Source organism: Populus euphratica, unplaced genomic scaffold, assembly GCF_000495115.2.
Source record: "Populus euphratica unplaced genomic scaffold, PopEup_1.0 scaffold137.1, whole genome shotgun sequence".
NCBI lineage: Eukaryota > Viridiplantae > Streptophyta > Magnoliopsida > Malpighiales > Salicaceae > Populus > Populus euphratica.
The window spans coordinates 455,768-527,314 of record NW_011500026.1 but is presented as its reverse complement, the minus strand read 5'-3'; the positions used below and the strand labels follow the sequence as shown (position 1 = coordinate 527,314).

The 71,547-nt window shown below is 32.2% G+C and overlaps 6 protein-coding genes, 1 long non-coding RNA gene, 2 other non-coding genes and 1 pseudogene across 14 annotated transcripts; 4 read left to right on the top strand and 6 right to left on the bottom strand.

Annotated features, from left to right (window-relative positions):
* Positions 1–1,818: 1,818 nt before the first annotated feature.
* Positions 1,819–3,192, bottom strand: LOC105142208 (uncharacterized). The gene has a single exon (XM_011049727.1). It carries the CDS (start codon positions 3,190–3,192, stop codon positions 1,819–1,821), a length of 1,374 nt encoding a protein of 457 aa, XP_011048029.1.
* A 10,713-nt stretch (positions 3,193–13,905) lies between these two features.
* LOC105142198 (derlin-2.2-like) lies at positions 13,906–17,481 on the top strand. The gene is made up of 6 exons (XM_011049718.1): positions 13,906–14,181; positions 14,761–14,860; positions 15,745–15,959; positions 16,061–16,144; positions 16,390–16,443; positions 17,010–17,481. The coding sequence occupies exons 1-6, from the start codon at positions 14,083–14,085 to the stop codon at positions 17,187–17,189; spliced, it is 732 nt and encodes a 243-aa protein (XP_011048020.1). The 5' UTR covers positions 13,906–14,082; the 3' UTR covers positions 17,190–17,481.
* Positions 17,482–22,352: 4,871 nt separating this feature from the next.
* Positions 22,353–26,341, bottom strand: LOC105142197 (tobamovirus multiplication protein 1). Of its 3 annotated transcripts, none has more exons than XM_011049717.1 (11): positions 26,050–26,341; positions 25,825–25,915; positions 25,677–25,729; positions 25,447–25,539; positions 25,252–25,329; positions 24,605–24,677; positions 24,444–24,489; positions 24,263–24,326; positions 23,513–23,586; positions 23,053–23,130; positions 22,353–22,949 (listed from the first exon to the last, which is right to left on the bottom strand). In XM_011049717.1, exons 1-10 carry the CDS (start codon positions 26,152–26,154, stop codon positions 23,070–23,072), a joined length of 738 nt encoding a protein of 245 aa, XP_011048019.1. In that variant the 5' UTR covers positions 26,155–26,341; the 3' UTR covers positions 22,353–22,949; positions 23,053–23,069. The 3 variants fall into 3 exon arrangements, with proteins under 3 accessions (XP_011048019.1, XP_011048017.1, XP_011048018.1); XM_011049715.1 differs by having other exon boundaries at positions 23,513–23,566; positions 26,050–26,340; XM_011049716.1 differs by having other exon boundaries at positions 23,513–23,566; positions 25,252–25,323; positions 26,050–26,340.
* Positions 26,342–28,883: 2,542 nt separating this feature from the next.
* Positions 28,884–28,955, top strand: TRNAW-CCA (transfer RNA tryptophan (anticodon CCA)). The gene has a single exon. It is a non-coding gene; the product is annotated as a tRNA-Trp (tRNA).
* A 1,584-nt stretch (positions 28,956–30,539) lies between these two features.
* On the top strand, positions 30,540–35,294 carry LOC105142196 (pentatricopeptide repeat-containing protein At1g61870, mitochondrial-like). Of its 4 annotated transcripts, none has more exons than XR_845519.1 (5): positions 30,540–31,960; positions 33,119–33,334; positions 33,510–33,626; positions 33,800–33,956; positions 34,200–35,294. XR_845519.1 is itself a non-coding variant. In XM_011049713.1 (2 exons), the coding sequence occupies exon 1, from the start codon at positions 30,562–30,564 to the stop codon at positions 31,945–31,947; it is 1,386 nt and encodes a 461-aa protein (XP_011048015.1). In that variant the 5' UTR covers positions 30,540–30,561; the 3' UTR covers positions 31,948–31,960; positions 34,195–35,294. The 4 variants fall into 4 exon arrangements, 1 of the variants encoding a protein (XP_011048015.1); XR_845520.1 differs by having other exon boundaries at positions 34,195–35,294; XR_845521.1 differs by lacking the exon at positions 33,119–33,334.
* TRNAG-CCC (transfer RNA glycine (anticodon CCC)) lies at positions 30,548–30,619 on the top strand. Its single transcript has one exon. It is a non-coding gene; the product is annotated as a tRNA-Gly (tRNA).
* LOC105142207 (taxoid 7-beta-hydroxylase-like) lies at positions 33,404–34,391 on the bottom strand. Its single transcript, XM_011049726.1, has 5 exons — positions 34,287–34,391; positions 34,111–34,200; positions 33,916–34,041; positions 33,606–33,743; positions 33,404–33,523 (listed from the first exon to the last, which is right to left on the bottom strand). Exons 1-5 carry the CDS (start codon positions 34,389–34,391, stop codon positions 33,404–33,406), a joined length of 579 nt encoding a protein of 192 aa, XP_011048028.1.
* Positions 35,295–36,052: 758 nt separating the features above from the next.
* On the bottom strand, positions 36,053–39,215 carry LOC105142195 (cytochrome P450 716B1-like; annotated as a pseudogene).
* Positions 39,216–56,687: 17,472 nt separating this feature from the next.
* LOC105142194 (cytochrome P450 716B1-like) lies at positions 56,688–58,761 on the bottom strand. The gene is made up of 4 exons (XM_011049712.1): positions 58,090–58,761; positions 57,461–57,902; positions 57,195–57,382; positions 56,688–57,102 (listed from the first exon to the last, which is right to left on the bottom strand). The coding sequence occupies exons 1-4, from the start codon at positions 58,633–58,635 to the stop codon at positions 56,788–56,790; spliced, it is 1,491 nt and encodes a 496-aa protein (XP_011048014.1). The 5' UTR covers positions 58,636–58,761; the 3' UTR covers positions 56,688–56,787.
* Positions 58,762–63,992: 5,231 nt separating this feature from the next.
* On the bottom strand, positions 63,993–64,340 carry LOC105142193 (uncharacterized). The gene is made up of 2 exons (XR_845518.1): positions 64,247–64,340; positions 63,993–64,164 (listed from the first exon to the last, which is right to left on the bottom strand). It is a non-coding gene; the product is annotated as an uncharacterized LOC105142193 (long non-coding RNA).
* Between the last annotated feature and the right edge of the window lie 7,207 nt (positions 64,341–71,547).

Here is a 71,547-nt window from a genome sequence, read left to right as displayed (position 1 = left end):
AAAGATTGACCTTGGCCTTAATCCCCTCAAAATCCGGAGTCCAGTGTTCATAGCGAGAGGAAGAAGAATCAATAAATCGGGAACTCATCTAGTTCTCTGCTGAACTGGTTCAAGCGGAGAGGTAAATGCTGCAAGGATGGAAGACCAAATAGAGAAGAATATAGCATTCTACCAAGCTGCATACCAGACAAGTAGAGGTGTGAAAGCTTAGGAATTCCATAAATCCCTTTGAAATGGAGGGGTGCAACTTCTGCAAACTATGAGTCCATGAAATGGAGATTTGCAAGCAATGAAGGGATAATTCTAGAAAACATGCAACTAATCAAGGTCTTGAGATTACTGATTCACCGAAGTGGCATGGCCCAAACACAACTGTTCAAAGGAAATTTATGGCATATGCTTTTCATTGGCTTCGCCCCAAATGAAAAAGATATGTCATAGATGAATTTATATGACCAAATTATATCAAATAAATTTTGAAATACATTGTCAAATCAATTTGATTTCTCACCTTTTTTTCAAATTAATATTATAAAAAATTTTCTTCAATTATTATGTTATGCAATTTAATTTCATTTTAGGAAATAACAATCACATATTGAAATTGTTGTGCAATGGATTCCCAATGATTAATGAATCTAAATATATAAGTACATATAATTACATGAGTTTGATTAAATAACCAGCTCAATAATCTTAAGGCCTTTACTGCATGGCTTAAGAAAAAAAATCATAGAAATAAATTACTTTGTTAATCTAATTTCATAATATTTTATAAATTTTTGTGGTTAATTTATGTTTCTTTACTTATATCATGTCTTTATTTTTATAATAAATATTAAATCTTTATGTACGTTTTGATTTAAAATAAAGTTGCATTTTTTATTAGAAAACAACTGAATTAATTTTACCCTAAGTAAACAAATAAAAAAAGAAAAAAAAATGATTTGAATCAAGAAAGTTAGGGCGATGACAAGTTTGAGGTGTGTTTGGGCATGTCAAGTATGTGTGCCTAGTGCTTTTACACGCACACGCACACGCACAACGGGCAATGCTTTGGCCTTCACTTAATATTATTAACTTACACACACACACGACGGGCAATGCATTATTGTCCTTCACTTAATATTATTAACTTATTTAAAAAACCCAATGAAACTATAAAAAAAAAACCAATGACCAGTGGAATAGGGTTTTCTTTTAGCATTATTAGTAATTTCATGGAATATAGAAATTGAGGTTTTTTCTTTGATTTTGAAATAAATTCCCACAAAACTGCATGAACTTCAAATTAATGAAGATGTCATTAATTTGAAGTTCATGCAGTTTTGTGGGAATTTATTTCAAAATCAAAGAAAAAACCTCAATTTCTCATATACAAAACCTTTATATTGCAACCTCAGATACTGACCTCAAGTCTTCTGAAATCTCTAAGGAAGAATTCTAAATTGATGAGGGAGCAACTTCTAGTAATATATATATTAGTGTTATCTGTTAAGTGCATTGAAGAAAACAATTACAAATTTTGGATGACTAATTTAACAATTTATAATTAAATTTTAATCTAATAATAAATAATTTATTATTTTAATCTAAGAAATTTATTCAAAACATCGAAGATGCTCAATTATTTTGACATTTGATGAGTATAATAAAAGCTAATTAAGGGACATTCTCATATTCAATTTCTACCACGCTCCATAGGAAAATTTATAAACTTAAGTGTTAAAAAAGGATGGCGATCGAGGGACCTTCCGGGATGATGTATATTGTAGTTCAAGGGGAAAAGGATAAAAGACAAACAAACTAACGATTGAATCAGTAGTAGTGGAGAAGGGCATTCAGTGGGTGCGAGGACGTCGATACTGGTGTTGGCCACCATGGTAGCTTGATTCCGAAGACATTTTCCAAAGCGCAGAATTTATGCTCATACGGAATCCCATCAATGACTTCCAACTCTCCGGTTCGGATGTTGCACGAGATGATGTGGTAAAGGAAGCCCAAGTATACCACCTCCTTATTTTCTGGGTGGAATGCGAGTGCCCGTGCATTGACCCTATTCTCGCTCTTTACAAAATCTCTAACCCAGGTTTCTTTGGAGAACATATTGTCAAAGGAAATCACGTGTACCAAACTGAATCCTCTAGTCTCATTGTCCTTGAGCTCCCAAACACTCAGATGATCATTAGAATCTGAACGATAGGAATTAGTGATGATCTGCATGAACCGCAACAATCCTCGGCATTCCCCAAGGCGGAAATTAACTACCCGTAAAATGAGGCGGTCAGGATTGTTAAGAATGACATCGGGCAATGGGGTTCGTCCTTTAAATTGGGATCCATCGATGAAAATGGTTTGCCCATCATTAAAGGGATCATAAGCAACAACATCTCTACCATTGTACCAATGCAACTTCCCATCATGTGCTAAAACATTGGTAAAGATAAAGTCATACTGAGCACCTACCAGAAACGATTCATTCCATTGTCCAGTCTCAGAACAATATAAATCCACCGCGACATGGTGCTCTGCTACCTCAATAAAGCGTACAAGCCGAAAACGAGATTCATATTGTTGTCCTTGAATCCATCTCTGATAATTTGGCTGGCAAACCAACCCAAAATATATTCTTTTTGTTGTAGTTCTTATGAGAGGAGGGGGGAGGACACTCCATTGCCTAGTGAAGGGATTGCAGATATAGTAATGAGTGATAACATAATCACCGTGTTTTGCTATGCAGAAGAGTAGATCATCGCAGGAAGCCTTTACAGAAACAATAAGATTAATGTCGTCTTCCTGTGGAAGAAATTCTAACGTGAATTCCTTGGGGGATTCCTCCAGATCAGCACCAGTTGCGAAAAAACAAAGCCTTGGATCGTTATATCTACTAATAAAGAAGAAAGGGGGGTATTTGTGGTATGCAGCGGCATAAGAAGAATAATGGTTTCTCAGCTTGTCATTGATATGGTGCGATATAAACCTGGAAACAAAGTAGGGATTCTCTAGTATAGAACACCAACCTTTGGAGACCAACTTGGAACAAAAGACTGATTTTTCTGGTGGAAGTCGAACAAGAATGTTGATCAACAGATCGGCATTCAGATTGACGAGAGAGAAATCGTTTTCCCCACTTGCTGCTGCTTCTACTGCTTCTGCCGCTATGGATTCTGATGTATTTATTTCTCCATCCATTTGTTTCTTTTAAAGTTTGGCTGTCGCCGTTTTGCTCTCTCTCTATATATATGCACACATTCTTAACATCCTGTCATTCAAGGAATAGGATTCTTAAAATATCCGAACTGGAAGAGGTTTCTAAGTGCACTGCCTCTGCTTTTGGCGTCATACCGTTACTCACTCGGATTATATATTAAATAGAAACTGACTACAGCTATTAATCACGCAACCACCTGAGGATAAGTCCTTGAGTAATTGAATTGAACTATGATTTTGATGCCTTCAACTAGAATTAATTAGTTAAATAAGGATTCGAAATATAAATCCTTTCTATCCAGGAAACCTTTTCCTATCTCAACACTACTGCTAGCATTAGTGCAAAAGTTTCTTTCCTGAGCTGTTGACTTGTTATATACTTGGTTAGACCCTATGTATAACGCAGAAAGCAGAAGGAATAGGATTACTGTTTGTTTGAAGATAAGTGAAAAAACATTGCTCGTTGTTTAGACCTATGAGGTTATCTCAAATTAACTCTTTTACTCACAATATTTTTTTCAAATATTTGATATTTTTTATTTTGATTTTGACATTAATTACTCATACATGTTTTTAAATATTTGATTATATTAAATTCAAAACCAAACCCAATATATGTTCAAATTTTCTAATTAAAGGATACTTAAACATTAATATTTATGATTGGCTTCACCCAAAATGCAAAAGATGAATTTATATGACCAACTCATATCAAATCAATTTAATTTTGAAATATTTTGTATGTCGCTAGGAAGATGAAAATTGATTCTGTAGAGGGTTCCTATCTTGATCCACTTGATGATAAGGTAAGAGTGAGTGCTTCATCTTCTTCAAAGCTTTAGTGTTGATTTTTTATAACTTGTAGCTGGAGTTTGTTATAATCTGCTAGAGGATAATTTTGTGAAACTTACTTTTTAATTTTATATAGGTTCTTATCGGATCAGTTGCATTGGAAATGGCACATAAGGATCTTGTACACCGTAAGTTGTCGTGATTTTGAGCATATTTTGCAGCACATAGAATTCATATGCAATTAGTGCGTTAGTATAAATGAATATATGTGGTCAATATATGGTAAACTATGTTATAATGTTGCCTTGTGAAGCCTGACTTGTCGGACTGTTTGTATTGCAAGATGTTGCCCTCTTCGGCGGAGCAGCTTATCATAAAGCTAGTAACTTGGGCTGGAAGCTCTGTTGGCCGACTTGGCGTTTGTCCCTATTTGTATTGTTTTTTGCTTTTATCTGGTTGTTAATTTATTCCTCGGCCTAAAAATTTGCTTGATATTTCGAATGTCTTCTTCCAGTTGGTATGATTTCTTCCATCTTGATGGGACCCATCCAGTGAAGGTTGAACCTCTCCTCAAAAGGTATGGATCATAATTTTTCTATTTGATTACCTAAATGAGGTCTAAATGAGGTTTAAGGGTTTAAGGTTTAGAATGAAGAACATTTTGAATCAAAAGGTATGGTAAAGAGTGAAGTCTCGTGATTCTGTTGTCATGTTAAGAAACCTAGAGGTAGTTGCAATGTAGGAAATGTGTAGAGCTCTTGAAAGCTTGAAGGAAACTGGTTGCTATAGGGGTGGAAATTAAGTCTGCCTGCTACGATAACTACCTTTCACTTATGTTAGAATACATATGTTCATAATTGATGATTTAACGTGTTTTATGTTACTTTTTTTTAGAATTGTTGTTCGATAAAAGAATCAAATAAAACATTTTATAATTATCCGTTATAGTCATCTTGGATTATCTAATATCAGATATCAATTACTAATCGCCTTAACTAGAAAAAAAAATTAATAAATTATTTGAATAAAAAAATTAACTAATTATTCAACATATAAATTTTAATTTTAAACTCCTTAGATTTTAGAACTTCATTAATTGGTATTGTAAGTGGAAAACAAATCAAAAGGCCATTAATTATTCTTCTTTAACTTGTTTTTTATATCCCTAATCATTATCAAAGGTATATGATCAAGACATTTCTGGAATAAGACGCGTCACGAACCTCCTTATAATTATTGGCATATCTACTCCATTAGAGCTTCAACAACTCTTCAATAAATAGGAAAGGCTATACAGTAATTTATTTGCTATAAGTTAAAGCATGATTTCTTCTACTTGCCTATGGACTTAATAAGACAATAAAACTTGGGTTATCTGTTTGCCAATTTCATAAATACAATTAGAATCTTGAGATTCTAGAAAGCTTTTGACAAGTACAAGTGAAAAGTTGGTTAAAATAGTTAAGCATGTTAAGTATCTTTGGCAATCATCCAAAAAAAAATGAAAGAGTTTCCCTTATGCTTAACACTATGATCAAATGAAAATTCATCAATAGCCAATGAGAATAACAATGTAAATTTTTTGTATATGAATGACTTATTCAAAATATGTTTTTATTTTCTTTGGGTGATACTTGAGGACCTCTCATCAACTAGTTAATAAAGGATTTGACTTGGGACATAGCCACATAACCTTCAAAGGATGGGATAGACATAGTCTTCCTAGTGTAATTGTATACTTTATCTTGAAAGTGTTTGACCTGGTCACCCTAATGCAATTGCACAATTATCTGAGGATGGGATCCTCACAACCTTTCAAAGATTGGATGGACTTAATCTTTTTAGTATGATTACACATTTTACTTTGGAAGAGATCATCATAGTCTTGCTATTGAGATTGCACGATTTACCTTGGAAGACATTGATTTAGTCATCTTAGTGCAACTCTTTAAATATGAGATAGGCCTCATAACCTTCCAGGGATAGGATGAACCCAGACTCCATAGTGTAATTGCATAATTTATCTTAAAAGGGATCGATATGGTCTTCCTAGTGCAATTGCACAACTCTCCAATGATGAGATGAATGATGCCCCAACAATGGGGACGGAAGTGATCTCCCTAAGGCAACAACCCCATAACTTTCAAAAAAGTTTTGACTTTGTCCCTATAATACAATAACACCAATATCCACATGATCTTAGCATCATCACAATGATCTGATAGAAATAAAAAGAAATAATCACAACCTAAATTTTTTTTCAGTTTCAAGCAGGGGATGTATCCTACTAAGGTTAGATAAAATTTAAAGGTCGATTCCTGCCAAAATTTGATATATATTTTTCTAAGTATGGGCATTGGACTTATACAGATTTTTAATAATTTCCTAAAGGGTTTTAGACCCTACATGGAATTTTTATTATAAGCGTTGGACCAATATAGATTGCCTAAGGAATTCCCTCATCTTTTTTCTAAGTATAGGTGTTAAACCCATATAAAATTTCAAAACTTTTCTTAAGGGCCTTAAACCCCATGTGGAAATTTTACTATGGAAATTCAAGATGAAAAGAATCAAATTTATAAAATAAAACAAAATATTTGTTACATGGAGAAACCCTATAGGAAAGAGGTTATGTACATAATGACTGAGGGGGGAGGCTTAGATGTTTAGACTAGTATCTTCAGTTAGGTATTCTCCATGTTGGATAACTAAAGCCCTTTGCAAAATCAGGCATTAGAATTGGATGGAAGAAATCACTAAAATCCATTTACATTCTTCTAGATTGACTGAAGAAATACAAGTTGGATATGGTAAGAAACATATTGGCTCTAATCATCTCAAAAAAAGTTGCAATCCCCTAAAAACATTCTTGGAACTCCCCAAAGAAATTTCTCAACGCCTCCAACTGAGCTCAAAAACTTAACCCTTAGACTATTTTAAGTAGTCTTCGCCTTAAGAATCTCCTATTTTAAGATAATCATTTTATTATAAATAGCTTAAAGCAATATATAGTTGGAGCCTAACTGAAGAACAATGTCTTGTATTTATTCCTTTAGTGATGAATAGTCCACCTTAACCCTCCTTAATTTGGCCTCCACAATTTAGTCGCTTGAAGGCAACCTAATTTTCCTTATTGTTTATAATAACCTATCTTATATGGTTCTTCTTGGCATTTTATTACCTCTTGGAATAAATGCATATTATAAAAGTCTGTCAAAAACAAGTGTTAGGAATAATAGTCATAAAACTAATCTACAAAGAGAAATGATAAACTTCATTACATTAAAGGCTATTTGTCCTTTTAAGGCTAAATAGAGATAATAGCTCTTATCAGATATCATTGAGATGTTTGATGTAATGGTAAGGATCCTCTCTAGCAGTCTCATCATTTATAGGCTAGTCTCTTTAAGGCTTAAACTCTCATTGACAATAGCCTTTATGAGCCACTTATCCTCATCAATTAAGGTGGGGAAATTGAAGTTTAATAAAGATCGATATCATGAAAAGTATCCTCAAATTCAACTTTCTTAGGAACAACCCAAATAAAGGGCTTAATTATTGTAGCCTCTACAGATAAAGTTAAAAGTCAAGGTAGAGGAAATGCTGCCATATAAGCTTCTATAGTTGATGTTAAAACACTAATTTTTATAAAGGGTGGAGACCCTTTTTCTCTTAAAATATGCCTTAGGCACGTAATCAGTTTAGAAAGGGTCAGATTTATTTGACCCCTAGGTAGGGAGAGTGTGACTACCTCTAGCTTTTGTCTTTGAGAAAGGTTGGGCTCCCACCATTGCATACTTATAGATAGGGATTTCATCGATGATGATGATGATGGAGTTGTCATTCATCTCTTCTCTAGTCTTACCTTCACTTAAGATAGGAAACGAAAACCTTTTCAATGAAATCTCCTTTGCAGACCTTGTTAAAATTTCTCCTTCTCCTTCAGCTGTTACTCATGTAACAACCCAATCTTTTATTTTTTTTATTTTATTTTCTATAAAATAAAAAAATAAAATGGAAAAATTGGAATGAATAAAGAAAAATTAAAATCTGGGTCAAAATGATACAAATAGAAAAAAAATTTAGGATCAACTAATGAGGAATTGTAAATTTAGGGTTTAATTTTGTTAGAAATTAAAAGAATTAATAAGTTTGGGGACTAAATTAAACCTTGAATTGGTTTAATTAATGATATCAAGGGTTTAATTGAAGAATTGATAAGTTTAAAAACTTAATTGAGCTTTGAATTAGTTTAATTAATGAAATCAGAGGCTTAATTAAAGAAATATTAAAATTTAGAGCTGATTTAGGTCAAAAGTAAGTAGCTATAATGAAGGGAAAAAACCCAAAATAGATAAGGGAATAAAGGATATAGAGAGAGATGAGAAGAGAATAAGAGAACAAACAGGATAGAAAAAAAAAAGATGAAAAAACAGAGAAAAAAACACAAAAAGAACATGAAAGAGATAGCAGGAGAAGAAAACTCAAAGAAAAAAAGACTAAACAGTAGAGGAGAGGAGAAGCCAAGAGCAGAAGGGCAAATCTTAACCTTCTCCTAAAATCCCAATAATAAGTTTTATCCCCAGGTAAGTTCTTCTTCTTTCCCTCATCTTGCCATTTTTAATTAACCATATATTATGCAAAGTAAGCATAAATTAACTCATGAATCCTTGTTGTTATATGGTTTGATCACTGGCTTGGGTTAATGATGAAGTTGGTCTATATGAGTAGGCTAGATCCAGGCCTCTTAAAAAAATAAAATAAAAAAGTTTCTTTTTTCTTTTAATTTAAATTTTATAGGTTTATTCACTAGTGCTAAAGTCAAAAATACTATACTTTTTGGGTTACGTAATATTTACTAATGCCAAGGTTGAAAATATTTGTTATCGAGTATTCACTAGTGTCAGAGTCAAGAATATATTAGGCAAACCATGAAAAGCATAATACAACAAACTTTTAACAATTTAAGACAAACTAGCAATGCAATTTGTCTCAGGTAGGATGTTAAAAGGGTGATTATATCTTCTATTTTGCATAATTAGTCCCATACCAGATAATCTTTGTTGACTAGTTAGGATTCCTAGTGGTTATAATACTAGATGACAACTCCTTAAACTAGATATTTTTTCTCAAATAACAAGATGTCAGATATCAAATTTTTTTAATAAAAATTTTTTAATCGATTGTTGCGATGTCCAAGTGTGACAAGTCCTCCAAAAAACAAAGTCAACAATGAACTTAGATGTAAAAAAATAATAAAAAAAGGATAAGAAAACTGCATACTTTACAACATAACCTAGTAGTGCCCTCTATCCATCATATTGACTTCGTACGCGATTAAGGCCAATGTCAACATATATCTTCCCCTAATTCAAGCTCATATAGGGTTTATTGTTGACTTCAAAGGAAGGTAACTTCTAATAGTAGGAGCAACCCTAAATCTGTTGCATCCCATCTCTAGGGCCGACTAGCCTATTATACCTAACTATCAGCCACCTCCTCCTCTATTTTTTTTTTACATAAGTAGATTTTCCTTATAATTCATGGATTTTATGGGTCTATTGGTAAAGTTAAAAAAGAACCAATGCATGTCATTATTACCATTAATACTAGCAACCAAATGATAACAAGTCCTAAAAACACTAATTATAGGATCAATTATAACGAGTCTAAGAAACTTATCAAAGACGAATAAGATTATCCACTTGTTAAGGTGCAACTAGATTAGACCTAACTGATAATACCTAAAAACCTCCTTCATAAATCCTTAGAGATGGAAGGTGTACCCTAACACATACATGTAAAAATGAGTTGTAATTTCCAAATGACCTTAAGCAGAGTTTGAGGTCAATTGGTTGATATGCTCAGCTTTGGCAAAAATTTGAGTTGTATACTCTTCTACTTATCGAACATTAACGAACTTAATATTCTCCACACCTAAAGTGTTAAGGGAATCATCCTCAAGGACCGGAGACAACCTTCCTCTCCCTTAAGGTTCTTTAATAATAATAGAAGAAGTACTTCTCCTCTAGGAAGAACTACTTTGCCCTACCATAAATGGATGTTAGGGCTGCATCCTTTTTAGTTTTGGGGCCTAATCTAATAGATCCATATCCTTGTTATTTCCTCTAGTTTCAGGTCGAAACCTAAACTCCTTATCAAAGGCAACAATTTTTTTTTATATAGATAAATCTAACTCTTTTTTGGTCTAATTTTCTATTAAAGTAGATAAGGAAAAAAAAAAGCTTTTGGCATGAAAAAAATAGAATGAGGGATTCTTCTTGGATTATAGCAAAAATGGTTTGAGGTTTTTTCAAATATAATAGTTTTTAGAAATTACAAAAAGTAAAAGTAAAAGTAAAAGAAAAGATAAAAGCAAAAGCGACTATAGTTATAAAGAAAACATCTTTCCACTATTAGATGAACAATATTTTATGTCATCTCAAATCTTTAAAATTCCATTAAGTTATTGTATTGAATGCACGCTGACGTTTTATTTCCTAAAGGATACCTCTTTTTTAATAAAGATAGGTCACTTGATCATCCCTTTTAAATAAAAATGAGACACATTGCCAAAAAGAATCTCAACAATTCTAGAAAGATAAATCTCATGAGGAAGTTAAAAAGTCCCTCATTAATAGGACATAAATTTTTTAATTAAAATGACTTTTTTAAAGCTAGTAATCTTTCAAAACCTTTACGTAATAAATATGCAAAGACTTGGGGAGCTACTGATGAAAAAACATGTTTTTATGTTATTTTTTCATAGAATCCATATTCAACAAAAGGACAAAACAAGATGATAACTCAACATCCCTGAGCTTAGCTACGCATTAAGCCCATATATATATGGATCTGACAGGTTGCTAAACCCAGCATCCATAAGCTCATATACACACAAAACCGAAGTACATGTGAGACTAGTAGATTGTTAAACCTAACATCCTTAGATTTAGCATCTCATTAAGCCTTGATGGATGTAAATTTGATAATTTTTATAGGTTTTCTATTGGGTTGCGAGACTCCATCTATTTTTTTCATGACCCATAACATAAATAATTAACGTTAAAGATGTATAAGGGGTATTTATCCATCTTTAAATATTTTCAAGGTAAGATAACACTTTAGCCCCTCCTTTCTATAAAAGGATAAGGTTTATGTTATCAACTTCATATACAACCAATGATATCTAGTTCAAGCCAAACAATAGACATAAAAGGATTTGGCAGCATCCTTTCAAGAACCAATCAATCAATCTTATATGCAGAAGATAAAATAAGTGACATGGGAAATAAAGGCAGAACTTAGGGTGTAACCTCCTTTAAAATTTAAATTAGAATAGTTTATAATGTTAATAAAATATTTTTTTTATATTATAACATATCCCTTTCTAGTTAAAAAAAATATATATTTTTAATCATCTTCAAATATTTTATAGAAAAAATGATTTGAACATTTCTTGATTATAGAGAATAAAGAAAAAAAATAGATATTCTTGTTAAATGCCCTTTATATTCTAATTTTCTTTGGTTTTTTTTTTTTATATATAAAATGAGCATAGTAAATGAAAAATATAGAAGAAATAGCACAATTTGAAAAGAGAATTGTTGAAATAACATAGTCTGTAATTATTGTGATTTAGAACTGTGACATCAGAAGTTGTCATGGTTCTGAACCATGACTTCCTTAAATGTTGTGTTTGTGAATCACAATGAGCGAGAAATTTAATCATATTATCTCATTTAGAGATGCTAACCTATTATGATACAACCAGATCTTTTCTAAGATCTAGATCTATTTAACTAATCTATAAAAATATTTATTAGATCATTTACATAGTCTTATTAGGTCAAATCCACCTATAGGTATATCAAATCTCCACCCAAATGTTTAGAACCTTCAATTTCTACACTTCATTAATGGTTAAAAATAGACAAACATGGTAAGCAAAGCAATTCAATATAGAATTAGTTATTTTGGTGGTTTAATATCCATAGTATATTTAATAATATAGTATATAAACATAATGTTTATTTAATATCCATTTTTCATCCGTGACTTCTTTGGTATGTTGCATTTTGAAACAATGACAAATATAAACTATATTATTTTACTAACACTTTTTATAATTATTTTATTTTTCCAAAAGTTAAAATTTTAATAGCCTAATTGTTCCTTTCTCTTTTGTAAAATATCCATAATGCTTAATTTTGGATTCTCATGGTCGAAATTAAAGATTAGATGATATTTTATTGAAGATTAGATGATACTTAAAATGATTACTTAATATCTATTTCAAAAAACCAATTATAGACAAGGATAATATATACTAGTTATTACTTTTTAAAATGTTTTTTTGGTTGGAAATATATTAAAATAATATTTTTATATTTTTTTTAAATTATTTTTGATATCAGTATATAAAAATGATCTAAAAATACTAAAATACTAATTTCAAATAAAAAATAATATTTTTTTAAAACAATATTAAAAAAAAAAAACTATGATCACACGTGGACATTCTATTGTAGCTTCACCAATTATTTTTTTTAGTCCTTAATTCTTTTTTGGTCTTCAATTTTTTTTTCAAACACTGACTTTAATGGCTAAACTATTGGTGAATTTGTCAAAATATTTGAAGGACACAACAATTTAAAAGAAAAGAAACTAAAGCTTTTTTTTTTTTTTCATTTGGGTTGAATTTTAGTTTTTAAACTTATTTTTGGATTTCCAATGTTATTATGTTGTTTAGAAAGGCTTTGATAATTTTTTTAGTTATTTTTCAATAAAAAATAATTGAAAATAAATTTTTAAATCAAAAAATTATCTCTTCTAAATTTTTAGCCATCATAAACAAATTAACAATTAACAATTTTTAATAAAAAAATATAATGAATCCATGTGGTTAGGTTTTCTTCAAAGATGTCAATTCTGTTATGTTTTGTTCGGAATGGCTAAAATATTTCATACCAATTCAAAAAAAAAAAAACAAAACAGAATAATTTTCATTTTATTTTAAATATGAGTCCATTCTGGATTTTTTTGCTAAATTTGAGCTTGAATATTCTGATTTCATTCTGCATGTTTTGTTTCTGTCTTAAAAAATCATTGAATCAAATTGAACTTAATTTAATTTAATTAATTAAACCAACCAAGTATAAATTTTTTTTCATTATTATTTTCAATAATAATGATATTAATAATAATATTAAAAATTATTATTACTATTTTCATTAATAATGATGTCAATTTTTTAAAATTAGATTTATCACTAATATATATAGTTAATATTTTTTATATATATTTATACTTTTCAGGAATTTGAGTAAAATAATGAATATTTAAAATTTTATTAGTCTTAATAACATTAACCTAACTTTATATTTAAAATATTTATGTTAAAACATTTTATTTTTATAATATTTTGATATTTTATTTAAGTTAAAAATTTATTTAATCTTAACTATTTATAAATATTTTAAATTTTAAAATTATATTTATTTGGTATTATATTTATATTGTATAATTTATAATTAGTTTATATTAAATTTAAATTATATTTGCTTTATATATATATATATTCAAAATACTTAAAAAATAAAACATTTCATTTCAATTTAAAAATTAAATTACCTACCAGAAAATAATCGACAACCTTCGTTTTTTTTCTCAACTTGGATTTTTATCCTTTGATGAGCGCGGGACAGTAACATCGTGATAATCCTTTAAATTTTAAAATCTTTTTTTTTTAAAAAAAACAAGGACCACATTTCGATAAACCCCGAAAACTAATAACAATTCAATTGGGTCGTGGAACTCACTCTCTTTCTGATTGGGCCAGCATAGTCACAGGTATCAAGCAAGAAACTTTATCTGGATACCATACCTTATAGCCTTCCAAGATCGTACTTTTCATTCACCTCTTTCTTTGATTCCTTAAAAAAGCACCAAAATTCTCTACTGAAAACCATCTTTAGTAGAAAATCGTTATTTCTATTCTGGGTCTAAAGAATTTTCAGCTGAAACATAAAAAATCAGATATTTTTAGAGGTCACTTGTATAATTATCGATTCTTAATTAATGGCTCAAGCAGTGGAGGATTGGTATAAGCAGATGCCAATAATCACTCGCTCTTATGTCACTGCTGCTGTTGTTACCACCATTGGTTGCTCTCTTGATGTATGCCTGCCTGCTTGCCTTCTCTCACTTTTTCTTCTCTTCTTAAACTTTGTATTTCTTTTTTTTTTCTTTTTTCTCTGTGTGTTTTAATATGTGGGTTTTACTTGTTTTGATGGGATAATGAATGGTAAATTTGGTTTTAATGAAATGGGCTTTCTTGTTTTTTTGATGATTCAAATGGGTTTGATTTAATTTTGTGAATGATAGGTTTTTTTTCTTTGATTTTCGTTGTGGGTTTTGTTGTTTTTGAAAAAAAAAAAGACAACGTTTTGAGTTATTCTGTTCTTGAATGATTTCAACTGGGTTTCGTTCAGTTCTGTAAGTTGTAGTTTCCCTTTTGATTTTCATTGAATTTTTTGTTTGTTTTTATTTCTTGATTTTTTTGAAGAATGTTGAAATAATTAATTTCGATATTTGGAGGTTGAGTTAGCTATTGCTTTTGTTATTAGACTTAATGAGTTAAATTTGGTTCATTCTGGGTTTATATTTATCTTGGCATTTGTGATTTTGATGGGTTTATAAAGGTGAAGGAACTTCTTTTATGTTTAATTTAGCTCTGGTTTTGTTTGTTTTGGGCAGATAATATCTCCATCTAATCTGTACTTAAACCCTAAACTTGTGATGAAGAATTATGAGTTCTGGCGCCTTGTCACTAATTTCCTTTACTTCCGTAAGATGGGTAAGTTTTCATCTGGGTGTTAGTGGTGATTACCAATATCAGAAATGTACGAAAGCTTTCAACTTTATAGTATATGTATGAATTCTTTCGTCTGCACAGCCTCTAGCATCTTAATATCAGAAGGTTTCAAGCTTTGTCTAGCCCCTTCGGTGACCTGTGAACAGGCTCCTAGGTGTAGTGAAATGAGAATTTCACATTCGTTTGCATCTCTATTATAAGAGGGTCCTGAATTGGATTTTAATATCTGCATATCCATAAACAAAGATGTAGATATACTATGAATAGAAGATTTATTGTAAACTTTGGTTGAACAAGTTCATTGTGAGCGTTGCAGTGTTTTGCCTGGTCAATTTTATGACATTTGCATATATTACAGCACGTGATATCCAAGTTTTTAACTGCCTATCTTCTTCAAGCAAAAATTAATATTCAAGTGAAAATTCTTCAATGAAATGCTATCTCTTTTTTTCCAGTCTAAATCTTAAGGCTTCAGTTCCAAGGAAAGTGATGATCAAATTGTGATTGTTATCATTCTACGGAGGGAACCTGAGTTCTGTGTTGGGAATCAACAATTAATTCCTAAAACTGAATCGGGCACTTCTAATATACCATACCAAGATGTTGCAGATGATGGGGTCTGCTTGCATAGCTGATTAAACTTGCATTTTATGGCTCTTTTTTTTCCATGAAAGCATCTTGCATCCTGGGGTGCTTTTTACCGGAAAGTTTGGTTTTCTTATATCTTTATGTTATGTCAAATTCCTTATTCTCAATAAAGATAGGGTTATGAGTTCTGACTGCTTATGATAGACTTGTGTTATTGCAGTTAATTTTTTTTTTTTAATCACCAGCTGTCTTTCTTAATGTTCTTCTCATGATGCCAGACTTGGACTTTATGTTCCACATGTTCTTTCTTGCTCGATATTGCAAACTTCTTGAAGAGAACTCTTTTAGGGGAAGGACTGCAGATTTCTTTTACATGCTCTTGTTTGGTGCTAGTGTTTTGACTAGCATTGTCATAATTGGAGGAAACATACCCTATCTGTCAGAGTCGTTTTCAAAAATCATTTTCCTGAGCAATTCATTGACCTTCATGATGGTTAGTTATTTTAATCTTTCTTACGTTCTAATATCATTTTGATAACTCTTTTTTGAGTAAACTCTTACAATTTTTTTTTTTAAAATCTTTCATCTACACAGGTTTATGTCTGGAGCAAGCAAAACCCCTTTATCCACATGAGTTTCTTGGGCCTCTTCACTTTCACAGCAGCATACCTACCATGGGTGAGTGAGCTTTTAATGAGCATTTGATCTGTTTTTCAGCTTAATGATGTAAGTTTGTCTCATAATGATAACATGTACTTCTGCCTGCCATCTGTTTGTAGCTGCTCCAACATTCACTTAGAATCAAACTGATACATGAGCTGTCCTAATTAGGGTTCTAACTGTGATGTGTTTCAAGTTGAATTATCTTGAAAGTCAATGTAGAGGCAAGTAGTAACGCTGTTTTCTCCCTTGTTTTTCACCAGGTTCTCTTGGGATTCTCTGTTCTTGTTGGTGCCAGTGCTTGGGTGGATCTGCTGGTGTGTTTTAAGTGCCATCGTTAATTCCATGTTTGTGCTTTTATGTTACATGCATTAGCAAATTCTTAACCATGCTCACTCAGAAATATTTGCTTGATTGGATATGAACTTCAATGTAGTTCTTGTTTCATTGAACCCTGGATGTTCTGTCATTGGCATTCAAGTTTCTTCAGAGTACCTCCCATGACTTGTCCTTATCATTATCCAAAAAAATGAAAAGAAAAGGGAAACACTAATACTGATTGTAAATTTTGTGCTGAAAGCTGAGACAAGACATGTTGCTTCACTATAAACTGAGTCATCTTCCAGTTTTTGATGTATTGCTTGATGTAGTGAGAGATCAAGGACTTCCACCTTTATCCAGTTACATTATACTTATGAAGTCAAGAAGTATCTTTGAACTCCGATCAAGCTGGAATGATTAGAATGTGTGGCTCCTCTAGGTTTAATTTGTGTTATAGAAAGATCCTCCTGACTTTGATGTCAAATTTCCTGTTAATCTGACTGGCCTTTTGTCATGTGACTCTCTTGGTTTCCTTTTTTTAATTGTAACTTTTCTGATACAGGGGATGATAGCGGGTCATGCTTACTATTTTCTTGAAGACGTATATCCGCGAATGACAGGTCGTCGGCCCCTACGAACCCCAGGATTTATTAAATCTCTATTTGCAGATGATGCTGTTGTGGTGGCTCGGCCAGCAAATGTGCGTTTTGCTCCACCTGCAGAGGAGCTTCACCAAGATTGATAAGATACCCAGAAAACATAGGCTGATGAATAGTAACGTTTGGTTATGGTGGCCTGCCCGTGAAAGTAGTGGGAAATATGGGTGGACTTGGTTCTTTACCTGACATGTCTTCAGAGATTAACTTTGTAAATGATACTGCTGCTGCTGGATTTTGGAGACAAATTTTTCGCATTTATGAATAGATGCTTCCGATTGGTATAGGATTTTTCTCCCTCGTGCATTTCTCATGCTCAAACAAATATACAGCGAGTTTGATTTTCTGGAACACGATGATTCCTCATCATTTATCATAGAACTGATGGTATATTTTCTGGTTCAATTGAACTTTTGGTCCGACTGTAGGGAATGGAACCAGAAATGCTAGAATGGAACCAGAAATGGAACTGATGGTATATATTTTTCAGGCTAAGGTAGGTTCCTTGACCAAGTTGTCAGGGTGCGTCTTGCCTAGTGCTCATGCCTGGAGAAAGCGGCCAGCTTTTGCTCCTGTGAAAGTCCTTTAACAGGATCTGTGTTCTTACTGATTATATTACAGACCCTAAACAAAATGACCAGCTGCATATTTAACTTATTAAACACAGCAGAGTGAAAATCTAAACAGGAAATGAAGAATACAATGGAATTGCTGTGAAACTTGGAGAGCGTTTTAGAAAGAAACTCCTTCCTCTCGAACGAGTATAAAAGTATAAAATCTATACAAGTAAATTTATAGCCTTTAGAACATTAAAACTACCATATACAATTAGCTTACAACTATTATATACTAATAAGGTACTAATAAAGAGAATTTACAAACAAAGAAATTAATTGTCAAAGTTATACAAGGTATAGGATAAATAAATGGCCACCTAACTTTCTTCTAACACCCCCCTTAAATTGATGTTGATGGATCTATATATATTAATTTACTAACAAAAAAAAAATCTAATTGGCTATAGCTTTGGTGAAGATACCTATAATTTGTAGAGTAGTGAAGATATATGAAAGTGTAGAAACTTTATGGTCAAAAGCTTTCCAAATAGAGTGGAAGTCAACTTATATGTGCTTTATATGCTCATGAGAGATGAGGTTAACAACAATTTGGATGACATTAGTGTTGTCATCATGTAATGGAGTAAGGTGAACTTTGAAGAAACCAAGCTTTTTAAGGAGACCACGTAACCAAATGATTTTGAATCAGGCAACAGACATGGCGCAGTACTAAGCCTTAACGGAGAACTTGGAGATGCAATCTTGCTTCTTGCATTTTCAAAAGATAACAACATCAACAAGAAATAAACACCATCCCTTAATGGATGTAGTGGATTTTCTAGTGTATAGTGAGCCTAATCAGCAACAAAAGAATAGACTATAACGAGGTGTGCCTAGGATGTATTGAATGATGCAACGAACATCAATAAGTTGAGATGTTGGAGGCTTGCATGAACTTGTTGACAATGTTAAAAAACATAAAAGATATCAAGTCGAGTGATGGTGAAGTAGATAAGACTATCAATTAGCTTTTGATATAGAGAGGTGTCCTTAAGAAGTTTCTCTTTGACATTGATATTTCACATCAATTTTCATGGAAGTGTCAATAAAAATAGAATTTGTGAGACATGCTAAATGAACCAGATCTTAAATATATTTGTTTTAATTTAAAAAGATACTTTGAGATTGATGATACACCTTTAACTCTAAAAAATATGTGAGTTGCCTAAAAGGTTTTTTATATGAAAAGTAGATTGTAATAATTTTTTTAATCTTAAAGATAGTTTTCATATAAAAACTAATGACAATAATGTCATCCATATAAATAAAAAGGATGAGTAAGCCATCAGATGTTCTTTGTAGAAAAAGAGAAGGGTCATACAAACTTTGATTGAATGAAAACCTAAAGAAAGGTGCAAAATTTTTTAAACCATGCTCTTGGTGCCAATTTCAAATCATACAAAAAAACAATTTAGTTTGCAAACATTAACGGGTAAGAAAGTAGACATACTAGAGGAAAATTTCATGTAAACTCCATCCTTGAGATCACCATGCAAAAAATGTGTTCTTAACATCCATCTTATGTAAAGGCTAGGAGTGAGAGGTGGAAAGGGCTATGATTGCATGCACGATAGTCATCGTGGTGACTAATGCAAATGTCTCATCGTAGTCTAGGTTATACTCTTATTTGTTGCTACTAATTGAGCCTTGTAATGATATATGTAAAATGAAGCTTGATAGAAAACACACATTTACTCCCAATATATTTTATAGATGGAGGAAATATAACCACATCCAAGTGTGGTTTTCTTTTAGTGCTAAAAGTTTAGTTTCAATAGCTTTCCACTAACACTTATGCACCATTACTTGTTTATAACTTAATTGAATATGAATAGATGACAAAATGGATATTAAAGATAAAAGAGTTTTGAAACCTAACCTATTTAGGGGTCTACAAACCTAAGTATCATATCTAAAAAGAGCAAGTATAGGTGTTACAACAAAATCAATAGTTAGGGGATGATCTGGAGGGGAATCAAGAGATGTTGGAATCTAAGTTGATAAGGAGTGGGATTGTCACTAGTATACTAGGAAAGGCTTAAGAGTTATCATGATGAGTTTGAATTAAATATTGATTTTCTAGAAAAATTACATTTCTAGAAATTTGAATACAACCTAGATTTGGATCATAGCAAAAAAAAAGAAAAAAAGGGATATAGAATATCGTAGAATAACATATTGGATAGACTGACCCATGATATTTATGCATTCATGTATAAGAAGGTGAACATAACACTCACATCCAAAGTGATAAATGGTATAATATATTGAAGTATGACAAAATAATTGAGTGAAAGGAGATTTTTTGTGCAATGAAAAATAAGACAATTTGTTTATGAGATGAACAGTAATAGAGAGATCTTTACATAACTCTAATAAAAAGGTATATATAACATTAAGAAGATGATTTTTTTTAGCCATCCTATTTTGTTGAAGAGTTTAGGGACAAGATCTTTGAGAGATTATACCATGTGTGTTATAGGTATTTTTGAAACAAGTGGGACACGTACTTGCCTTATTGTTAGAGCGTAAGATTTTTATGTTTTTATACCATGTGTGTTACAGGTATTCCTAAAACAATTGAGACATGTCCTTATCCTATTGTTAGAGCGTAAGAGTTTTATGTTGGTAGAAAATTGGTTTGAGTATATTCATGTAAAAGCTTTAAAAAAAAAAAAAATTCTCTTTTAGAGCATAGAAAGTAAATCCATGTGAATTGATTATAGTCGTTAATAAAAGTGATAAAATACTTGTAATTAGTATAAGAAATAATTGGTGCCATACCCCATACATCATTTTGTATTATGTCAAATGATTGGATTCTTTTTGGTGTGTGTAAGTGGGAAATGACATATTTTTACTTTTGCCAAGCCTACAAGAGCTGTAATCAAATTAAACAACATTAAGAGATGGGGACTTTCCATTCCTAAATAAACTAGATTTTAGCAAATCATAAAGTACATTGGAGTTTGGATGTCCATGATATTTATGCCATGTTTAGCAATCAACATGAACAAAGTTATAAGTGACAAAATGTAATGAAAAACATGGGGATAGAGGTAAATGGAGATGAAAAAGATGTCCCACTTTAAATCTCTTTGCGATCATCTTTCTAGATTGTTGATCCTACACAACATAACTAGATTTAGAGAATTTCACTTTACAATCATTGTCAACCAACTAATCGATATAAATAAGACTGGTTGTAAGACTAAGAGCTAAGAGAGATAAAAACCTCGGTTAGAGAATGAAAAATATCATCAGTTGCTATAATAGGTAAGAAATTGCTATCAATAATATAAATCTTGAGATTTCTAGAATATTTATACACACTAGTAAGAGATTTATCATTATTTTTCATATGATTCCTAAAGTGGAAAATGCAGAAACAATTATTTATTAGATTATTTCAAGAGTTATGGGTTGAACAGAACCAAAAGCATTTTATGTTATGGGTTTTGCATCCATGGATTCACCAATACTAGAAGACTCAGCTAAGGTTGTATATGTTGTTATAGATTTCTTAGGATATCGGATAAGACATTTCTTGATAATATAGTCATTCTTTTGCAATAGTTGTAGAATTTTTAGAACAATTCAAAGCAAAATGACCATTTTTAGCAACAAACACCATAGACAATGCTCATGTTTCAGCCTCTTAGCTTGCTTTGTGTTGTATAAGCCGTGGGAATAAGAGAATAAATGAAGTTATGTCGCTCTATGGTGATTTGAGTAAAGAGGCATTACTCGTCAAGCTCTCAGTTCATAAGATTAGGCTGGGTCCCTTCAAATTCATATATGAGTTCCATAAGGAGTTGATCTTTTTTAATAATTTCAGGGAAAAATTAAATGAAACTAAGATTTTTGAGAGGTAAAGTAGCATACACAATGTCAATATATTAAGTTCAAAGATTCATGGAGCTAGAGTAAAAATAAAATTATTATAAAGAGATTGTCTTATTTGAGATTGGCCAATTAAAGTTCAAACTAGAATAAATAAGTAGTATTATGTTGATATACTACTTTTTTAGATAAGTCTACATTTCAACAACAGTCTTGAAGGGTCAAAGATTCAAGACAAGTTTATGTTTGGTATATTCAAGAATCCACACCATAACTTGAGCATCCTTAACTTTCCACTTGATGTTCCGATCCTTGTTTTTGTCTTTGTTAGGAGTAAGGTTGTTATCATTAATATAGCCCCATAAATCCTTACCTTTGATAAACATTAACTTGTATGACATGACACCAAAAACTAAATTAATAGAGAATAACTAATAACAAAGAACCATACTAAACTTGTGAAAAAGAAACATGAGAGAAATCAAAATTGTGGTTTTAATTCGATGTTAAATTTACAAAGTTTTGGAGGAAAAACTCTTTTCATTATATAGAAATAGTACAATAATATAAAATTTGTACAAAGTGATTTCTGGCCTTTAGAATATCATAACTCCCATATACATTTAGCATGCATTTAGCCAACAGCTAGCATATCCTAATACAGGAAAGATTTTGATAAATTGCCAGCTAACTTTTCTTTGACAATTGCAACAAAGGAAATAGAAAGATCAGCCATTCTAATAAATAGGTCATCAGAAAGTAACGTCTATGTATAAATTTGTTCATGACTCAAAAAACCAGAAGCAGAGAAACATTAATCCAAATCTCAAATAAATCCCCCCACAAAAGGTACAATTGACTGATGATTGGCGTACCGTACCGTAAAAGAAAATGTGGGAAAAGGGGACGCATCATCTCCTTGATTTGTTAAGCATGCATACAACTTCAAATTGAATTCTCTACAGACTGACTGACAACTACCCCAAACTACACAAAATTTTCCTTTAGCAGATTCTAAGAAAATAAACTGCATAGAAAAGTATCAAACAACCACTGCCTCAACATCTCTTAACCCATTAAGGATTCAAATCTCCCTTTCACCAAGCTGTAGTAATCAGAGTAATATACATTTAAAATGAGTCTCCGCCGTCATGAGCTACACCAGAATAAACATCTGGAACATTTTCCGGACTCTTTTTCAATGCTCAACTCCAACATCACCTACAGCTGAAACAGACAGGACCAACTGCTCTGGGGGAACAGAGAACATTAAGATTAAAGAAGCATTGCTGGCTAACAAATTGGGTGATATTGAGCTGATATCCTCTTAGGAGGCAACTTCCGCAGGATGTAGAGCACTAGAGCAGAAGGTAGAATCTCGACAAGCTGTAATTTTGAGCAAAAAAAAGTTCCAAATCAAAAGTAAAGTTAAGCCATGTAATGCCAAATTATATTACTGGAGCTTATATAAAGAAGTGTAATAGAGTACCATGTAATAGATGAAGTTCAAAACTGGATGATCCAGTACATCAAGTGAGGCATCAGCATCAAAAGCAGAGAGAAGAACCTGCAAGCTTTAAATTTTAGTATAAACAAATAACTTCATATTTATGAATGCATCAATGCCCCAGACAGCACATGCAAAAGCATTATTGCCATATCAAATATCCTTTTTCCCTGTCAAGCAAAAAAATCTAAGATGATTGTATTCCTGAGTATACATTATGCAGTAAAAAAAATGCTAATTCATGTACTCCAGCTTCGTTGACATTTCCCCATGCTTAGTGCCCTCAAATCTATAGGAGACCCACATCTCCAACTTCATGAGTAATAATGGATTGAAAATTAAGAAGATGGCAGATTCTTTCAGCAACAGTTTCAAATTTTGATAAAGCATCAAACGAAATCCTTAAAACATAAGTCAGGGTGGAGTATTGTTTGAGGCTTACCACAAAACATCTGATAAGGAAACAAGTGAAGCATATGGCTGTAACTGATCCAACCTGCAATGGAGCTCATCATACTAATTTAAAGTCAAATGATAAGTTCATGCAAGTTTTTGTGGATGATTAGTGCACCTTTAAAATTTCTCTTATTTTTATTTTAAATTCTTATTGTTTTTGTTCTATTACATTGCAGGAAGTTATGTTTGCCACGATACTGTAAGTGTAATTATTTATTTTCACTAGTTCAAAATTTGGGCGATATCTCTTTTAAAGCTTGTGTAAAACCCAACATGTCCATAATACTAATAAATCTTTTAGCATGGAATGCACATTCATCCATGAAATAGCTCATTTAGCAGATTGCTCTGCCACCAACTCCAACATCAAATATCTGTGCCAGAAAAATCACTCAAAGAGACCAAGACCACTGAAGCTCTCTCACACTCCACCATTTGAATGGGAAAGTTATAAACTTGCAATCACCTAATAGATATGTTTTGACTTGATATCCATATATGGGAACAGCAAGTCTTTGAAATACGTGATCATATGAGAAGGATGGTTTCAGATCCATCACAAACTTGACAGAACTGTATGATAAGAACAAAAATCCAAAGGATAACATGCAAATATAGTATGCAGATAAGAAAATAGGCAAAAGCCACAATACATAGTGTAGCAGCAATCATGTTTCGTAATATGATAAATGGATTCTAAATTACAGAAATCAAGCAAGAAGAAAATGCACCAAACCTCATGAAGCTTCTTTCTTCTCCCTTTAGATTCAATAGGGAAGCGTTTCAGCATGAAAAACAATCTGGAAGCAGACACAAAAAACAACAGCACACAGATAAAACTTACCTGAGTAAATGAAACCATACATCTCTCCATACCCTAATAACCGTAATCATTAAATACGATGAAGAATATTCACCTTCCCCCATATACCAAGAAACTTAATGCAGCTAGGATTGACACCACTGAAAAAGAAAAAAAAAATGATTGAATATGTATTACTTGTAAAAATGATAAGGTAGAGCTTAATTCCCAGAAATGGGAGTGATGAGCTTATCCATGCTGGATACAAGGTTTAACCTGCAATAAATATCTTTCCAATTAATTCCACAACGCTGTTGTCATCTATCCAAAGGTACACCCAGATGCAAACCTGATTCAAAAGTTCATTATGGTAAGACACTTAACTGAAATAGAACTATGATAATAAATTGTTATTGCAGCTAGGTCAGAGCTGTTTATGTGGGGAAACTAGAGACCATTATTGGTGGCGCCACATCAATACAAACTATATTCATTTAGACTGCCCAAAACCATTCCCTCAAACCCTCACTCCATTCCTTATCACAGGAAAAAATCAAAGCAACTGGCTCAGGTAAATGGTCTTAGAAATTCAAACTAGCTAGAGGTCTACAAGAATAAGGGAACTGTCACATAAACTCAGGCATCCAATTTGTTGGTACACATCAAACCAGCACCTTTGTTCAATTTACAAAAGATTGCACAGTTTTTAAGTATTTTCTTTGTGTACACTCATCCATGTCATATGCTGCATCGAGACAGTTTGGCACATACAATAAGAATTCACATAACATAAAGTAGTGGAAACAGCTCAGAGGAGGCAGAGATGAAAATAGCAAATAAATATCCCAGCGGAGGCCAACTGCAAAATACACCCCTTTTTTACATCATTAATACAGTGAACTCGATACTAACATTTAGCATACCTGAATGAAATACATTGCTGAATTGACTGAAATATAAAAAACCCTGAGCTTATCCGACGGCAAACTTCTGGCCTGGAACTTCAAAAACAAGTAAAAAAGGATTATATATATATATATATATATATACAGCTGAACAACAATCCAAGTACATAAACCCTGAAATAATTAAAAAGCGACTCGAATATAAAGCCTTGCCTGATGATATATCTCTGCCCAAAACAGAACAAGGAGTGTAAAGGTAGAGAAAAAGAGAAGTCCAGGCAAATCCAATAATAGCAAAACCAATGCCTGCTCCCATTCCCAAAAACAACAACCCTTCATCATCACAATATTCAAAACCCTGACTGATTCTACCTCACCATCTAATTTAGCATTTTTATTTTATTTTTAATCGAAATTCAAAATTAAACTATCGTAATACTAACCTTGGGGTGCATGATAAATACTTGCTTATGAAATCCAAACACAACCGCCCGCACTAAAAAGAAAAAACCCCCAGAAAATTATATATAAAAAAATAATCTTATTAAGTTAAATAGCACAACGAAAAATTATCATTAAGAAAAAATAAACCTCCGTTAACGATAAAATTCATGAGATGAAAAACCTTCTGCGTCGTCCATCCGTACTCTGGCACTCTCAATTCAATCCTTATCAATTGAATCTATAAACAGATATGTATGTATGTGTATATATATATATATATATATACATATACATAAAAGAGTATTTTATTCCAATGACAACAATTTTGTATGAAAATGAAACACGCGGGTGCGGGGAAGCGGAAACACGAACCAAAGCTACGGCGGAAACAAGAGCGTAAGCAGCACAAAGAGTGTAGAAAACTCCGTCCTGCCATTGAGTGGAGTCATTGATATCTTGCCACCAGTCACCGACCATAGCTCCGATATCCGCCGGGCAAGAGAGTAGTGTGGGGTGGTAGTTGTTTTAGTGTGTGTGTTTTTTACCAGACAGTCTTCTGAAGAAGGAAGAGAAGCAGCACCTAATAAGCTTCCACAAGAGAGAGAGAGAGACGTGATCATCAGATTTGGTGGTTGTTAACTATCTATCAGTCTGTCACTATGCTGCCGCTTCTTTTCTTTGTTTTGTAGGGTATACTGCATGTTAGTCCTTATAGATCTTCTAATATTTCACTTCCATCCTCGTACTTTCACATTTCTCAATGTTACCTCTTACCCTTTTTATAGGGTTCAAGTTTTTTTCTACAATAGCAGAAAAAAGATGTAGTTATTGGATGTTAAGTTTTGTGGACATTTTCATTAAATTAATTTACAAAAAATTTAAGTTTTGATCTCAAATGAATATCAATTTCTTGAATAAATATCTGTTTTTCCCTGTTCAAAATAAAAAATTGTCACTAGAGACTTCTTTCCACCGCAAAAAATCAATATATTAAATTAGTTTGTATGTCAATAGAGTTTAAATCTCCTTTTTGGTTCATACTATTATATGTTTCTGAATGAGATAAATACATAAAGTAGAGAGGAAAAAAAAGAAAATAAAACTTTTAAAAATTATTTTAACAATTATGCCTAAATTCTCAAATTAGTTTTAATAGAATTTTTATAAATTCATCTTTGTATTTATTTCTTTATTCAAAATGAGTGATGAGTATTGCTTGAGCAAAATATATATATATATATATATATAATTTTCATATCTCTAAAAGAATTCACGGAAGACAATCTTCTTTTATCTTGTTCTTTCTTAATCAAATTAGTTTAAAGTTATCTTAAATCAGCTTTTATGTCTAATTAACAACACAGATTGTTTTTATTAGTTATTAGTTTAAATTAGTATTCTTGTCATGAACACATCATTATGATGATCACACCAAAGATTAATTAGTAGTTAGCAAAAACTTGTGTCAAGGAGCAACTGAAATATGTACGAGTGCATGCTGCTTCAATTGAAATGAACGATTAACTATAATAAAATATTTTTGTTCGAGCAACTAGTGAAGTATAAATTTCTTATCAAATAAAAATTAAATAGGATTTTAACATTTCACGCCAATGATAGAGTATTACTTCAAATTAATGATGATAGGGATCTAAAAAAAGAACCCTTTTATCTTCGTCTTAACACAAATTAATTAGATAAAGGATTTAAATTTTGATGCTCTTTCCTCAATATTATGTCGTCTTCTTCTTCTACATACCCACAACTAATTAAGGTTGTTTACAAATGACATGGAAGAGGTTTTCAAAACTCGGATTATAAATTAATAAGATTTTTATTAACTTAACATTACTAATTTCTAGAATAAAAATAAAAAAGTTTTCATTACATAATTGTATACTTCGGATTTAAACTTCATCTATACGTACGTAGATTGTCATTAAATTACAAACCATAATCGTTAGGGCTAAAACAAATAACCAGATGAAATAAACTAAAACTAGACTTATAATCATCGTTTTCTTGAAGCACATTCATGAAGACAATCACCACCTAAAGAATTGTTAGTGCTCCTGCTAGCACCAACAACAATACCAACCTTATTTAACTCCAAATTCCTTGGAATATACGGATTAAAATATCATGAGATATTATTTGCAAGGCTATGGAAAAACTTATGGATCTCATGCAAAAAGAAAAAGAAATTTAATTGCATTGTTAAGAAAGAAATAAGGCATGAAGGTTTCAGAGTTCTGCGCTGAAAACCAAACCAGATCGATAACCCCCTTTAAGTTAAATAAAATTAGGATTAAACTAAGTTCATAAATGGATTTTCTTTTTAGAAGTATAATATTGCATTAAAAGACGTTGGTGAAGAAGATATAGAAAAGTCTGCTTATATCTCCAAGTTTAGCAAATCTTGAACAGCATTAATTCTAGAGCACGTACGAACAGGATTGCTATGAAAGATAAACACAAAATCTGAAATGATAATATTTTTCTTAACTTTATAATCAATAGCGATGGCTAGCTGCATGTACATAAATCATTTCAAGTGCCAGAACTCGCTTTTATAACCTTTCCCAAAACCTTTCTCCAACACCCACACACAACTTCCTGTTGTTTCATAATCTCCATCCTCATATATACTAACTTCATCATTGAAAGATCTTCAATTCTTCAAAAGGGACACATTTTTGCAGGTTTTCCAGCATCCCGACGTTCATCTTCTCCAGCAAAAAAATCTCCATATCAACTGTCTGCGACATGGAGGCTTATTGTGGAAAGTACTTCGTGAAACAAAATTCTAACACATTTTCTCCAATTTTCAAATGGGCAACTAGCTTATCATAGAGTCCATTGCTTCAGAATTTGGAAAAAATCTATGAAACCCCACTAGCAAATCAGGATAGCCTGCAACCAGCCCAACAACACCTCGATCTGTACGCATCAACCAAATCCTTGCAACCGATTTCTGTATGCACGGAAAGTCATCAAAAAGTCTTTGGAAACCTTCTCGTTGCTGTGCATCTCTACCTTCCTTACAAATCGATGGCTTCTTCAAACTCCTTGATATCCTTTTCTGCGGCTATTAATGCTTCTCGATGCAATCTTGAGAAGCTCAGAAAGCTGAATAAAATAACAAACCCTAATTATTAATACTACTACTATTTAGTGTTTGCTTAATAATATTTATTAATATCCAGGGATCCGTGGCGCAATGGTAGCGCGTCTGACTCCAGATCAGAAGGTTGCGTGTTCGATTCACGTCGGGTTCAATCGCCTCCCACGTCGCTTCAATGTATTTTTCATATATAAAAGAACTCCGCACTCTATCCTCAAATCAGTGCCGTCCATTTTCCAGATCCTTGCCAAAAAAAGTACCATCACAGCCATCAGACGACCATCTTCATCCCGGATAATAATGACCCCACGCACCCGCATCCAACACATCCATTTCCCAAATCCAATTAAAAACGTATTTGATAGTGTAATTCTGACTGTTTTTTAAAATATTTTTTATAAATATAAAAAATATATTAATAATATTTTTTTATTTTTTAAAAATTATTTTTAAAATTAACATATTAAAATATTTTTGAAAAGTACTTCTAAACGGCCACTAAAACATGTTTTGCACATATCTGACATTAGTAAACAAACTGCAGCTTTAGTCCTTGAGGGATTATAGTTTTTGAATTAGGTACCTAAAGGTTGTTCTTTTTTCTTTTTCTCACGTTCACGTATAATAGCCGGTCTAAATTACAATTTATTTCATAAAAAAATTAACTATTTTAAAGATAGTTTAATGTGTTGAGTGATAACCAATCTATTGCTATATTTTTTAATAAAAAAATTACTGAAAAATGTTTTAAAAAACAATAACTATTATATTTATAAACGAGTTCTTACTAATATAAAGTAATATTGATATGTGCAAATTTTAAATTTTTTTATGTAAATTTATATAAATTTTAAGCTCAACAAACATTCAATTAAAACCTATATTAGAAACTAATATGAAATCATATCTCACCAATCAACTTAACCTACTAGGTTTAACCAGCAATAAATATCTTTCCAGGTAATTCCACAGGACTGTTGTCGTCTATCCAAAGGTACACCCAGATGCAGGCCTGGTTCGTAAGTTCAGTAGGGAAAGACACTTAACTGAAATAGGATAATAAATTGATATAGCAGCAAGGTCAGATCGAGCTGTTTATGCTAGGAAACTAGAGACCATTATTAATTAGCAGTGCCAAATCAATACAAAATATATATCCATTAATTTAGACTGCCCAAAATCATTAATCCCCCAAACCCTCACCTCGTTCCTTCATTCCTCCCACAGAAAAAGATGAAAGCAACTGGCTCTGGCAAATGGTGCAAGAAATTCAAACTAGCTGCTAGAGTCTACAAGAATAAACCAAATTAATTTGTCGGCACACATCAAATTCAATTCCCAAAGGATTGCAAAGTATTCAAAGTGTATACACTACTATCATCCATGTCATGCATGCTGGCTGCTTCAAGACGGTTCGGCACATACACTATGAATTCACACAACGTAAGTTACTGGAAACAGCTCAGAGAAGGCAGGGATGACGATAACTAATAAGGATCTCGGCGAAGGCCACCTGCAAAAATACAACCCTTTCTGCATCATCAATAAAGTGAAACCGATGCTAACATTTAGCATCCTGAGGCCGCATTTGCGGCTGCTGGGCCACGATTAATAACAATAAACTATCAGAGCATCACCACTAATTTAAACTTCCTCACCGTTTAGGCTTCAAATAAATTTGTAGTTCAATCTATCTTTGATTTTAGTATTTTAACATTATTTTAGTAGTCATCTTAAACTATCCAGGGATCCGTGGCGCAATGGTAGCGCGTCTGACTCCCGATCAGAAGGTTGCGTGTTCGATTCACGTCGGGTTCAATTCTCTCCCCCGCCGGATCAATCTCTTTTTTTTTTTTTTCTTAATTAAAAACTCCGCACCCTATCCTCAAATCATACACCCTCACCCACCATACCATTCCCCCTACCCTCCCTTTCCCTCCACCAAAATGGCACTCTTCGCTCGCCTCCGCCTCCAGTTCCTCCACCTCCGCCACCACATCAACTTCTCCACCTCGCCACTGTCCTCCAAATCCAAAACACGCGCCGCCCTCTCACTCCTCAAAAGCGAAACCAACCCCGAAAAAATCCTCGAAATCTGCCGCTCCGCTTGCCTAACTCCCTACGCCCACATCGACCGAATCACCTTCTCAGTCGCCATTGACAAGCTCGCCAAATCCAACACCTTCTCTTACATCGACGACTTCTTAACTGATCTCCGCACCTCACGCCCTGATCTCCGCACCGTACGCTTCGCTGCTCACTCCATCATCCTCTACGGCCAAGCTGGCATGATTGATCAGGCGATTCGGCTTTTCAAGGAGTATCATGAGAAGAATCAAAATGACGTCGTTTTAACCTCTGGGTCAGTGAAATTGTTGAATGCCTTGCTGTTTTCGTGTATTTTAGCAAAGAAATATGATGAAGTGAATAGGGTTTTTGTTGATTTTAGTAAGAGGTACAAAATCGAGCCGAATCTGGAAACTTTTAATACTGTCATTCAGTCATTTTGTGAGAGCGGGAGTTCGAGTTCGTGTTATTCGGTTTTGAATGAGATGGATATGAAGGGAGTGAAGCCGAACGAAACCACTTTCGGGCATTTATTTGCGGGGTTTTATAGGGAAGAGAAGTATGAGGATGTAGGGACAGTGTCGAAAATGATAGAGGAGGATTATGGGATCAGTCCTGGGATTGGTGTTTATAATATTAGGATTCACAGTTTGTGTAAACTTAAGAGGGCGAGAGAAGCGAATGTATTGTTAGAAGGGTGTTTATCGAAGGGAATTACGCCAAATGGGGTTACGTATAGTCATTTGATTCTTGGGTTTTGTATGGAAGGTGATTTGGAGGAAGCAAAGAGGTTGTTTAAGAGTATGGAGAATAGAGGGTGTCAACCGGCTTATAGCTGTTATGCTACTTTGGTTTACTTTTTGGGTAAAGGTGGGGATTTCGAGTCGGCCTATAGGGTTTGCAAGGAGAGCATGGGGAAGAAAATGGTGCCAAATTTTTCAACTATGAAGATTTTAGTGCAAGGGCTTGCGAGTAGCGGGGAGGTAGACAAGGCGAAAGAGCTTATTGGTGAAGTAAAGGAGAGGTTTTCCAAGAATATCGAGTTGTGGAATGAGATTGAAGCTGGGTTGCCTCAGTAGCAAATGGGATATGGTAAGATTTTAGTTTGTTTGATGGTTCAAGGGAACGTTGTATAGGAATGGGAACCTTCTATGCTGGTTTAGAGGAAATAATAGTTTTTCATCTTTCGCTGTTGAATTGTGTTGAGCATAAATTATTGTTGAATGAAAATGTTTCTTTGCTTTGATGAAGGTGAGGTTTCAATTTTTTAGAATCATTTTTCTCTGTACTCTCCCTTTATATGCCATGTAAGCTGTCTGAAAGACGACAAATTCATCTGATTCCTGGCATTGAATTGATTTAACTCTCCAGCTACTATATACGGGCCACAGGTGAGGTTGTTGCATTCAAGGGCATAACAAGATCAGGCCTTGGACACTTTCTTTATTTTTTCATAACATATATTCACAATGTCCAAGAGTGCCCTAGACTTTTTTTTTCTCCCTTCTATATTTATAGAGATTTATAGAAAGGAACATCCAAGCTTTTGTTTTGCAGAATGTCTACTCGTTTATCACTATAGCTCACAACATTAGCACATCTGCCATTAAGTTTAGATGACTGCTTTAACTTATCATCACAGCTTTTACTTTCTTTTTAGAATTTCCATATTTATCTAGTTCTTTGCAACCGAAGGTGATAATCTTACACTTTCTATTTTGACTCATTGATGTGTTTACCTCACCTTGCTGCTTTCACTGCTGATTGTTCCTACTTGCTGTGATATTCAGCTTCGAAAAAGCAATAAAGTGAAAGTCTGATTGCCTCAGAAAATCATACATGCCATAAGCAATTTGATACATCATCTACACCAAACAAGTTAACCATGATGTTGAACTGAGGTGATGTTTTAAGGGAAAAGATGAGTTGAATCAGAACCTGCAGGAGCATTGCCCTAAGATGAGCTGAATATCCAATAATTGAATCTGACTTAGTGTCATATGCTGTTGTTTATGAAAGTGAACTGCATGATGCAGGCATTCTTTATATTTGTCTACTGTCAAATAAATACAAGAGTTATTCTATAAACCATCAATCCAGGAAACAGGAAAATAACCTAAATTAACGCACCCAGTAGGACCGCATTTGCAGTAGGAATGTGATAGTAACATATGTTATCATCTTGGTCTGACTAATAAAGACTCTTGTGGTTACTAATATATGGCCGGCATGACTTCTAGACAAATTCAGGCGGCAGAAAAGTTCTCAAATGATGTCACAGCATCAATTCTAACTTTACAATTCAAGGGACATAGCTATAGTCTATAGATGCTGGAGTATGCATTTCGATGACTTAGGAATCTTTGGTTCAATTTCTATCTCTAGTCCATCCTTGAATGTTGGCATTGGATCTCTAGAAAAAGAAATGTTTTGGCAACAGAGCTTCCATGTGAACCTGTTCACCAGGTAATGTATTGTAATCAGAGTTTCAAGTCTTGCAAATTCATATCCAGGACATATTCTATCTCCACCGCCTCATGCTACAAAACTGTATGGAGGGAGGAATGCTGATTTCTTGAAATGTCTTGGTTCAAACTTCGATGGATCTGGGAAGATACACTCATTCATGTGTGTCATGCAGGCTGACCAAGCTACCTGGAATAAATAGTTCAAACCTAAAGCATGTTAGCATGTAGCATGGTATTGAGCTATAACAAATAGGGGGATTGTGTCACACCTGCCATCCTTTGGGAATAAGGTATCCTTCATACTCCAAATCTTTAACGACCCTCCTGAAGGAAATGAATACAGGAGACATTATCCTTAGAGACTCCAAAGCTTCTTTCCATGTGTATTTGATACTTGCAAGATCATTCTATGTTAGAAGCTCCCCCAAGGTCTTACTCCTGACAATTTTCACCTGTTCTGCAGTGCCATATTTTTCGACCATTTATGGTTTTATGCAATGGTAATCAATCTTTATTCAGTTGGGTAGTTGTTCCTTTCAACTACTGATTGAAGCATGTGAATGGCAAATTGATTGGCACCGATAGAACACCCTTCAGCAGTTGTTGAAATAGCTCTATATGTACGTCTCTTTTCTCAACTTGTTCAATTCCAATTATCAGTGAGCTCAAAATGTTGAATGTAAGGGTCTTCATCAATAGCATTGCCTATGTATTCAAGATAAAAGAAACATATTAAGATGTGCTGATATTTTCTGTTTGATTAATTTGACATACCGAAATCTTCTGCTTGCCATGCCAATGCATCTCAAAATGCTTCCTAACTTCTTCATCTATCTTACCAGCATATTGCTTTAACAGTTCAGGCTGGAGAAATGATACAAGGATCCCTCACGCTTGTGCTCATGTCCATTCAATTCCAGGATATTCCTCTCACCGCAAATTCTTCTTACCGATAATGGATGTTGATTGACAAGTGTGTTACCATCACAAGTATAGATGAACTTATTTGCAGCCAGTCCATGAAGGAACATTGTTGGGGTCCCAAAGAAGTTCATTTTTGAAATGGGGCCGCATTTTCTTATTCTATCCTGAAGCCATTTATCTGCAGTGTTTCATGCGCATGGCACGTAGGAAGCTCAGGCTATGGTCTATGATAGATAACCCCAAAGAAACTGGTGAGGCCTTATTGAACTTTTCCTTATCAGGAGAAGGTAAAGTGGAAGAAGAAAAAAGAAGCAAGGAGAAAAAGATTCAGGATCCATAGCTCCTATAATTATTGGTTTAAACCACACAAAATACCTAGAGAGGAACACTTCTACTTGTACGAAACATTGACTTAACAATCCCACTTACAAGAAACTCTGGTTTTGTCTCCTGTTGTTATCCTGGCAGATCTACACGTATTCAAGCATTTTGGTCTTGATGCTGATGCATATCACTTGTAGATGTATATGCTTCAAATCATAGATAACAATGATCTGAGTTTGAACCTTCCCATATTGAAAAATCTTAATTTCCTGAGGATTTGTCATGAGGTGGGTGGAATATCCAATCCAGAGCTGAACTAGTCTTCTATGCGGACGCCATCATGAGTACATGTTACACACAAAAATCCAAGATGCTAAATCAGCCTACTTGTCGGGAAACGTTGCAATGGTCTTGAAAGTTTTTCGGCAACGCATGTAAATCCTACTACTTCTTGTCATCCAGCAAGAAGAAGAATAGCCTTAAACAGCTTGGCCAACAGGTATATCTTGCTCTTGGGCTTTCTAGTAACACATTGTGTCACCCAGTCTATACTAATTAATTCAGCCCTTGTCACTACTGCAAGGCAGGATGTCATATTTTTGCCGATTTTGGACAGCAGAATTTCTGTTACTAAATACTTGTATATTCAGACAAAAGGTAACCGTTTTGTGTAGAACTGAAGAAAGTATTCAATAATAAAACCATCTTTTGTCCAAGTCTACTGTCCAATCTGAAGCTCTAAGTGATTAATGCAAAGTGATCAGAGATGCTACTTTATTTTATATATAAAGATTCTCTGAACAAGTTTATATATATCTATAGATATATAATATGTATCATGATCTGTTGAATATTGGATATCTAGCTTACCTCTTACAAGCCTAATCCAACGAAATAGATTGATGGTAAGATCTTGAAGAGTCTATGATCATTGAAATGTTTTAGGGAGAATTGGCTTGCTGGACTCGTGTTAGGATTCCATAGTTCATATATAATAACCAAACACGAGGAGGTATTGGGCTAATAATTCTTATTCGAGGTTATCGCACGAGATTGGGGTGCTTACGATCAAATGTCATTATTATCTTCAAAATATTGGTTTTGAAAGATAAAGAATCATCGAAGTAGTACTAGAAACTAGGTAAAGAATAATCAACCAAAAATCATCGTCGATCTTCACATTATCTAATCAATCATGTTTTGGAGTGAATATATTTGGGAGGTCACTTATGAGTTCAGTACTACACATTGTTTCTTTCATGGAGATGATAGATGCAGCATTCTTGATGGGCTATTCTGCTGAAATTCCAGTAGTAAATGTTTGACTGAGATGGAGCGCCAGTAGTTGGATTCTTATTTGCATTGCGTAGAGGGTGAAAGAATATTAGCGAAAGGGTAGAGTCCAATAATAGCGTCAATTATAACTTTGGTCGAGTGGAATAGATCCCATTATTGCAGAAGCATACACTTAGATGATTTCTCCAAGAATCTTTGGCTCGATTTCTATCTCTAGTCCATCTTTGAAAGTTGGCATTGGATCCCTAGAAAAGGAAATTTCGGTACGACAAAGCTTCCATGTGAACATGTTCACCAGGTAATGTACTGTAATCAGAGTTTCAAGTCTTGCAAATTCATATCCAGGACATATTCGAGGTCCTCCTCCGAATCCCATGAAACTATATGGGGGGATCGATGACTGCCTTTCGAAATGCTTTGGATCAAAATCCGATGGATTTGGGAAGATAGAACCATCCATGTGTGTCATGCAGGCTGCCCACATCACCTGCGGCAAAACATTTGAAACTCAGTTTTGATGTTCACAAATGATAAGAGAAGCAGAAGTAGAGTCGTATCACACCTGCCATCCTTTGGGAATAAGGTAACCCTCATAATTGAAATCTTTCAGGACCTTTCTGAAGGAACAAAATGCAGGAGGGTTCATCCTTAGAGACTCCATAGCTACTTTCCATGTGTATTTCATTCTTCCAAGATCATCCCATGTTAAGAGCTCATTGGAGGCCTTATTCTTGGCAATCTCTTCTTGTTCTGCAGTCTCACATTTTAGTATTTTGTTATTCATTAATTTACAATCATTTGATCTTTTTTATATTCATTTAGTTGCCTACCTTGAACAACGCCGGCATAAACAGATGGATCTTTGGCTAAAAGCTTGATCAAGAAAGTGAGGAGGATGGAGGATGTGTCATGGCCACCTATCATTATAATAATAGCATTATCCACAATTTCCTCATCAGATAATGCTCCAGAATTGTGATCGTTCCGCAGACTAAGCAAGTTAGTGATTAGATCTTGTTGAGGAGAGGCATTTTGATGGTCCAATGCAACCCTTTTTTCACGAATAAGATCCATGACGATTTCTCTGATCTTTTCACTTGCTTGGAGGCTACGGTTGAAGGGTGTGAAGGGAAAATTGATTGGTACTGATATAAGACCCTCCATCAGTTGCTGGAAGAGCTTTACTGGTACATCTCTTTTTGAACCTTGTTCTATTCCCATGATAAGTGAGCTCATAAGATTGAAGGTAAGTGCCTTCATCAATGGCATTGCCTGTGTCGTGAAGAGGAAAAAAAAAACAATTTATTAGCACAAAAGAAGCAAATTCACAATCTAGTGATAAGTGTTGTTGAAGATTGCTTCAGGACTGCTGTAAGTTTACGTTGCCTTTTTGTTCTGTTAGCTTCAGATTTTTATGTTTCCAGCAAATAAAAATTGTCTTAGTATGAACGAGTTGTTAGTTTGTTAGCACATCATAGCATGACTTGTTGCTGTTAGTTAGCATTTCAATTTTCTTTTACTACTATTTATTTGTAAGGATGCTTATAAAATAAATGCAACCAATAATCCATGTATGCAGCATACAAGTATTCTTGCAGTCTTTTAATCTCTTCTATTTCTTCCTTCACTTTATTTTTTTATTTTTAAAAACCATCAATTGGTATCATCAGAGCAGATCAGTCTTTTTAAGTAACCTATGATGGAAGCTGAAGTCAATTTCTTTCAAATTGCTCCTCTTATCTTTGATGAAGAAAATTACCGGCTTTAAGCAATGAAAATAAATAAAGATATACCTAAAGCATTAGATATGTAGAAAGCTATGGAAGAGGATTATGAAGTTCCTCCCCTGTCAAACAATTTAACCATGTAATATAACTGAACTTGTGATAACAAGTAATTTTGATCAATTAGGTATATTTTTACCATATTTAAATAAGGAGTTGCCTCAAATAAATTACATGAATAACCTAACATATATATTTATAGATCGGTAAGACAGGTTTAAGTTCAAGAAAAAATTTGGTCATGCTAGACTTAAATAAATAATATCTTTTATAATTTTTCTAGTTATTTTTGGATTTTATACTTTCTTCCTTTATAATCTTTGTAAATGATACAAGGAGACACACTATCACTGTTATTCAAGAGCAAATAAAATTTGCATACTTGAAGATTATTTTAATAGCCTCTTTTGTTCATTAAAATTCTTGTGTTTTTTCTTTATTTTTACTGTCTTCAACTTTTGCCTACATCACCATAACTCAGACCAAAAGTCACTAGAAAAGAAAAACCAGGAAGTCAAAGGCAAAAGTTTGTTTGTATGTTGTTGGTTCAACAACTATTTTCATCAAAATCATGTCTTTTAGATCAGCAAAAGACGTTTGAAATTATTTGAAGAAAGAATATGCAAGAAATGAAAGAATACATGGAATGCAAGTGACAAATTTAATAAGAGAATTTCAGTTGTAAAAGATGCAAGAGTCCGAGATAATCAAAGAATACTTAGACAAATTGCTTGGCATTGTTAACAAGGTAAGATTACTTGGCACAAGTATTCTTATTCTTCCAGTCTTTTAATCTCTCCTGCTTCTTCCTTTACTCTTTAAAAAATACAACTATCAATAAGATATCAGTTGAAGATGTGTTCAAATGTTGCTGTTCAACTTACCATAACCTTCTGCTTTCCATGCCAATGCATCTCAAAATGCTTTCTAATTCGTTCATCCATCATACCAACATATTGCTTTAACACTTCAGGTTTTAAAAATGATACAAGTGCTCCTCTGACACGCCTGTGCTCAAGGCCACTCAATTCGAATATATTCCTCTCGCCGCAAATCCTTTTTACTGACAATGGTTGCTGACAGGAAAGTGTGTCGCCATCGCAAGTATAGATGAATTTGTTGGCAGCCTGTCCTTGAAGGAACACTGTTGGGGTCCCAAATAGGTTCATTTTTGAGACAGGACCATATTTTCGTGTTCTATTCTGAAGCCATTTTTCTGCTGTATTTTTGCGCATGGCATTTAAGAAACTGAGGGTTTGGCCTATGATGGGTAAACCTAAAGAACCAGGTGGAAGCCTTTTGGAACTCTTCCTTGTGAGGAGGAAGTATAGAGGGAGAAGGAAAAGAAGCAAGGCAGAAAGGATTTCAGGATTCATTCTTCTTGCTCGAAACTTTGGCGCAAACTGCGGGTATATGAAATGTGTTGAGAATAATATCCTACCTGCAGGAAATTCTGATTCTTATTGCTCTTATTGTTGTCCTTGCCGGCCGGTCTACATTAGCAGTATTCCTGTATCTTTCCTAAGCTGCTGATGCTAAACAATTTTTAAAGCACCAAATTGTAAATAACAAGGATTTGATATACTTGAACGTTTCCAAATTGACAAATCTGAATTTCCTCCAGTGTTGTCATAAGGTGGGTGGAATATCCAAATGTGGCGAACCCAAAGGACTTACGCTTTTGTCCGCGGATGTAAATGTCTACGCTTTTGTCCGCGGATGTAAATGTCATGATCACACATTGAAATGAACTAAAAATTTTGCTGGGAATGCATGCATATCCTGCGAAGACATGTCAAGGCGGAAAGAAGAAAAAGAATCTCCAACTCCTTGCTCAGCAGGAATCTTGTTGCTGACAGGTGTGACAAGAGCACATGTTATTTTGTAATATACTTGCCGTGGTCTAAAATCTCAAACCAGCACATCTCTGTTTTGGAGGTGCATGCAATATTCTAATATTAATCATCTCACCTGTCATAAATTTATTTTTAATTTTTTATTTTATTTTTTAAAAAATAAAAAAAATTATTATTTATCAATTATTTTTTGAAACAAAATATTATGTCATGATATCTATTATTAAACAAATTGTTTGGTTATATTGGTTATTTGCTGATATGGAAATTTTATTTTTTCATCGACTTCTATATATTGCGACAACTAGAATTATATTCAGATTGTTCATAAATATGTTTTTCATGAGCGAATTAAGCACATTGAAATCGATTGTCATCTTACTCGTCATTATCTTAAGCATGACACCATAACTTTTTCTTTTGTTTTTTTTTCTTTGCAGATTGCAGATTTCTTTAACAAGACACATTTTATTTCTTGTTTTTATTTTTTAGTTAGCAAACTCTCCATACTTGTAGCTCCTGCATCGTGAGTTTGAGAGTAGATATTAAATAATATTTATTTTATTTAGTTTTATTTATTAAGTATATAATAATATTTTTAATTTAACTTATATATAATTATTTTTTACTTAGATTAACACTAAAAGCTTATAATACATAAATTATTGAGAATCTAGCATTCTTTTCTTTTTTAAATAATATGAAGTTATACTAGAATACGGATCCAACCTCCTGCATGTTTACATCAAAATTCCATTGGAAGTCACCAAGAAGCAATAAAGGAGCCAGCTCTATTTTTCAAACTCCTGATATGTTGTCCTACATGTCAGAGATGACAACTGGCTACTGGCAAACTTGCAGTGTATACAGGGGTCATCCTTCTCATCAATACACATGGCATCATAGAATCGAGATTGAGAATTGAAATTGGGTTTGCTTTCTCTTTCTTGTAGTAAATAGATACAGGCAAATAACGTTTTCTGCAATTTTAACTAATAAAGAAAATCCTAATCTAATCTAAGATAGTTGTAATAAATTAGAACTCAGAGCTAAGTCATAACTTACAGGTTCTCAACTCAGAGACCTAGTTTTTCCAGATTGAGTTGCTGACTTTTCGGCTGCTTCTGCCACATATAAAGCATTTTAAATCTGGAGTTTTTTTCTCATTTCCTTCATTATCTTCAGTTTAGTCTTGTAAACTGCTTCTTCTAGCCGACCTACTGCAGCTTGGAAGTACTTTCCTGCAAGGACTGTTCCACCGACTCTGCTGCTGCCAATTCTTTGCTGCTGTTTTTGATGCTGCCATTGCTGTTGCGTTATCCAGCCTGGTTTTCATTATTTCCATACAGACCTGTTAAATGACAATGGTAGGTTATATCTTAAACCGGTTCAACTGGTTTGAGTCAATGATTTGATGGCTTAAGCCTATTCTTATTGGGTCAATTGTACAGACGGTCCATACCTTCAAATTGAACTTTTATATGATTCGGTTCACCGATTCACAAATTGAACTGGCGATCCAGTTTAGATCCGGTAACGTTAGTTCCCATGTAAAAAAAAAATCCACGTATCCTTACCGATTCGTATCACTTTGAAGTTTGTTGAAGTGAGTAGAGCCCAATATTGCAGGAGCGTGCTTTCAATTGACTTTAACAGTGATGTTTAGCTCATTTTCTATTAGAAGGAAACTAGAATTAAATAATCGGATATTAATTTAGCCGGATTAATTTATAATTTTTTTTTGGTATAATCAAAATTAGGGTCAAACAATCAATAAAGATAATATAATAATTACACAAATTAATACTAAGATTTTTTATGTAGAAAACCCGATACGGGAAAATCCACAAGACCATAGTTCACTTAAAAACTTTTACTATCAACAAATAATGAGTTCAAAATTATGTTTCCTCATATTCAACTAAAAGCTACAACATACATATCATCAAGAACAACTTATTATTAGAATACAACAAAATTAAAGAGAGAAATATTTGAGAAAAGCTTACAACACTAGCAACCTTATTTTTTGTCAAAACAACTAGCTTTCACAATACTAATATTTGATCCAACTGTACAAAATGAAGAGTAACGTGCATAAAAGTTGCTGTCAAAATCTCAACCTGATCTAATAGTGAACGAGATGGAAATAAAAAAATAAGACAAACTGCTCTACTATCCCTTCTCCTTTCTTTCTCCTGTTTTTCTTTGCTCTTTTTTGTTCTTCACCTTTGCCTTCTACAATGACAGACCATATTAATCCAAAAAGGTAGCCAACTACCTCTTACTAATTAATATGGTGGTCTCACTATCACATGATGAAGGACCACACACAAGAAATCTTTCCTTTACGCACCATATGAGGAATTTGTCATACTAGTGATTAATATATAAGCTTCAATTTGAAAGGCTTTACCAAGCCGGCTTCCCTTCAGCAAAACTCAAACTTCTATATCGGTAGAGGTTTGGTTATCATATTTGACACGTTGTTATTGATATAGATCTTCTCAACAACAAATGACTTCATCTCTATAGCATCTCGAATCCATTGATATCTAACCTTAATGTTCTTTGATCGAGAGTGAAAAGTAGGATGTTTATTAAGATAGATTGCACTTTGACTATCATAATGCAATACAAAATTCTCTTAAACTAGGCTAAGTTCATGTAAGAACTTCTTCATCCATAATAACTCTTTGCCCCCTTAAATAAGAGCAATATATTTAGCCTTTGTAGTGGATAATGTAACACATTTTTACAACCTTGATTGCCATGAGACTGCTCCCCCTATAAACTTCATCAAGTATCCTAATGTGGACTTTCTAGAATTAACATGTCAGCAATATCTATATCTGTGTATCCATCCAACACAAATAACATAAGCTAAAACAAAAGGTACCCTTAAGATGCTTGAGTATCCATTTCACTACTGACTAATGTTCTTTACTAGGATTGTAGAGGAACCGACTAACTATACCAACTACATGAGTTATATCTGGCTTTATACAAACCATGACATGCATCAAGCTACCAACTACAAATGCATAAGAAACCTTTTTCATCTCATCTCTTTCTTCATTACTTGAAGGACACTGTTTAGAAATTAGTTTAAAGTGGCTTGCAAGTGGAGAACAAACAGGTTTGGAGTTGCTCATGTTGAATCTCTCAAGTACCTTTTGAACATATCTCTCCTGAGATAGCCAAAGTTTTCCCTTCTTCCTGTCACGTGTGATCTTCATACCAAGAATCTGTTTTGCTGGTCCTAAGTCTTTCATTGCAAAAGACTTGCTTAACTCTTCCTTCAAGATTTGAATCTTCTTAGCATCATAGCCAATAATCAACATATCATCCACATACAACAAGAGAATAATAAATTTTCCATCTAGAAAACTTTTTATAAATACACAATGATCAGAAATGGTCCTATCTTTACCTTTTACTTCAAACCTTTCAGGTTGTTCCATATAAATCTCCTTATCTAAATCACCATGAAGAAAGACAATTTTCACATCAAGTTGTTTAACTTAAAGATTCAAATTAGCAATTAAACCAAGCACAACTCGAATTAAAGACATCTTGATTACTAGTGAAAAGATTTCTTTAAAATCAATACCCTTCTTCTAACCGAAATCTTTCACAAACCAATCTTGTTTTGGACCTTAGTTATGAGCAATGTTCATCAATTTTCAACTTGAACACCTATTTGTTCTTGAGTGCTCTCTTACCTTTAAGAAGTTTCATTAACTCAAAGGTATGGTTTTCATTCAAGGATTTCATCTCTTCTTGCATTGCTTTCAACCACTCACTTTTCTTCTCATGTGACATAGCTTTATTAAAGCATTCTAGCTCTCCCCTATCAGTAACCAATATACTTATAATGAGAATATTTGGTGGAAGGTTGGCAAGGTCTGGTTGACCTCCTCAATTGTGGCTTATCTAGAGCTTCTTGCATAACTTGCTTAGGAAATAACATCAATATCATCAGTAGCTGATTCAGAATCGCCAATTAATTGCTCAATAAGAAAACCACCATTATTATCATTTTGCAAATCTCATTCATGATTATAAGGCATCAAAGGTAACTGTCAGACAAGTTTTGGATTTGAATTAGATGAAATAAAAATGGTAAACCTTGTTTTCTCCTTTTGTTTAAAGTCTTTAATGGTTTGATTTTCAAAGAAAATAACATCTTTTCTTCTAACAATCTTTTTCTCTTTTGGATCCCATAACCTATAGCCAAACTTATCATCTTTAGAGCCCAAGAAAATACACCGCTTTGTCTTGTTATCAAGCTTAGACCTTCCATCTCTAGGAACATGTACAAATGCTTTACATCGAAACACTCTCAAGTGTGTATAAGAGACATCATTTCCTTTCCAAACTCTATCCAAAACATCAAATCCAAGATGAATTGATAGAGAATGGTTGATCATGGTAACTGTAATCTTCATTGCTTTACTCTAAAAGGATTTAGGCATCTTTGTATGAGAAAACATACACTAATTCTTTCAACAATGGTTTTGTTCATTCTTTCAGCCACTCCATTCTATTTTAAAGTCTTAGGAACTCTCTTCTCCAACTTTATAACATGTTCCCTACAATACTTTTCAAAAGGACCCCTAATTCACTATTATTTTCAGCTCAAATATATTTCAACTTTCTACTAGTTTCTCTTTTAACTCTAGCATGGAAATCTCTAAAGACATCAAGCATCTAATGTTTGGATTTCAAACAAGTGGCTCAAATTTTCATGCAGTGATCACCAATAAAACTAACAAAGTACAATGCACCTCTAAAAGACTTATCAATCATAGAGCAAACATCAGTATGAACTAATTCAAGAACATGTGATCTTCTATATGAAGGTGATCTTTGAAATGCAACTCTATATTATTTACCAACTAAACAATAAGTACATGTGTTCAAGTTCATACCTTTTAATGAAAGGTAGTTCTTCTTGGTAAGGATGCTAAGGCCTTTCTCACTTAAATATCCAAGCCATTTATGCTATAAATCAATAAAGCAATCTTCAATTGCATTCACCTTCGCTTTGATCACCTTGACTTATGATATGTAGAGACCCATCTCCTTCCCTTTAACAACAATTATAGAATTTCTAGAGAGCTTCCATTTACCATCTCTAAAGTAATTATGACAGCTTTCTTCTTCAAGAGTACTTGTAGAGATCAAATGTAGGCATATATCAAGCATATGCCTAACATCTTTAAGTAACAACTTGCACCTAGTATTGGTTTCCAACCAAATATCTTCAATGATCATAATACTAGCCATACTTGATTTTCAATCCCAAATTGACCAAAGTCACTAGCAGTGTAGGATGTGTAAAAATCATGTTGAGGTGTAACATGGTAAAAGACTGCTGAATCTGCAACTTAAGTGGTATCCTAACATGTAAGATTAACACAATCATCATAAAAAACAATGACAACATCACCTTAAAATACAATTACAACTATACCATTCTCTTCATTCTTGTGTTCATCCTTACTCTTGTTATCTCTTTTATACTTTCTATAGTCCTTTTGAATATGTGTTAGCTTGTCATAATAATAAAATTTAATTCACTTCCTTAATTGAGATCTTTCTCTTGACTTCTGACACGACCAAAAGATTGATGTCTTCTCCCAAGTGCAGGAGTGTCGAAGTAATAAAAAACCCGGCAAGACCGGGGTCAAACCACAGGAAGGTTAATTGTATAAATTATAGATAACAATAATACAATAACAAAAATAGTAACAATAATAATAAAAATAATAGTAGTAGTAGTAATAATAATAATAATAATAAAGAAGAAAAAGAAGAAGAAGAAGAAAAAGTTGATGAGAACTTTGAGATGAAAGATTAACGTAAGGATTAAACAATGATAACAATAAATGTCAAGGTTAGAGGATCCACTAATGGTATGTTAAATAAGTATAATATAAACTCTTATTATTCAATTGGAAATCACACACAAAGGAGGTTCCAATCATATTATAAATTGTTAACATAATTACATTAGTCATCTTATTTGATTAATGCTAATACTTGTAAATCTCGTCAGGCATTCATGATTATAACTTATGTTAACAACAAATCAAGTTCCTTTCATAACTCAGGTATCGGTTACACCATACAGTAAGGACTATGAAAGTATCAAGTATTTGTTATATCAAGTGTTATACAACATAAATCTAGATTAGTCATTTAACAAGCAAAGTATTAAAAAGTGAACAACATAACAAATACAAAACATGTTAGTGTCAAACATTAAAGTCCATATTAAGTTTACACTATACTTATTCTTACACCATTAGTGTAACCTTTTCACCTTGACATAATAAACTTAGCTAAACATAATAAAAGAAAGAAAAAAATAAAAAAATAAGAACATAAATAAGATAAAAGTTAACTGAGTAAAGGAAAAGAATTGAAAAGCATAAACTTGGTATTAATGAAAACAAAACTTAAGCATTAGAAAAATACAAAGAGAGAAAGCAAGAGCATGATCTTGATCTAGAAACCAAGATGCTTAAATGCATGGAAAATGCCTCCTTTTATAAGCTAAAATTAAGAACTATTGATTTCATGAATAATTGATGAGTGGGTGACCAACTTTTGGCTTGGTGATAATCCTTATCTTCTCTTATTTGCCCAAAACATCATTGATAACATTAGAATTGGAACCACTTGAAAACATGAAAGTTGTAGAAAATTATCTCAGCTTTTGAGGAAAAAAAATGGAGGTCATTTGGATTTTTAGAACTCTAGACGGGCCAAACACTAAACAGTGCGTAGACTGTAAGACAGATTCAGACTTCTTTGTTGTTGCTATAATTTGGACTTGAAAATGGTCTTTTTAAATCTTGGGCTCTATGAAATTTATAGGCCTGTGTCTTACCTTTTCATCGATATAAAGTAGACCTAAATCCGAGATCTATAGCTTCAGATATGACCTTATTACCGAACAGTGTTTTATTGAGCAGATATATAAATTTAATGAGAGTTTGTTTATCTGGATAGATTAATGGAAGTTAAATGATGAATACCTTGCTTTGTGGAATTTGCAAATTGTTTTTCTATTTTACGCTTTGATTACTAGGGACTAGTAATAAGCTGGTTGGGGGGTGTGATTAGTACTTAAAAGTGCATTTTTATCATGGTTTTATATCATCATTTTGCACTTGAAGTATCAATAACTCCTTAACTAAAATATGTTTTATAATAATGTATCTAATAATATAAGATACCTTTAATTTGTGGTAAATGTCTATTTTTAATGCAGGTCTATCACATAAATGAAAGGATTGATTGATGACTTGAAGAACTTAAATTGCAAGGATAAAGAGATGGCCAAACTTAGAAAAGAGATGCTGGTATAGTCTAAACCGGAACACTGTTCAGTAATTGAGTTATATCTGGAGCTATAAATCTTGAATTTAAGTGTACTTTATATGGATGAAAATGAAAGAGATGGCCAAACTTAGAAAAGAGATATTGGTATAGTCCAAACTAGAACACTGTTTGGTAATTGAGTCATATCTGGAGCTATAGATTTTGAATTTAGGTCTACTTTATATGGATGGAAAGGTAAGACATAGGCCTACCCTAAGATTTTAAAAGGCCATTTCAAGTCCAAATTATAGCAACAACAAAGAAGTCTGAATCTGTCCTACAGCCTGCACACTATTTAGTGTTTGACCCGCCTACAACTTTCATATGGAGCCCAAGATCTAAAAAGGCCATTATCAAGTCCAAATTGTAGCAACAACAAAGAAGCCCGAATCTGTCTTCCAGCCCGAGCACTGTTCGGTATTTTGGCCATATCTGGAGTTCTAGAAGTCCAAATGAGCTGAATTTTTTACACAAGAAAGCTGAGACAATTGCCTACAACTTTCATGTTTGCAACTGGCTCCAATTTTGACGTTATCAATGACGTTTTGGGCAGACAAGAGAAGATAAGGATTGTCACCAAGTCAAAAGTTGGCCACCCACTTATCAATTAGTCATCAAATCAATAGTTCCCAATTTTGGCCTATAAAAGGAGGCATTTGCCATGCATTTAGGCATCTTGGTGTTCAGATCAAGATCATGCTCTTCCTTTCTCTCTTTGTATTTTTTATGCTTTGCTTTCATTAATATTAAGTTTATGCCTTTCATTTCCTTTCCTTTACTTAGTTAACTTTTATGTTCTTATTTTGTTTATCTATTTTGCTTTCTTTCATTATGTCTAGCTAAGTTTATTATGTCAAGGTGAAAAGGTTACACTAATGGTGTAAGAATAAGTATAGTGTAAATATAATATGGACACTAACATGCTTTGTATTTATTATGTTGTTCACTCTTTAATACTTTGCTTGTTAAATAACTAATCTTGATTTATGTTGTATAACACTTGGTACAACAAATGCTTGGCACTTTCATAGCCCATAATGTATGGTATAACCGACACCTAAGCTATGAAAGGAACTTGATTTGTTATTAACATAAGTTATAATCATGAATGCTTGACGAGATTTACAAGTACTAGCATTAATCGAATAAGATGACTAATGTAATCATGTTAACAATTTATAATCTGATTGGAACCTCCTTTGTGTGTGGTTTTCAATTGAATAATAAGAGTTTATATTATACTTGTTTGACATACCATCAGTGGATCCTCTAACCTTGACATTTGTTGTTATTATTGTTTAATCCTTACGTTAATCTTTCATCTCAAAGTTCTCATCAACTTCTTCTTTTTCTTTTTCTATTATTACTATTACTATTACTATTACTAGTATTAGTATTAGTATTCTTATTACTATTAGTATTAGTATTACTACTATTATTGTTATTGTCTTATTATTATCTATAATTTATAAAATTAACCTCCTTGTAGTTCAACCCCGGTCTTGCTGGGTTATTTATTACTTCGACACTTCCGTACTTCAGAGAAGATATCAATATTTTGGTTGTGTCATTAGTCTTTGTGCATATCATATCTAAGTCCTAATTGGTCGGGGGAGTCACCAACCTATGTAGACTGATTATCTCATAGTACGAAGCCTCATGCTAATTGAATTTTGATTTTTTAACAAGCTTTACCTTATGATATTCTTGTCATAACCTATTTGAGAAACCTTCATATAAAAAACTAGAGCTATAATTATGTGTGTGTGTGTGTGTGTGTGTGTATATTTATTATTTTATTACCTCTTGTGTGTATATTGAATGTTATCTACTCACTAAGTTGTTAAACTCATCCTTTCATTATTTATCTTTTTCAGGCTCATAGCTTGATAGTAGGTCACTTTTGTTGGACCTTAAAAATCTGCTCTTTTGGTTGTAATTTGTACCTTTTTCTTTATGTTTAGTTAGTGCTCTAAAACTATGAATTTATATGAACTCTTGTATTAAGATAATCAAGTTATATTATGAAGCTAATTTTGTTATTAATGTTGTGTTGAACTTTGATTGAGTTAGGATAAGTTTGTGTGGAAGTTTGAGTTTGTATAGGTATGAAACCTTGAAGGGGAACCTTGCCTATGTGCCGATCATGGATTCAAGAATTAGGTCATGACAAAGTTGGTATCAGAGCTTTAGGTTAAAGAAATAATAATGTAGTTAATTTCATAGTAAATGGAGCATTAGGATCCATATCATCTTGTTTCTTGTCTTTGAAATTCTGAATTCTCATCAAACATGTCTTCTTCCTTTGTGATAGAGATGCTTTCCTATAATTCTATGATAATTATGATGTTATTGTTCTAGTATGACTTAAGTGCTCTAATTTCTTAGAAGATATGCCTAGGAATACATATAAAATTGATACTATTAGAGTAAATGATAATAAAGATGATGTCCTTATTGTGCAGTTTAGAAATGCAAGGTATAGGAGGAGGGGAAATACATCCACACCTTAACATATTCTTATTGTTTGCTCTTTTGAAAAAAAAATTATTTAATACAAGTACAACCCTTCGTTTGTTTCCATATTTTTCCATGAGGTTAGATAAGCAACCAACTTTGTTAAAATTCTCAGTTTTAGTCTCTACTCCCGTAGATGAATTAGTATTAGTGATGTATGTGTATCCGGATTATGAAATAGAGATTGGAGATAGGATCTTTATAAAAGACTTAAATGTCTTAATGTGGTAAATTTTGATGTTATTTTAGGAATAGATTGTTGATAAAGCATAGGTTTCAATAAATTATTAGGGTAAGAAAATAATATTTGATCTAGATGAAGAAGTTTGGTTGGTATTCCAAGGAGATAAAATTAGGTCTCTATCAAATATGTTGTCGGCTATCTCGAGGAAAATGGCCTGAAAAGGGGTACAGTGCTACCTAACATATATAGTGGATGTAGAGAAAGAAGTCCTTCAATTAGACCAAGTCCTTATAGTTAGGGAGATTATCGATGTCTTTCCCGATGACTTACCCAGATTGCCTCCATATAGAAAGATTGAGTTTTGTATTAATTTGGTTTTGGATACCAAACCAATATCAATGGCATCATATAGAATGGCGTTAGCAGAATGGAGGGAGTTAAAATTGCAACTGCAGGATTTGTTGGATAAAAAGTTTATCTGACAGAGTCTGTCTCCTTGGGGAGCCCTGATGTTATTTGTAAAGAAGAAAGATGGGTCATTGAGATTGTGTATAAATTATATGCAACTTAGTCGGGTGACAATTCAAAATAAATACCCACTCCCTTGCATAGATGATTTGTTTGATCAATTATAGGGAGCTCAATTCTTTTACAAGATCGATCTTTGATCTGGTTATCATCAATTAAGGATAAGAGAGGAGGAGATTTCGAATACAACTTTTAGAACTTGGTATGGTCATTATGAGTTCTTAGTGATATCTTTCGGATTGACCAATGCACCAGCAACTTTTATGGACTTGATGAATAGGGTATTCAGATAATTTATTGATTGATTTACGATAGTTTTTGTTGATGATATTTTGGTGTATTCGATGTCTAAAGAGGAGCATGAGTAACACTTAAGAATGGTGCTTTAAACTCTTTGAGATAATTAATTAGATGCAAAGTTCTAAAACAAAATGAGTTTTGGTTGGAGAGTGTAACATTTCTTGGGCATATAGTACCTAGGAATAAGATTGAGGTTGATTCTCAAAAGATTGAAATAATTAAGTAGTGGCTTAGGCCTACTTTGGCGATAGAGATTAGAAGTTTCTTAATTTTGGTCAGCTATTATTAAAGGTTTGTGGAGAACTTTACTTGGATTTCTGCACCATTGATTAAGTTAACACAAAAGAATATTAAGTTTTAGTGTTCCGAAGCTTGTGAGAAAAGTTTCTTAGAGTTGAAGCAAAGATTGACTATAACGCCTATTCTACTAGGACTATTAGGTTCTGGTGGTTACATAGTTTATTGTGATGCTTCGAGAGTGGGGTTAGGATGTGTTCTAATCCAGTATGGCAAGGTTATTGTCTATACTTCACGGCAACTGAAGAAGCATGAATAGAACTATCCTAAACATGATTTAGAGATGATAACTGTAATTTTTTTCTTTGAAGATTTGGAGGCACTAGTTGTATAGTAAAACTTGTGAGATCTTCATATATCACAAGAGTTTGAAATATATCTTTTAGCAGAAGGATCTAAATCTGAGGTAGAGGAGATGGATGGAGCTGCTGAAGGATTATGATTGTACCATAAAGTACCACCTGGGTAAGGCAAATATAGTTGCCGATACTTTGAGTAGGAAATCATGAAGGAGCTTAGCTTATATTCAGGAGGTACGAAGACCTCTGATTAGGAAGCTGCTTGGGTTAGTGTATAAAGGAGTCAGATTTGTTCTTAGTGAAGCTGGAACAATGATTGCTCACTTTTAGGTTAAGTCGAATTTGTTTGATAAGATAAAAGCAGCTCAGAAGAAAGATGATTTGCTACTTAGGATTAGAAATAAGGTTATGTAGGGTAAGGCTGTAGGTTATGTGATTGGTGATGATGATGTGCTGAGATATAAGAATAGGCTTTACGTACCTGATGTAAATGATCTGAGGAGAGAATTGATGTTATAGGCACATTATACAGTTTATATAGTGCATCCAGGTTCCACGAAGATGTATAAAGATCTTAAGGAATGTTATTGCTGAAATGGGATGAAGGCTGATGTAGCAAACTTTGTTTTTAAGTGTTTGACATGTCAAAGGGTAAAGGGTGAACACCAAAAACCTCTTAGATTGTTGCAACCATTATTGATTCCAGAATGGAAATGGGAAAGAATCACAATGGACTTTGTCACATGATAGCTTAGGAGTCGGGAGAATTATGATTCGATATGGGTAATTGTTGACAGTTTTATAAAATTAGCCCATTTTCTGCCAGTTAAGATTACTTATAGACATGCAAAGTTGGCAGAATTATATATTAGTGAAATTGTACGGTTGCATGGAGTGTCAATCTCAATAGTGTCAAATAGAGGTCCGCAATTTACATCGTGGTTTTATGTGAAGTTCCAAAAGGCTATGGGTACTAAATTGCAGTTCAATATAACTTTTCACCCTTAGACCGATAGTCAATCTGAGAAGACTACTCAAATCTTGGAGGATATGTTAAGGGCTTGTGTTATGGATTTTGGAGTTGATTGGAGTAAGTTCTTACCATTAGTGGAATTTGCTTATAACAATAGTTATCAGGTTAATATAGAGATGGCACCTTGTGAGGTTTTGTATGATTGGAAATGTAAATTACTGGTTTGTTGGTTTGAGGTTGGTGAGAAGAGGCTGATAAGACAGAAGTTTATTCAGATTAACTTAGAAAATATAGAGGTAATTAGAAAGAAGGTTCAAATAGCTCAGAGTAGACAAAAAAATTATGCAGATAAAAGAAGGCGTGACTTAGGTTTTTTAGTGGGTGATTATATGTTCTTAAAAGTATCACCGACCAAAGAAGTATTCAGGTTTAGGAAGAAATGCAAGTTAAGTCCTTGATTCATTGGACTGTATGAGATTTTGGAGAGAGTTTGGGCAATTGTTTATAGATTAGCATTACTACCCAACTTGTCTATTATGCATTCGGTATTTCATGTTTCCATGCTAAGGAAGTATATGTCAGAACCATTGCATATATTAAAAGTTTATCCCGTTGAATTGAGAGATGATATGATTTATGAGGTGCAATCGGAAGCTATAGTTGATCGACAAGGAAGTTTAGGTTGAAAGATATAGCTTTAGTGAAAGTGAAATGGAAAAGTCATTCGCATAAGGAAGCGACATGGAAGCTTGAGGACAAGATGCATAAAGAGCATCCTCATCTTTTTGATAATCTCGGTAAGTATTCAATCATTTCTATTAAGTTTCGAGGATGAAACTTTTATAAGGTGAGGAGATTGTGATGTTTTGATTTAAAAAAAATTAGGAAAAAGTAACAAAGCCCTTAGAGACTTAAAAGTAAGTATAAATGAATAAGGGCTATTGTAGTAAAGAAACAATAAGTTAATAAATATAAATAGGAAGAGGAAAAAAGAGAGAGAGATATATGAAATTAAGAGTGAAAAAATATTGATTGGAGAAGAGAAGAAAAGGGGAAGAAAAAGAAGAGAAAAGAGGGAAAGATAACGAAAAAGAAGAGATTTGTAGAAAATAAGTTTAAAGATAAGATTTAGGTTGTTAAATGTAGAAATGTGTGTTATTTGAGCTTTTAATTTCTATTTTAATAAATGTTAGGGTTTTGAAGATTGTGTTTTGGGTTTGATTGATGAATTAATTTGAATTTTATAAGGTTGATTGTTGCGAGTAATGTATTAGTTAGTTGATCATAGAATATTTTAGATAAAAATGATGATTTTGAGTTATAATTTGTGTAAATAGTGAATTTTAAGTTAGAATTCAGGAAAAAATAGTAGTTAATCTGTGAAAATTCTAGGTTTGAGGTTGAAGATGATGAAAATTCAGTTTGGTCCCTCAATTTGTGAAAATTATAGTTTAGTCCCCAAACTTTGAAAAATTATTGATTGGTCTGTGGAGCATATTCTGAGATTCTGGACAGAATAAAAGATGAATTATGGGTAGAATTCCAGTATAGCTATGAGTTTTTAACACTTTAAATTTGGTCATTCAATTTGACAAAAATTACAATTTGAACATAAAAATGTGAAAAAAATTCCAGAATGGTCCCTAAAGCATAATTAGAGATTCTAGATAGAAATGAGGATGAATTATGAGAAAAATTCTAGTATAGTTATGAATTTCTAATACTTTCAATTTGGTCCTCCAAATTGACTAAATTATAATTTGACCCTAAAAAGAGGATAAAATTCCAAATTGGTCCCTAACTATAATTTAGCTTTTTCAGATTGGTTTTATGAATAATTAAGGGCTATTTAGTGAATTATTATCAAGTCTTATTATTTTTTTTTATTATGGATTAAATTTCAGGAAAACCGTTTAATTTTTGGGTTTTAAAGAATATTGACTAGTTAGTTAAAAAACATATAGAGTTATGGAATACACCCTTAGTTAAGTATATTGAATAGGTTAAATGTTCTTTCGAGTCGTTTTTGAATATATTTTCTTTGTATTCAGATAATCCTGATATTCTACTGATAGGACGTTGTTGAATTTTTTTCGGTATTTACTTTTGACTTCTATTTGTTTTTAAGTCAGGCAAGTGAATAATTTTTTATATGTATGAAAAATATTATAATTATTGATTTGTTAATATAAATTAGACCATGCTTATATATATATATATATATATATATATATATATATATTATCCTTGTTATGATGAAACATAATTAATTGTTGAATCTGAATTCTTGATATGAAACAGTATATATTTTGAATTGACTTCTGAATTAATAAATCCTCATTTCATTGATGTCATGAGTTGAGTCTTGAGATATGAATATGTCTATTTGATTATGACTATGAACCTATGGTATGTCAGTTAAAATACCCATGCTTAGAAGATAGTATTAGTCTTTCTGCACATTGTATATGAATCCTAGTTGGTTGTGAGAGTCACCAACATATGTGGATTGATCCTCCCACTGTAGGGAGCCTCATGCTCATTGCATTTTGATTTTTTTACGAGCTTTACCTTATGATATTCTTGTCATGGTCTATTTGAGGAACCTTCTTATAAGAACCTAGAGCTATAATTATATGTATATATATTCCTATTGTTGTATTACCTCATGGATATAAATTGAACGTTATCTACTCACTAAGTTGTTGAACTCATTCTCTCATTATTTATCATTTTCAGGCTTATAACTTGATAGTAGGTCACTTTTGTTGGATCTTAAAAACCTGCTCTTTTGATTATAATTTGTACATTTTCTTTTATGTCTAGTTAGTATTAAAAAAATATGAATTTATATGAACTTTTATATTAAGACAATCAAATTATATTATAAAATTAATTTTATGATTAATGTTGCGTTGAACTCTGAATGAGTTAGGATAAGTTTATATGTAAGTTTAAGTTTGTATAGATATGAAACCTTGGAGGGAAATATTTGTCTATATGTCGGTCATGGATCCAAAAATCAGGTCATGACACATTTTTTCTATTTGTTAAAATTCAAATCGGTCTATATTCTAGGTTGATCGAGTCTCAGATCAACCCCCTGAGCCAATCCTGGTTTTATAACTGAGGTTATTATACTATTTTTAATTTTAATACTCAATATAAATTAAAGTAAATAAAATAATATCTAATTAATTTTTTAAATATGTAAATTTAGTAGCAATTAATATCAGGGTAAAATATATTTTTGTATATTTTATTATATCTTATTCACCATCAACCAAATAAAATAAAAAAAATAATTATTTTATTTTATATATCATTACCAAACACAATTTTATTTTTGTTTTGTGTTCTATTTTATTTTCTCTATCTCTTTTGTTTCATAACAGTAACCAAACGCTCATGGAAAATATGATATCATGATGAAGAGGCTGTTTTAAAAATTTATCTAATTTATATAATCAAACAAGCAATTTGGGAGAGTTAAATCAAACTAGCATGTCGAAAATCAATGTGTAGGGTAAAACCTTTGCAGGCAGGGCTAAAAAATGTCAACATAGAAATTCAAAATAATTCTATGATGATAGAAAATATTTATATGAAATGGTAAGGAAAAAGAATTCAAAAAACCACAACATCAAGTTCTGTTTCGCAGTGTGCTTAGTCGCTTTGATCACTGCCAATAATATATAATTAGATTTTAGTGATCATGTTGGGACATAATAAGGCTTACTTCTTTTTTTTTTTTATAATTCGAGGTGTCATGCCAACTTACATGTATTACAATTAATTTTCAGATTCACTAAATATCCTGCAAGCCCAGCAACTAAGTAAGGTATAACGAGAATGACAAATATGTACGCTAAGACTTGAACCTAAAATGCTTAGACAGACAAACCCTGCCAAAACTGCTAGGCTACAAGTTTTGGTATAATAAGGCTTACTTGTTTGGTATGGTGGTAGTTTTTATTTTTTAAAGTGTTTTTTAAATTATTTTTTGTTTGAGAAAAATAGTAAACTAATGCTATATTTTTATATATTTTTCAATAATTTTAATATACTAATTATATATAAAAAAATAATTATAAAGAAATTAAAATATTATTTTTAATGTATTTTTAATTAAAAATACTTTTAAAAATATTATACACTATATTACGACAAATTAAGTATCTCAAAAGATATCCTAGATTGTCCTTATTTGTTATAGAATAAGATCAATAATAATAATAAAATAAAATAAATCAATTTCCTGCTGTTGGAAATCACCAAAATAATGTACTTGTTCGTTTGTCTGGGAATCATCATGGATACCAAAAATCTTAATCATTTCATAATTTTCATATTGGAACAAATTATTGTCCCAACAAGTACCTATTTCGAAGATGCCTATCTTTTTTCTTCTTGGTGGCGGATTACCATGCACCTTTTCGATTCTCTACCGAGCTGGTCATCTATGCCTATATATATATATATATATATATATATGAAGTCTTGATGAGTGGATTTCCCTATTTGTTAATTTCCTCTTCCAATAGTTTTCGGGAGATATAATGCATTCGGAGAGTAAAATTAGTCTTATACATCTGTAACTAAGATTTGCTTTCAGATGTTCTCTCAATTCTTGAAGCTAAAAGGAGAAAACATTGCATAGGCCATATTATTACAACTAGTTGGAATTTCATTTCAACAGTTATATTGTAATGGAATAGTATCATATAGAGCATCTGTTTTTAACTTCCATTGGAATAGATGTAGGAGTTTGCATTCAGTTTACTTTGGTAGGGATCTTTGGCTCAATTTCTATCTCCAGTCCATCCTTGAAAATTGGCAATGGATCCCTTGAAAAAGAAGTGTTTGGGTGACATAGCTTCCATGTAAACCTGTTCACTAGGTAATGTATTGTTATCAGAGTTTCAAGTCTTGCAAATTCATATCCAGGACATATTCTAGCTCCGCCTCCGAATGCCACAAAACTATATGGAGGAACTGATGCCTGTTTGTCAAAGTGTCCCGGATCAAAATCTGATGGATTTGGGAAGACACACTCATCCATGTGTGTCATGCAGGCTGCCCAGGCTACCTGAGTCAAAACTTAGCAAAAGACATGTTATCTTGTAGCACTGGTGAGTAAGTTACAATGACAAGGGAAACACACTGAGACTTGAACCATACCTGCCATCCTTTGGGAATTAGGTATCCTTCATATTCAAAATCTTTTAGGACCTTCCTGAAGAAGGAAAACACTGGAGGGGTCATCCTTAGAGACTCCGTCGCTACTCTCCATGTGTATCTCATTCTCTGGAGATCATCCCATGTCAAAAGGTCCTCTGAGACCTTACTCCCGGCAATCTCCTCTTGTTCTGTAGTCTCAAATTTTAGTAACTGCTTGGAATTTGTTCAATATTTTTGGTCTTTATTGAATCAATTTAGTTGCGTACCTTGAAGAACGCTGGCATAAACAGATGGATTATTGGCTAAAATATTGATCAAGAAACTGAGGAGGATGGAAGTTGTGTCATATCCAGCTATCATTATAAGGATAACATTATCTACTATTTCCTCATCAGATAATGCTGCTGAAAAGTCCGCATTTCTGAGACTAAGCAGTGTGGTGATAAGATCTTGTCGTGGAGAGGTGATTTGATCCTCCATTGCAGCCCTCTTTTCATGAATCAGATCCATGACAATCGTTCTGATTTTTTCTCTAGCTTGGAGGCTACGGTTGAAGCATGTGAAGGGAAAATTGATTGGCACAGAAAGAACACCCTTCAGCAGTTGTTTGAAGAGCTCTACAAGTATCTCTCTTTTTGCACTTTGCTCTATTCCGAATATCAGTGAGCTCATAACGTTGAAGGTAAGAGTCTTCATCAATGGCATTGCCTGCGTTGTAAAGAGAAATAAGAGATGTATAAGACATAAAGAAATGCAAGAGTACACAGTTTTCATTACTTCACCAGTGATTTTCAACCTGTAGAGGTCAACAGTGAAAATTAGGACATTTACCGTAATAAGCACTTATCATTTTTATGTAGTGCAAGTATTTTGTCGTTTGATAAAATTGACCTACCAAAACCTTCTTCTTTCCATGCCAATGAATCTTGAAATGCTTTCTGACTTCTTCATCCATCTTACCAACATATTGCTTCAACACTTCAGGCTTTAAAATCGATACAAGAGCTCCTCTAACACGCTTGTGCTCATGACCACTCATTTCCAGGATATTCCTCTCGCCGCAAAGCCTTCTTATAGACGATGGTTGCTGGTTGGCAAGTAGGCTATCATCACAGGTGTAGATGAACTTGTTTGCAGCCTGACCGCATACGAATACTGTTGGAGCCCCCAAAAGGCTCATTTTCGAAATGGGGCCATATTTTCTTATTTTATCCTGAAGCCATTCTTCTGCTCTATTTTTCCTCATGGCACTTAGGAAGCTGAAAGTTTGGCCAATGATAGGGAAACCCAAAGAACCTGGTGGTAGCTTTTTTGAACTTTTCCTGCAGGCGATCAGGAGAAGGTAGAGAGGGAGAAGGAACAAAAGCATAGAGAAAAAGATTGTTGGACTCATAGTTACTACTATCTGTGCTAGTGTAACTAAACCTGAGATATTTTCCATAAACAAATTAGTAGTGATTCTTGTTATAGGAACTCTGAACTTGTCTCTTATTCTTAACTACAGAATCTGCATTCTTACATTTTTCTTGTCGTTCATGCATAGCATTTATCCAAGCACCAAAACATAAGAACAAGAATCAATTTGAATCTTTCGTAATTGACAAATAGGAACTCCTTCAAGGGTTGCTATCAGGCAGGTGGAATATTCAATGAGCAGCTGGTCTAACAGTAACACAATTCTAAAGTATTTGAAAGTTCTACCAAAGAAAAATGTCATAAAATCCTGGTGAAGGCATGTATCTGATTAGAATTTAAAATCCCTATCAAATTCTGTCAGGTGACATAAAGCAGCAAGTAGAGTATCATCCGAATGACCGGCGATGCATATAAATCCGTCCACATAACGTCAAACCAAGAAAGACAATTTACAATTTATCAGCTAGTCTTAGGAAGTATTTTGCCGCTGGGCCTGTTGAGACTACATTTGTTATAACCTAGCACTAGTTTTAGTGCTAATTAACTATGGAAGAGCCTTGGCCCCTAAAATATGGCTGGCATATCTTGTGTTGACACATTCAATAGCAGGAATATTCGGAGATGACCCCAATATCCACTGCCTTACAAAATTAATTAGCATCAGTTTATCAAAGGAAGATTTTTTCATACAGCTGAACTCTTTCTTTAATAATTTATCTAATCAAATTATCTACTTAAATTGGGATCAAATTAACCATTTTAATCACTTAAACCAAATATTTCCCAAAATTAATTATTATTGTGGAATAAATTATGGATTTGAGAAATTGATATTGTAAGACCTAAACTTTTGGCCCAAAATTAAGTCCAAGTCAGCGCTAACCCAATCTAAATTAACATAAGTATTTAAAAAATAGTTGCAAGAGAATTTCTTTCATCTCTTCTAATTCTTATAGCTACCGTGACTCTCCCCTCCTCAAACCAAAAATTTTGATTTTCTATATTGAGTTTTTTATTAAAAAAAATGGAAGTAACAAGTAAGTGGTTCTCTTTTATATTACTTTCGAGTTTGTTTATGGAACGATTAAAGAAGAGATTAGGATTTATATTGTTAAGATTGATTTATGATTATTAAGGGTTTAATGTTATGTGAGTAATTAGTATGTTGTTGAAAAAAAAAATTATGAGTTGATTTGTTTAAATTAATTTTTATAAGTTAAGAAATTTATTTTAACTTTACTAGAAAATTTGGATAGAATAGTCTTGACAAAAGGTCTTAAGGTTGAAGATGACAAAATTTTATTTTGGTCCTTGATTTATAAAAATTTTAGTTTAGTTTCTAAACTTTGAAAAAATTACAATTTGAACCCTAAATGTATTTTGAGATTATAGGCAGTGTTAGTATGAGGTTAAAGATGATGAATCTTAGTTTGATAATTAATTTGAAATATTTTTGGTTTGATCCCTCAATTTGAGAATTTACATTTTAATCCCTAAAATTTATAAAAATTATAGTTCGGTCCCTAATTTGTTCTTGACAGAATTGAGGATGGTTTATGGGTGAAATTTCACTCTAGTTATATATTTACAATTTGGTCCAGTTTTGGTAAAATTATGTTTTGGTCTCTCTTTTGGATAATTGTCATTTTAGTCCCTAAACCCAAAAGACTAAACCTGGTTTTCTTTTATACATTAGAATCTTTTACTTGTGTTGCTTTGAGTTGCCTTTAAGTATATTTTGTATATTTATTATAGGTTCTCCTAACGATTATCAATAGATTTTTCGAGTATTTTATCTAGTATTCTTTTTAGTTCTATATTTTCCGGGTGAGTGGAATAATCTTTAATATTTATATAATATAAATAAATATGTATGTTGATTATATGATGAATATGACTAGCTAATCTCTTGAATACTTATATAAGTTGCTTTATTTTCCGAGTATTTACTTATTCTTGAATTTGCACTCACTTTCTGTTAAACTAAATTCTATTTGATATGATATACATTTTATTAATAATTATTCGAATATCTATTATGCTTTGATATAGAACTTGTCAGTAAAACTATGCTAATGGAGAGTAGTTAGCCTATGTACATATAGTATTCTATATACCTAACTGGTGAGAGAAGCATCAACCTGTGGTGACTAATCATCCCACAGTGGTCACCTTGGATGTCATCTGGTCGCTAACATGCATTTCACTACGTTATGATAATATGTTTAGTGAATATATATATATATATATATATATGAAAATAAATCACTTGCAAATTATTAATATCTAAAATGTATATTAAATATTATTCCCTTACTAAGTTGGTTGAACTCATCACTTATTTTTTATATTATTTCAAGTTCTTAGTTTTTGTTAGCATATGGACTTATTGAGTGTTCTTGTTTCTTCAATTTTGATTAGTATGTCTTACTTGTTTTGCAAGGCTTTCCTTTTAGTTCTGATTCGATATCGTAGACACTTCATTATACCCTGTTTTAATTAAGTTTGGATTTTTGACAATGCAATGAGTATTATAAATTATTGTTTTTGTTTTAACTATCGATGAGCAATTTTGAACTATCATTTGGTTTTATTAGTTTTGAATAATATAATATTTCTGAAGATTATGAAATTTTATATATTTTTAAATAACTTGTTCTTTTGATATGTCTATTTAAGGCTTAGTGTAGGTGGGGTGTCCTTTTAACATCACTTCTCTATTGTCAATCATGGACCCGAGATTCAAGTCGTGACAAAGATGGTATCAGAGCCAACCTCACTGGTTGTTTGATTATACTTACGGGGTTATCGGCTCTTTTAATGGATTGTAATATCTCACATTGACGAGTGAGAGTGGTAACTGGTCTTATTAAGAGTGTTAGTTGCCAACTTGTCATACTCGTTTTAGGGCATCAAGCTCAGAAATGAGCTCACGTTACTAGAAACAAAACCGTGAGGACGATAAGGCGCAAAGCAAATAATATATGACAGGTTGGGCTGGGCTGTTACATTTAGTATTAGAGCTCGGTTTTGTTAAAACCTTGTAATATGTTTTTTTGTTAAAATCCCTGTAATACATGGACCTTAGGATCCTTCTCATCTTGTTATGATTCCTCTTTGTCTTTTTTTTTTTAAACTTTTATTTTATTGTTGTGTTGATATATATGTGAGGAAATATATATGTATGTGAATATTTGATATGAATATATCATTGGATATACTATATATAATATGTGTTTTTCAAACATGTGATAATATTTGATGTAAGTATATTCTTGGATATAATATATGTGGTATAGGTATTTTGCATACATGTGAGGAAATACTTGTGTGTATAAATATTTGATATAAGTATATCCTTGAAAGTATTTGTATAATATGTGTATATGAGTAATAATATTTCTTGAAAATACTTAAGCATAAGTATTTGGTATAAGTATGTTTTTAGAAGTATTTGTATAATATATGTAAATGAGCATAAATATATTTTGCAAGTATTTATGAAATATGTGTGTGTCATATGAAGTGAGTAATTATTATAAATATTATTTAAAAGTATTTTGACTTATGAGAAAAATAATATTATATCTAAAATAAATATGATTTGTTTATATATATAATTTGTCATTGTGTGATTTTGAAATATAAATTTGATATGAATTTCTGAGTGATTTTAATATATAAATCTAATATAAATTTTTCAATTAAAATAACAACATTAACTTGTGTGAAAAGCCTCACATAGATTTGTATGCTCTATTTATATTTGATTTTTCTTTTGACTTGTAGTGTTTTAAAAGTATGTACATATACAAATAATGTTAGTGGGTGCATATTTGATGTAAGTATGTGTTTTTGAAGTATTTAAACAACTTATAGTATTTTTATATTTAAATTTGATTTTTCATCATATTTATATCTATATAAGTTATCTTTGGTAAATATTCTAAAAAATATGTCTAATAATCTAGTAGATATTCTTTCTCTCTTCAAATGTTCATTTCTCTTTTATTTCTATCATTTTGTTATGTTCTAGTAGATATTCTTTATTTTTTTATCTTGTTTGTATCTTTAAGGTTATAGTTTTGAATTTTCATCTAATGTTCTGTCTTCTTACTTATCAAATTCATTTGAATAGTTTTTTTACATATCTATATTGCATTTAACTTCCGAACCACAAGAATGACTTTAGCTACCTCAACTATTTTTTTAATCTGATTCTCTCAAACTACTAAATCAATTGTTGCTACCTCAAGATGATTTTCTTTGATTTCAATTTCTCCTGATGCAATGAAGTCTTTGTGGCCATGAATTTTTAAAATAGATTCAAAAGCCTCTTTGCTTGTTTCATATTCTGTAGTCTGTAAATTTGATGCATTATATGAGGTTTTATTTTTTTTTCTACTTGGACTTCATTTAGACTACCCTTTTGTATGTTTGTATTGATTTCAACCCTAAATCTCGAGTTTTCAAACTCATTGGTTTCATCCTTATGCAAACATGTATCTCCTGTTATCTTTAGTGGACATCGATTTTATGGATCCATTGGTATTTTCACTTGTACACAATCTTTGATATTCTTAATAATCATTTCAGTCTTACAATCCTTTTTCTTAGAAAGAAATGTCATTATTAGTGTCTGATTTTGCTTTCTAATTTCTCTTTTGAGATAGTTTGACTTAAATTACTCTCATCTTGTTTTAGTGCTTCAAGCCTTGAGAGTTAGTCATGGATACTAATTTTGGACCGTCTTTGATTTCTTCTTTAGTTTCATCAGGAGTTTCACTCATTTGGACTTTAATTTTGTATATCTTTATTAGATTGAAGCTTTAATTAGGATATGTCATGTTCCATACAATCATCTTCTTGCAATACACTATTAAAAACATGGGTTACTAGCTTCTAAATTTAGCAACAGAATTATTTGTTGCTAAATTCAATAACAAATTTGCAACGGATTAAACATATATTATTTTTTTAATATTAGCAACAGGCTTTAGCAATGGAAAATCCGTTGCTAAAGACAACGTAAAGTTTGCAACGGATAATCTGTTGTTAATTAAAAAAATAATTATTTAAATCTTAATATAAAACCAAAATTATAGAAACCGTTGATTGCTTTTGATATGATAAAATCTCAACCGTTTAATTTTGCTCCATTGCTTTCTACACCTGCAAAACTCCCCCCCACCCCACACCCTTGGAGACGTAAACAAAGAACAATAAAACCAGCAGCTGAAAATTAATTAACTTTCCATCTTCTTCATCCCTAATAGCATACATAGTTGTAGAAAAATCACCCTCTCTTTGTCGATTTGGTTTTCCTTTATCCCAAACTTTTCATCTTCTTCTCATTCATCTTCAACATCCCTAATTTTTTTATCATCTTTTTCTTCTTCATCTTAACAGTTTCAATCTTTCTCTGTAAACCACCAAAAACACAGACCCATGACAATATCACACTAGACCCATTATAATCACTAAGGAACATCTTGATTTACCCCTTCTCTTTGTAAACGGGTTGGGTTTTGCACTCTTTTCTTCAATAATTCAGGTAATTAATTTAGGATTTATATTTTTATCTGTTGCAATTTAACTTGCACTAAAACATTTTAACCTAACTTTTCTAATATCATGTGTTATTTTGTCATGTAGATTCATCATATTCACCTATAACTCAAGAACACAGGTAATAATTTTTTTTACCGATACTTTGAATAATGGTTTTATGCTATTAATTCGATAATATAAGGGTTTATGAAATGCTTTTAAAATGATCCATAACCTAATTATACATGTTTAATTGAAAATTTATAAAAAAAACCCAATTTAATTTTTAGGGTTACAGTTCACAAATTGAGTGATTTTAGGCAACTGGACCAATGCTGGTAATTTATGTGTTTGGAAGAGAGTGATTGATAGAAATTATGCATCAATTCAATTTCTTCACTTTCACTGGGGTATTTCATGATGCTATAACTTGCTATCTCTCTGCTTCAACTTTTCAACTTGTGATGCTCTACTTCTATAAATTTTAAGTGTTACAGCAGTATATGGATGCTGTTCAAATCTAAAGAGTCTAACAACTAGTTAACCTGTGATGCTCTGCTTCTGTAGTAGTTCAAGTGTTTCTTTTTTTTCTTGTTGTGATTTGATTGAGCATGCTTGCAAAGTTTTAGTGCTTCATCTTAGTCATAGCCAATCCAAATTACTAGGATGTGGTGGTTGTTGATTCATGTAGTTAGTTTTTCAAAATATGCAATTATTAGATTTAGTTGTAAAACTTAAACGCACTTATTTTCCTTGACAAAATTCAAATTTTGCGATCCTATTCATATTTCTAATATCATCTCATTTTCTGGAATAATTCACCTTTTATTTTGCTTTGTGTTATTCAGGAGAAACCTCAACTATTTTAGTTTGTTTTAAATTAAAAGCAGGTACCATTTGTTTAGACCACATGGTATTCACAAAGTTGTATTTATTGTGATAGATTTATATTTATGTTTTTATCTAATTTCTGCTCCCATAGGTCAAGGCAACACACCAACTTCTCAAGACTATTCCATATAACGATAGGAGCAGGAGGGTTGATGGAGTTACTATTTTCAGCAAACAAAATTTAGGTATTGCAATAACTACTAGAGACAGAATTAAGTGGTGTTCATTGATTCTCTTGTATCAAAAAAATTAATAAATAAATTGGGGGGTTTTGATAATGCATATCTAAATTTATTTTCCTTGTAGATCCTAGTTTTGGATGTTCATGTGAACATGATACTAGTTATCTTCAATTAACTTTTTAGGGCATAGGACTGTTTCTTTCCTTTCCTTATTCAATGCCAATTTGTATATAAAAAAATTAATTGAATGATTTTCTTTCTTTAAATCTGATATTAATTTTTTTTTTGGATGGAAATTATGAGACCAAAATGAAACCTGGAGATGACTAAATAATATATCAATTAACTACAAATTTATTTTGATTGTTGCTCAGAAGTTAGTAGTTCCATGCTGTGAATTCTTGGTCCTGTACTGCCTTTCTATTGATCTGACTTTTGGTTAGCTAGGTTTATTCATAGCTAAGTTATTTCTGTTATGCTTTTTATACCTTGTTGTTCTGCTATTTGAACTAAAAGCATCTCATTGGAATTTTCTTTTATGCAAAGGCTCTGTTTTGTAGACAAATTATGTCCTAACCATACAGATTCCTATTAAGTTATAGGTTTTAAGAGATAATATTTATAGTAAATTATAATTTAGTCTATGTATTTTTTATAATTTTATAAGCTAGCATTATGTTTTTGAAAACCATAAGATAGTTCCTTGTTATAAATTAAATGTTAGTTATTTTGAAATTTCAAAATGCATTTGTAATCTTGTTCAAGATTGAACATTTTCAGGTTAAATCTTAGAAGAAAAAAATTTGTTATGAGAAGACAAGTGCCATAAAAATATAAAAAATTAACAGTTTAACTTGGATATTCTTTTCATTTTTTGTAGTTTAACTTAGATTTGTTTTAAAGACTAGCAATAGATATAGTTGGATGGTTTTAACATACTATTTTTTTTTTTTTATTTTTCTAGCCATATGAATGGCTTATTGGATCACAATATAAACCAATAGAGCTGGCTTAGTTTGATTGGGTTGCAATAAGAAAATCTTCACCTTGGGCCATTGATTATTAGGGTTTAGGTAAGTCTATTTTTCTCCATTTTTAGATGGTTGCTTAATTATATTATGCTTAATTTATCTGCTAGGCATGCCTATTATAATCTTTTCAATTAATTGGATCTCTGCTTTTCATTAGGATAAGATAATGTATATTTAAATTTATTTTCCTTGTAGATCCTAGTTTTGGAGGTTTATGTGAACAAGATGTTGTGATTATATTCAATTAACTCTTTTGGGCATAGTATTGTCTTTTTTTTCTTTTTTCTTTTACATATTACTTCTTAAAGTTCAGGAAACATCATAGTATTAATTGGTGGCGTGATCTCTAATAACAAATAAATGTTTTTAAAATGAATACCTCAAGGGCAATCAATAGTTTTGTCCTTTAATAAGATATATCATGAAAAGGTAAGTTAATTCATGTTTTTGGTATTTTTTCTCTTAAGAAGAATAAGAATAAGCCTCGGTCTTCTTTATCTAATTTCAAAAGCATAAAGGCATTTAGAGACCCAAATCTCATTTTGATTATTTGGTAAGACAATATAAATCAATAACGGGGCAGTTTAGAACTTTGGATGGGTAGTTCAAAAAAAGCCCTTTCATGTTTAAACCAACTTACATTATTTTTTAAGCTGATTAATGGGTTGTCCAAAAAAATAATTAATGATTTTTGAAACTTATACTGCATTTTTTTAGCGGCAAAACAAGCTATTGAGTAAAATCACCATGTTAAAATCATAATTCTCTAATTAAAATATAATATTATAGTATTTATATATTAAAACAATCTGATATTAAATTAAATTAAATTAAATTAATAGTTTATTCTAATAATTAAAAAGGAAATGGATAAATAACAATATTGTTTAAATTTGGATTAAATTAATAACTTATTAGAATTCTTATATTTCAAATAAATTATGAAATCATGTAATTGAATTCAATTTTACGTCAAAATAAATGCTTAAAATATATGTCAAAATGAATTCAATTAGAAAGCTTTACAAGATTTATATGTTGTAGCTTGTTAATGAATATCACCTCATTTTTAAACTCATTTAATCCTTGTCTAGATCTCCTTAACAGCCTCTTCACAGCAATTTCTTGTCCATCTTCTAGCTTACCCTAAAAGAAAATGTTTATAAAATACTAAATTACATATAACTCGAAAAGTCTCCCTTTTACATGAAGCATAACTCTATTGTTTCAGTAGACTGCCAATAAAATATGTCAATTACTAATGTCTTATGTTAGAATTGTTGTAGAGTGTTAAGGTTATTAGATAATTTTGCCAACTGGAACAGCAGTGACCTTAAATAGCAGCCCAATAAATCTTAACATGACCCATGAACTCTAAAAGTACTAATTTATTGGCTATATATATGTGTGAGCTAGACAAATAATTAAAGTTTGTTTATGTGGTACATATTTTATTTTAAATGATTGTGTAAGTACTAGTAGTTAAAGAAGTATGCTTATTTCTAAAAATGCTTATTGGTGTTATCATGTTAATTAGATTAATATGGATGATCGACTGTGGATGTATCATCATCTTATGGATGGTCGCCTTCATCCTGGATACATTACAGGTGTTAGAAGATTTATCAATTTTTCCTTTTCAATTAATAAAAATATATCTAGGGGAAAAATTAGATGTCCTTGTGTAAGGTGCAAAAATCAAAAGTTTTTAAAGGAAGATGATATTTGTAAGCATCTATTGACAAAAGGTTTTTTTATCTTATTATGAAAATTGAACTGTACATGGGGAGCCTTATGTCGTAGAACTAATATTGGCTAGACCTTCATTTAGAATTAGTCATGTTGTGAATGATGTTTGTCTAGAAAATCCATATAGAAATCTGGTTATGAATCCAATGGGGTTGGTGATGCATACTCTAATGATAATATGTCTAGTCCTGTAATAGTAGAGGAACTTCAAAATCCGAAGGCAACTAATTTTTTTAAGCTTTTTAAAGCTGTGGAGGAGCCTTTATGGGATAGGTATACCAAGCAATCCAAATTATCTGCTTGTATACAATTGCTTATTATGAAGTCAACTTTAAATTTGACTCAAACTGCTTTCAATAAGTTTATTGATTTTACAAAAGTTGCATGCCTAATAATGAAACTTTGGTATCCAATTTTTATGATGCCAAGAAATATATGCAGCCACTTGGACTTGGTTATGATAAATATGATGTGTGTCCTAATTACTGTATGTTATACTACAGGGTAGATGCAATGAAAATAAATTATAATTTTTATGAAAATTCACGATACAACCCTAGAAATCTAACTAGTAAAGGTTCCAATAAGATAGAGAAGTTACTCCAATATTTCCCCTTGACACCAAGGCTTCAGAGACTATTCATGTCTTCATATCATACAAAAGATATGACATGGCATCATTTTTATAAATCAGATAATGGGGTTATGGTGTATCTATCTAATGGGGAGGCATGAAACAAGTTTAATCATGTCCATTTAAGTTTTGCATCAGATCCAAGAAATATTCGGTTAGGGTTATGCACTGATGTGTTTTGTCCATTTGACATGTCTTCAAATATATACTCTTATTGACCAGTAATTATGATTGTTTATAATTTGCCTCCGTGGAAGTGCATGACTAGACCATTCATGTTTTTGACAATGATGATTCCTGGGCTAAAGAATCCGAGGAAAAAGCTTGTTGTTTTTCTAAGACCTTTGATTGATGAGTTAAAAAATTTATGGTATGTTGGTGTTGAAACATATAATGTATACAAAAAGAAAAATTTCCAATTAAGGGCAGCTTTGATATGGAGCATTAGTGACTTTCTAGCATATGGCATGTTATTGGGGTGGAGTACTCATGGAAATCTGCCTTATCCTTATTGTATGGAGCATAACCAGGCTTTTAGATTAAAAAATAGCAGGAAAACTATATTTTTTTTATTATCGTCAACGATTTCTACCCACGAACCACCTGTAATACCCAAACTTAAGCCCAAGTGAGCCCAAACCCAACCTAAGTTAACCTAGGTATTTAAGGAAGAGTTATAAGAGAATTTCTTTCCTCTCTTCTAATTCATGTAGCCACCATCACCCTCCCCTCCTCAAATCAAAGAGTTTAGTTTTTAATCTTGTGTTTTTGGTTCAAGAAAGGTGGAAGTAGCAAGTAAGTGGTTCTCTTTGTATTACTTTTGATTATAGTTTGTTTATGGAATGATTAAAGAAGATATTAGGGTTTATAAGGATTGAAAGTTTATATTGTTAAGATTGATTTATGATTATTAAGAGTTTAATGTTAAGTGATTAATTAGTATGTTGTTGAAAATAAGGATTTATGAGTTGATTTGATTAAATTAATTTTTATGGGTTAAGAAATTAATTTTTATCTTGCTGTAAAATCTGGACAGAATGGTCTTGCGGTTGAAGCTGCCCCAATTTTATTTTGGTCCTTGATTTATGAAAATTTCAGTTTAGTCCCTAAACTTTGGGAAAATTTTAATTTGACCCCTATATGTATTTTGAGATTTTGGATAGTGTTATTATGAGATGTAGTATGATGATTCTTAGTTTGATAATTGATATGGAATATTTTCAGTTTGGTCCCTTAATTTTAGGAATTTTCATTTTTGTCCCTGAACTTTTAAAACATTACATTTTGGTCCCTATATCATTCTGGACAGAATTGAGGATGTTTTATGGGTGGAATTTCAGTATGGTTATGTATTTATATTTTGGTCTAGTTTTGGTCCATGTTTTGAATAATTGTCATTTTAGTCCCTAAACTTAGGATACTAAACCTGGTTTTCTTTTATGAATTGAAATCTTTTATTTGTGTTGTTTTGAGTTGCTTTTGAGTATATTTTATATATTTATTGTAGGTTCCCTTAACGATCCTTGATAGGTTTTTTGGGTATTTCATCTGATATTCCTTTTAATCTATATTCTTCCAGGTGAGTGGGATAATCTTTAATATGCATATAATATAAATAAATATGTATGTTGATTATATGATGAGTACAATTAGTTAATCTCTTGAATATTTATTTATATTGCTTTATTTTTTAAGTACTCATCTATTCTTGAATTTGCATTCGCAATCTGTCAAACTAAATTCTATTCGATATGATATATGTTTCTTTGATGATTCTTCAAATATCTATTATGCCTTGATATAGGACTTGTCAGTAACTCTATGCTAACGACGCGTAGTTAGCCTATGTGCACATAGTATTCTGTATACCTAGCTTATGAGGGAGGCATCAGCCTATAGCGACTGATCATTCCACAGTGGTCACCTTCGGGTGTCATCTGGCCACTTTTGAGTGTCATCTGATCTCTGACATGTATTTCACTACATTATGATAATATGTTAAGTGTGTGTGTGTGTCTATATATATATAAAGATAAATCATCTTATAAACTATTAATACCTAAAATATCTAAAATGTATATTAAATATTATTCCCTCACTGAGTTGGTTGAACTCACCCCTCATTCTTAATATTATTTCAGGTTCTTAATTTCTGATAGCAGGTAGACTTTGTTGAGAGTTCTTGTTTCTTCAGTTTTGGTCGGTATGCCTCGCTTGTTTTGTGAGGCTTTCCTTTCCTTTTGATTCGATGTCTTAGATGCTCCACTATTTCCCTATTTTAGTTAAGTTTGGATTTTGATAATGTAATGAGTATTATAGATTATTATTTTTGTTTTAATTACTGATAAAGAGTTTTGAACTATCTTTTGGGTTCATCAGTTTTGAATAATATAATATTTTTAAAGATTATAAAATGCAGCGTATTTTTGAATAAATTGTTCTTTTGATACGTCTGGTATGAGGCTTAGCGTAGGGGGGGGGTCCTTTCGACATTGCTCCTGCGTTGTCGGTCACGAACCCGGGATTTGGGTCATGACACCACCCATGTAGATGTCAATCTGATAAGTTTTTGAAAGGAGTAATTGAAAGGCTCCCTCCTTTACCTCGTCCACCTGGTTTGGAAATGTTAAACGAAGTGTCTAAGTATACTAAGGGACGTAATGGAGGTTCATCATATAATAATAAAATTCTTGGCTTTGGTGTTAAACACAATTAGGTGAAGAAGAGTATTTTCTGAGAGCTTCCATATTGGCATACAAATTTGATTCGTTATAATCTTGATGTCATGCATATTGAGAAAAGTATCTTTGACAATATTTTTTATAAAGTAATGGATTGTCCTAATAGAAGTAAGGACAATTTAAAGGCTAGGTTGGATATTCAATTGTATTGTAAGAAGC

Coding starts and splice junctions, on each gene's coding strand:
- LOC105142208 (XM_011049727.1), bottom strand. CDS start 3,192: ATGGATGGAGAAATAAATACATCAGAATCCATAGCGGCAGAAGCAGTA.
- LOC105142198 (XM_011049718.1), top strand. CDS start 14,083: ATGGCTCAAGCAGTGGAGGATTGGTATAAGCAGATGCCAATAATCACT. Junction 16,145..16,389: donor CAGCAGCATACCTACCATGG/GTGAGTGAGCTT, acceptor GTTTTTCACCAG/GTTCTCTTGGGATTCTCTGT. Junction 16,444..17,009: donor GTGCTTGGGTGGATCTGCTG/GTGTGTTTTAAG, acceptor TTTCTGATACAG/GGGATGATAGCGGGTCATGC.
- LOC105142197 (XM_011049715.1), bottom strand. CDS start 26,154: ATGGTCGGTGACTGGTGGCAAGATATCAATGACTCCACTCAATGGCAG. Junction 25,330..25,446: donor GGGCAGAGATATATCATCAG/GCAAGGCTTTAT, acceptor TTGTTTTTGAAG/TTCCAGGCCAGAAGTTTGCC. Junction 23,131..23,512: donor TCCTTATCAGATGTTTTGTG/GTAAGCCTCAAA, acceptor TAAAGCTTGCAG/GTTCTTCTCTCTGCTTTTGA.
- LOC105142196 (XM_011049713.1), top strand. CDS start 30,562: ATGGTAGCGCGTCTGACTCCCGATCAGAAGGTTGCGTGTTCGATTCAC.
- LOC105142207 (XM_011049726.1), bottom strand. CDS start 34,391: ATGAACTTCTTTGGGACCCCAACAATGTTCCTTCATGGACTGGCTGCA. Junction 34,201..34,286: donor TCAATCAACATCCATTATCG/GTAAGAAGAATT, acceptor TCATTTCTCCAG/CCTGAACTGTTAAAGCAATA. Junction 33,524..33,605: donor TTATTCCCAAAGGATGGCAG/GTGTGACACAAT, acceptor TATTTATTCCAG/GTAGCTTGGTCAGCCTGCAT.
- LOC105142194 (XM_011049712.1), bottom strand. CDS start 58,635: ATGGAAAATATCTCAGGTTTAGTTACACTAGCACAGATAGTAGTAACT. Junction 57,383..57,460: donor TTATGCCAGCGTTCTTCAAG/GTACGCAACTAA, acceptor TTGAGACTACAG/AACAAGAGGAGATTGCCGGG. Junction 57,103..57,194: donor TAATTCCCAAAGGATGGCAG/GTATGGTTCAAG, acceptor GTTTTGACTCAG/GTAGCCTGGGCAGCCTGCAT.